The 70,520-nt window shown below is 52.1% G+C and overlaps 1 protein-coding gene across 2 annotated transcripts; it reads right to left on the bottom strand.

Moving 5' to 3' along the window:
* Positions 1–17,220: 17,220 nt before the first annotated feature.
* Positions 17,221–25,082, bottom strand: TINAGL1 (tubulointerstitial nephritis antigen like 1). Of its 2 annotated transcripts, XM_040974382.1 has the most exons (11): positions 24,773–25,082; positions 23,858–23,921; positions 20,784–20,876; positions 20,451–20,565; positions 19,326–19,449; positions 19,087–19,237; positions 18,807–18,996; positions 18,646–18,691; positions 18,317–18,440; positions 17,491–17,536; positions 17,221–17,392 (listed from the first exon to the last, which is right to left on the bottom strand). In XM_040974382.1, exons 1-11 carry the CDS (start codon positions 25,080–25,082, stop codon positions 17,252–17,254), a joined length of 1,404 nt encoding a protein of 467 aa, XP_040830316.1. In that variant the 3' UTR covers positions 17,221–17,251. The 2 variants fall into 2 exon arrangements, with proteins under 2 accessions (XP_040830316.1, XP_040830317.1); XM_040974383.1 differs by lacking the exon at positions 20,784–20,876.
* Positions 25,083–70,520: the final 45,438 nt, after the last annotated feature.

Here is a 70,520-nt window from a genome sequence, read left to right as displayed (position 1 = left end):
TATCAAACCATTTAAGTAACACCTTCGGAACACTTGTCCCCACATCAGGGTCTCTAAGGTGTCATCATATTATCATCTGCCATTCCCAGGTGCTGCCTTTCAAATAAGTAATAAATATGTCATTGAAAATAGGATTACAATGAGCTTTAGCAAATAGGAAAGAGCCAGGCATCAGAGTCATACTTGGTCCTTGCACTGTTTGGAAGAAGGACTGGGTGGGATATGCAGCTTGGGCTGTGTTCAGCATGTAGGATAAAATTTCACAGGGAGTCACTCCGATAACAGGAACAGGGCCAGCGCCTCAGTCCCCAACCAGGAGACAGATGAAGTAGACTAAGGCAACAAAGAGGGGTGGTGTTTCCTTAGGGTACCCGTGCTCCAACTTAGAGCACCTGAGATCAGTTTCCAATTCCAGCTCCTGGCTGCTACTCATGCAATCCCTGGGGGGCCACCCTGAGACTCAAGAAGCTCCTGCCACCCTCTTAGGACACCTCCCAGCTTTAGCCTTGGCCCAGCCCTGGCCACGAAAGCATTAGGGAGTGAACTGGTGGGTAAGAGCTCTTTCTCTCTCTCAATAGGAAAAACAAAGGAACAGACAAAGGAATACAATAAACTTCAGCCTGCTATTTAAAGGCAAGAATGGAGAGAAAGAAGATCACAGCTGGGCAAGTGAAATAACGAAAGTGTTAGAGACAACGTTAGACACATCAGTAGCAGTCATAGACTGACAATATGCAGTTCCAATGGGGAATGCTCAAATACCTCTTCTCATTACTGACTCATCAGCAAGCAATCAGCAAAGATGTACAGGAGTTAACATAATTAACAAGCTTGATTTTCTGAAGCAAAGAGAACTTTGCACTCAACACTTCTTAAGGACGTGTGGAACACAAAAAAACTGCCACACACCAAGCCTGAAAGGTAGACTTCATTTCTTTCCTTTGAAAAAAAAAATATTTCTTTATTTGAAAGATGTAGATACAGAGAGTGAGAGCCGGAAAGAGAGATGCCCTCTGTTCATTGATTCACTCCCTAATGACCCCAACAGCCAGAGCTGGGCCAGGCAGAAACCAGGAGCCTGGAACCTAGAACTTCTGCTGAGATTCTCCCAGGATCAGCAGGGGCCCGAACACTTGGGCCAGCTTCCACTACTGTCCCAGGGAGGTGGAACAGAAGTGGGGCGGCTGGGACTCAACCTGGCACCCGTTTGGGATGCCCTATGTCACATGTGGCTTAACCCATTACGTCACAACTCTGTCTCCTGTCTTAGTTTCAGAACTCATATACACTGCTCTTGGTTCAGATCAGTTAAGGCTAGAATTGATTAAACAGAGATAAGTAATTCTCCTTTGTAGAAACGTAGAAGCACTCATCTGAAAAGAGCTTAGATGTTGAACAACAGCTGAATGGATGCATTGGCTGAGGTGCATCTCTACAGTGAGATGCTACACACTAACACACATCACACACAAGCACATGTACACAGCTGCTGGAACAGAGAGCGGCACAGAAGAGCCTCGGAGAAATACTGTTGAGTGAAAGAAGCCAGAAACAGAAGACACTCTTATCATTTCATTCATATAAAATTCAGAAACAGGCAAAACTCATCTACGGTGATGAAGGTGGAATTGTGGGGGGCACAGTTGATTTTGAGCAGGGTGCTGAAAATAGCCTCTGTCTTGGGCTATAACACCTGTTGGCCTACATGTGAAGTGGGTTGAGGGAAAGCCAGGATGGGCTAACCGATTGTATCCACTGGTGCGGGGATGAGTCCGAGTAAGGGCAGGCAGGTTGAGCTTTGCCACAGCATCAGTTGGCAAGTGCTGGGACGCGGGGCAAGTCTTGTTGAGCTAGACTATAGAACTATCTGCAGAGTGCAAGAGCCAGGGCAGGGAGTGGGTCCAATGTGGAGGTTGTGGGCACCACTCTGATGGGCTGAGACTCCCTCTGGTGAGCATGAGAACCAGGACTGGAGGCAGGACTGTCTAGACAGGTGGTGGCTCCTGTGGGCTTGAGTGTGGTCTGTAGGGTGGAGTCAGTTGGGCTGAGTTAGACTTCAATACCCATTGATGTGTACAAGATCTGAATGAGATGTGGGGCAGACTGGACCAGTCCACTGCACATGCTGGCAGGCATAGGAACCAGAGCTTGGAGGCTGGTCCACGGGGATTTTTTGAGGGGTGGTTCTGACTAGGCTGTAGCTCCCCCTGGTGTACATGAGGGCTAAGCATGTGGTGGGCAAGGCTGGGCTGGGCCATAGCACCCATTGGTTTGCAGAGGAAGGAGGGCAGAACAAATTGATCAACTACCCCAGTGAAACTTGACAGCAAACTTCTAGGTGAATGGAGACTCAGAGGTGGACTATGACAGCCAACGGAGCTTGGAAGTATTCCCTCATCCTTGGAGCAGCGATATCAACAGCATCTCAGAACTATGGAAACCACATGAGCAGAACCCTTAGAACATGCTCCACAATGGGGACCCTGGATGACATCAAGCAATGAGGAGGCTGGGCGTGGTCTCTCCCATCCCCTCCCCCGGATACATGAAGAAGAAAGAGAAATTGTGTAAACAATGGTCTTGCCCACTTTCCCCTGATCCCCGACCCTTCCCACCCCGATCAACTGTGTAATCATCATCAAAAATAAGAATTCTTTAAAATAAGTTAAAAAAAATAGTCTCTGTCTTACTTAGTCTTAAGAACAAAGAATCCTAGAATAAATCTAAAGTAGAACAGGAGAAATGAACAGCAAAAGTTGTCAACCAAGGTGTAATTGGGAGGATAAATAAAATCAAAAGTTGATTGAAAGAACTTAATGAACAGTCAAACCTGTGAGGCTGATTTAAAAAAAAAAAACCCACAAAGGTGGGTAGGGGAGGCTGGTGTTGTGACATAGGTTAAGATGCCACCTGCCAGGCTGGCAGCCTGCTTCAGAGTGCCATCCTCCTCTCTGTTTATGTTCCTGGGAAGGCAGTGCAAGTTGGCTCATGTGCTTGGGCCCCTGAGACCCATGTGAGAGGCCTAAATGGAGGTCTAGGCTCCTGGCTTTGGTGTGGCCCAACCCTGGTCATTGCTCTCATTTGTGGAGGTGAACCAGCAGATACAAGACTTTGAAATACATAGCTATATGTGCCTTTTCAAAAACATAAACAATGAAAGGCACAGATAAACAAATGTAAAGAATGAAGAGGCCACAATACCTACAGATCCAAGAGAGACTTTGAAGACAAAAACAGAAAACTAGAATAATCATTTCTTTCATTTTATTATTTATCTCTCATTTCCATTTCCAGTTTTGAGAAGCTATATTTTTGTAGGCATTTATCCATATATTTACATTTATTTGCATGAGGTTTTTCTATACTTTTAAAAACTGCTGTTTTAATGCATGCATTTGAGAGGCAAATATGAAGACAGACCGAGCAAGCTGCCGCCTGCTGATTCATCCTCTGTGTACCCGCGACAGCCAGAGCTGGGCCAGTCTGAAACCTGCAGCCAGGAACTCAGTCCGCGTCTGTCTCCTCCTGGACCCAGCTACTTGAGCCATCACTGCCTGCCTCCCAGAGTGCACACGAGTGGGAAGCTGAAATCAGGAGAAGAGATGGAATTCAAATCCAGCTTTTCCCCCTAAGAATACAGGCATCTTCACCACTAGACCAAGCACTCACCCCTATTCATAATTTTTCTTTTATTGGAAAAACAAATTTCTAGATTCTCTCTACAATACAGATAGAGAACAATTTTTTATCCACTGGTTCACTCTCCAAGATGCCGCAATGGACAGAGCCAAGCTGAGCTAATCCAATCTGAAGCCAGGAACCAGGAGCCTCTGCCAAGTCTCCTATGTGGTTACAGGGTCCCAGGGCCTTGGGCCATCCTCTACTGCTTTCTCAGGCCACAAGCAGGAAGCTGGATGGGAGGTGAGCATGCTGGGACATGAACAAGTGTCCATGTCAGATCCCGGCACGTACACTACTTTGTGGTGTTTTTATTGTCAGCCAATCCCTGGGGGTTGGTATCTTTCTTTGCTTTAAAAAAAATTGGTTTTTCTTTTTTCCTGGGAGTTCTTTTAAAAGCAGTGGGGAGAGCAATTTACCTTATTTATTTGAAAGGCAGAGTGACAAAGATGAGAGATGGATTTTCCAACTACTGGTCTACTCCCCAAATGGCCACAAAAGCCAGCGCTGAGCCACTCTGAAGCCAGAAGCCTGAGGCTGCCTTCAGCTCTCCCCTGAGCATGTCAGAGGTTTATGCACTTGGGCCATCTTCCTACTGCTTTCCTAGGCACATCAGTAGGGAGCTACACAGGAAGTGAAATAGCCAGGACTCCATCTGGCGCTCCCATATGGAATGCCGGCACTGCAGACGGTGGCCTCACCCTCTTTGCCACAGTGCTGGCCCTGCTCTAGCAAATATTTGAAAAGATTATTTTAACTTTCAAATAATGTTATCTTTTTGTTCTGGTTTTCTTGCTTTATTGTGGTCCCAACAAAGTGACTTAGACAATATCAATTTCTTCCTCTGTAAAAGACTTGCTTCGTGACTCGATACGAGACCAACTTTTGTAAATATTCCTATTGCACGAAAAGAATTCAGATCTCTGATGATCCCAGCAGGCTGCTCTGCAGTGTTTTCTAGTCACAGTGCGAGCTGCTGATTGGCTGTTCCAGTCAGGGACGAGGCAGAGGGGACAGCTCAAAGCCATCCTCTGGGCAATTGTCCCAAGTTTTGTTTGATATCAGCAATCATCACAATGCAATCTCAGGGCCAAATTTGGCCATGTTTTGTCTCTGGAAAGCCGTGCTGGCATGTGCCCATCCTTTTGTGTACGGCTGCCTTTGCACTGTGGTGGCCAAGTGTGCTCGCTGAGACGGACTGCGCCGCCTACAAGGTCAACGACGTTTGCTCTGTCCCTTCACAGGAAAGCGTTGCTGACTCTTTTCTGTACACACAGTCCTGTCATGCAGTGATTGATAATGTTGTTATTTTGCGAGGGTGTGAGAGGATGGTCATTCGGGGGAAGCTGTACTCTGAGTTTTTGGATTTCATTCTTTTCCCGCAATGTGAATCTCTCTGGCAAGGCTGGGCAAGGAGCCACAGCTGACACCCATGGTGACCACGTGACCCTATGGTGCTGAGCTGGGACATTAGGCGAAGGGTTGAGGGCATTAACAGCCTTTTCTACTTTTACCATGGTTTCATCTTGCAATGGACGTGACTCTGTTACGAAGCAAGGCACAGCCAGCCTTGCAAGGTTGTACTGCCAGCTTCAAAGGGGTTCTCAATCGCACTTTTTGCATAGCATTTTCCTTATTTGTCATGGCTTCGAGTCTGTTCTGGCTGATATGTGTGAAGTGACCCCAGGTCTCTTTGCTGAGTGTTTTCCTGATGTGTCCTTTAAGCTAACCAACGCCAGCCACCAGGATGGAACACACACCGGGCGGCGGGGGGGGGGGGGGGGGGAGAGTGTTTTCTTTAAACAATAAGGCTGTTGTTGGCATTAATGAATTGCCTGTGGTGCCATTGGGGGAGCAGGTGTGCCCTGTGTCTCTGTTTCATCAGCATTGGCTGGTGAGCCATTGTGGATTTGCTTAGAAGTCAACATAGAAAAAAGGTTGCTGCATGGTCAGGCAGTGGTTGTGTCCCTGGACCAGACTGAAACAAGAAACAAGAGCAGTCCTTTCCAGAAGATTCCCTCCCGTCTCTCAGTCTATAGACCAGGACCCCACAAACACACCTTTCCCAGTCACTGACCAAGGGTCAGGCGATTTCCTGTCTGGCTTAGGCCTGACCATGCTCATGTCTTGGGTCTAATCCTTGCACTTTCTGAGAAGTAAGGAGCATTTGAACCTTCTTGGACTCAACAGACTTCTGCCTGGTTACTGACCAATATGGGGACCCTGTGGCGGAGTACAAAGGGGTTAGCGCCCTCTGCTGGCCAGCCAATGGACGGGGTCTGTGGTATCTGGGGTATCTTTCACATCTTTCCTTCATTGTGTTTATATTTTGGTTCTAAAGTTTTGTCTCTTATGTATAACGCCTTCCTGGATTGTGTGTTTCCGTTCACCTTGAAGTGGTGAGATTGGCCCACTGACACGCCTCATGATCATCTGTATTTTAAAGTTGATTTCCACCATCTTTCAGTAATGTACTGGTCTATTACTGGGTACCAAATTACCCTCAAACAGAGCAGCTCAAAACAGACAACACTTGTCTTCTTACACAGTCTCTTGGGGCCTGGGAGCTGGGAGACATGTGGCTACGCAGTTCAGGTGCAGACGCTTGGGAAGGTTTCGGCCAAGCTCTTGGCCAAGGCCACAGCTTCCTGAATGATCTGCTAAGATCTGCTTCCAAGTTCACTCACATGGCTGGTTCCTCCCCACATGGGCCTCTCCACAGGGCTGCGCAGTGCACCGTGTCCCCAGAATGAGATCCAAGACAGAGAAAGGAGAGCATAAAACCAGTATGGACACCAAGGATCACCAGAGTTAGCCAATACTGACACAGGATGCCGGCTCGCCGAAATGTCTAGGTAAGTGGTATTCTGGCTTAGATACCGATCTGCTTTAAAAGAAAAAACGAAATATTCATTTACTTATTTGAAAAATCAGAATGACAGAAAGATATCTTCCATCTGCTGGCTCACTCCCCTGACAGCCAGGGGGTGAAAGCCAGGAGCTTCATCTGTGTCTCCAAATTGGTGCAGAGACCCAAACACTTGAACCATCTTCTATTGCTTTCCCAGGTGGATTAGCAGGGAGCTCATCAGAAGTGGAGCAGCTGAGACTTGAACTGGTGCCTACAAGTGGTGTCAGAGTCACAGGCAGAGGCTTCACTACCCCACAATGTTGGCCCTTACATTTCAATATTTGTACCGGAAACACACTAAAATATGATTCACTGTTATTTAGATTCAGATTGGGCTGCGATTTCTGCATTTTGCCTGATAACCCTATTTATGGCTGAATCCTGGGCATGGACTGGCTACATGATTGGGATTTGAGAGAGCTCCCTTATTAAAATGATATATTCAGAACTTCAAGTCAGTAAAAGCAGAGTGGTACACCAAGCACAGATCCTTCCTTTTAAAAAGACTGATTTATTTAGCTGAAAGGCAGACTAGCAGAGAGAAAGAGAGGAATGGGATGAACCACCTGCCAGTTCACTCCCCAAGTGGTCACAACAACCGAGGGGGAACCAGGCTGAACCTAGGAACCTGAAGCTCCACGCACATCTCCCACATGGGTGACAGGGGCCTAAGGGGCCCAAGCACTTGGATCGTCCTCTGCTTTCCTAGGCTCATTAGCGGGAATCTGGCTCGGAAGTAGAGGAACGTCATGGGAGATGCTGGCGTGACGCACTGTACCACAATGCTGGCACCAGCATAGAACTCTTCTGACAACATTGCCCAAGAAGCAGGGACATACCATCATCCCCTCTTGTAGGCACCAGTTCAAGTCTCAGCTGCTCCACTTCTGATGAGCTCCCCGCTAATCCACCTCCTAAAAAGAAGAAGACATGTGCAGTCACGGGTCCCAGCAGGCCGGGATCTCAGGAGCTGTCTTGGGAACTGACACCCCCACCAATTTATGCTTTGCTCTTTGTTTGTCATTCCTGCCTGGTGGACTGTGTTTTTTCATTTCCGTGTGTTTCCTCTCAACAGGTTGGGAATACTTTCTAGGAGGGTATTTGAAAACATGTACGGAAAAGTAGAATTAAAAGGCAAGTTTATGTTGGTGTCAAAAATTTCAAAATCCTTGCATAGCTTTTTCATGATGTGCCTTTTCCATGGACTTTTATAAAACTCCTTCACTTTCCATCCTTGCATTAGTCATTCTTAAATGTTTAATCTACACACTTCAATGGACCTCTGGCGTTTATCAATACACTCTTCTGGAATGCTTAGCATGTCTGTGGACGCTGGTCCAGGCTTCCTGCCTGTCACTACGTGGTTTCACGGCGTTTTAGTCTTATCTGGCTCTGTTTTGAAATCTGACCTTAAATGCTGTCTTTCTAGTACAGTCTGTGCTCGCCTGAATCTCCCATGTTGAATAACGTTATTGTTCTCCTTGCAAGCTGCTTCATCCTTCGGAATTTGTTTCTTGGGCTTTTCAAATCCTGTTGGCCTGATGCCATGCCAGAACCGGAGGTCCCCACGGTGGTTCCTAGGGACTGTTATAGCACGGTGAGTGCATCTCCAGGCATATCCTTTGCTTTGTTCCCCATGTTGTGTGTTCTGTGCCAGTGATGACTTTATCAAGGCTTTGAGAAGGCACGACTCAGCGTCTCATTGTTTTCTGCTCTCTTGGGATCATTTGTGTCCTTCTGGGCCTTCTGGCGGTCTCTTTCCAGCATCTTGCGTTAGATACTGAACTCACTGGTTATCAGTTCCTGTTCTTAATAAATGCATTTAAGGCTATAATTTTTCCTCCAAGTTCCACTTTAGCTTATTATTACTCAGTTTTAAATATCTTGTAATTTCCTCTCTCATTTTCTCCTTTCCCTATGAATTATTCAGAAATGAGCTTTTAAATCACCAAATCTATTGGATTTCTTTGGCTAACTTCTTATTGTTGATTCCTAATTCTATTATATTGAGATTAGAGAATGTGACTGAATACTATTGGTTTTTTTAAAGATATTTATTGATTTATTTGAAAGGCAGAGGTAAGAAAGGGGGAGAGAGGAGAGAGAGAGACACTGACAGGTTCAGAGAGGGCAGAAGGAAGAGTCTTCCATCCCTTTGTTCATTCTCTAAATGGCCACGGCAGCCAGGACTAGGTCAAGCCAGAGCCAGGTAAGAGTCAGGAATTCCATCGTGGATGACAAGGACCCAGTCACTTGGGCCATCTTCTCGCTACTTTTCTAGGCCCAATAGCAGACAGTTATACTGGAGGTGGGGCAGCCTGGGCTTGAACCAAGGTCCATATGGGAAGCTGGCATTGTAGATCATGATCAACCTGCTGTGCCACATGCCAGTCCCAATACTGAGTCTTTTTTTTTATTTTTTAAGATTTTTTTGTTGTTGTTTCTACTGGGAAGACAGATTTACAGAGAGAAGAGACAGAAAGATCTTCCATCTGCTGAGCCATTCCCCAAACAGTCACAACAGCCACAACGAGGCAGATCCGAAGCTGGGAGCCTAGAGGTTTTTTGGGGTCTCTCCTGTGGGTGCAGGGTCCCAAGGCTTTGGGCCATCCTCGACTGCTTTTCTCAGGCTATAAGCAGGGAGCTGGATGGAAAGTGGAGCAGCCAGGACATGAACTGGCACTTGTAAGTAGAGAATTAGCCAGTTGAGCTATTGTGTCAACCCTCCTTCCAGTACCGACTCTTTGAAAAGCTTTTAAGGCCTCCTCCATTTCCAGTCTAACTTCCTACTAATGCACATCTTGTTAGACAGCAGGGTATGCTGCTCAGGTATGTGGGTCCCAGTCACCCCGAGGGAGACCTAGACTGTGATAGCAGCTCTCCTTGCTTCTGTCGAGTGCAGCTCTGGCTGAGGCAGACATTTGAGGGATAAACTAGTAGATGAAAGATCTCTCTTTCTCTCTCTTTCTCCCTGTCTTTTAAATAAATAAACAGAACTTCGGACATTTTAAGATGGGATATTTATGGTGCAAATTCTTATGAGATTTATTTATTTAAAAGAACCATCAGATCTGGGGGCGAGCCAGGCTGAGCTAGTTCATAACACCCACTGCTCCTACTGCTGAGCATGAGAGCTGGGACTAGGGGCAAACCAAGCTGGGCTGGGCTATACACCTGTTGGCCTACATGTGAAGTGGGTTAGGGGGAAAGCCAGACTGGACCAATCGATTGTATCCACCGGTGCGGGGATGAGTCCGAGTAAGGGCAGGCAGGTTGAGCTTTGCCACAGCATCAGTTGGCTAGTGCTGGGACGCGGGGCAAGTCTTGTTGAGCTAGACTATAGAACTATGCGGAGTGCAAGAGCCAGGGCAGGGAGTGGGTCCAATGTGGAGGTTGTGGGCACCACTCTGATGGGCTGCAACTCCCTCTGGTGAGCATGAGAACCAGGACTGGAGGCAGGACTGTCTAGACAGGTGGTGGCTCCTGTGAGCATGAATGTGGTCTGTAGGGTGGAGTCAGTTGGGTTGAGTTAGACTTCAATACCCATTGATGTGTACAAGATCTGAATGAGATGTGGGGCAGACTGGACCAGTCCACTGCACATGCTGGCAGGCATAGGAACCAGAGCTTGGAGGCTGGTCCAGTGGGGATTTGGTGGGGGGTGGGGGGTGGTTCTGACTAGGCTGTAGCTCCCCCTGGTGTACATGAGGGCTAAGTATGTGATGGACAAGGTTGGGCTGGGCCATAGCACCCATTGGTTTGCAGAGGAAGGAGGGCAGAACAAATTGATCAACTACCCCAGTGAAACTTGACAGCAAACTTCTAGGTGAATGGAGACTCGGAGGCGGACTATGACAGCCAATGGAGCTTGGAAGTATTCCCTCATCCTTGGAGCAGCAATAGCAACAGCATCTCAGAACTATGGAAACCACATGAGCAGAACGCTCAGATCCTGCTCCTCGTGGGGGACCCTGGGTTGATATCGGGTGGCCAGTCTCCATCCCTGGGTACTGAGGTGGTTGGGAAGCTGGACTTCATTTCTTCCCTTGCAGCACCACCTCCCCCGCCCCCAGGTACATGAAGAAAAAAATAAATTGTGTAAACAATAATCTTGTCCACTTTCCCCTGATCCCTGACCCTTCCCACCCTGATCAATTATGGAAACATCTTCTAAATAAAATTTAAATAAGTAAATAAATAAAAGGCAGAGCCACAGAGAGAGAGACAGAGGGCCTCCGTCCCCTGACTCACGCCCTAACGGTACAACGCACCTGACCCTCTGTTTCCTGTTACGAGTGTACTGGTTAGGTCATGAGTTAGTCAGCTATCACTACTGAGCCTTAAAAGCAGGCATTTTTAAATGACAGAGGCAGGGCCTGCATTGTGATCACCAGCATCCCATACAAGAGTCCTGGCTGCGCCACCTCCAAGCCTGCATCCTGCTGATACACCCAGGAAGGTAGCGGCTGACAGCTTAAGCACTTCCATCCCTGCCACCCACGTGGGAGACCCGGATGGAGATCCTTTTAGTTTGCAGCCTAGCCCAACCCCGGCTCTCATGGCCATTTGGAGCGTGAACCAGCAAATGGAAGCTCTGTCTCTGTGTCATTCTTGCTGTCCAGTACACATAGGAGCAAATGAGGTATTTACAATTCAGGTGCTTGTCTGCAGCCACCCCCAGCATGCTATGTGTGGGGGCGGGGTGGTAGTCTGGAAGTCCAGTGGGAGTTGAGAGTGGGCAGTGAGAGCCAGTGTGGGCACCATCTTCCCCAAGCCTCCCGAGCTCTGTTGCCTCGTGCATCCCCAGGAACAGCCCTGTTGCTGCTAGCTCCTGTGAGCCACCACACCCCGCTCTGCTGGGAGGCCTTTTGGAAGCCAACGCTGCCCCTGTTCTCCCAGAGTTCACCATCTGTTTCCTGTTGAGACCCTGAGTGGTGCAGGCTGGAACTGCGTGTTTAAAAGTCACTGATTCTGAACACCATTTGGCAAGCGTGAGCTCTCAATACATGTTGACTGGAGACCCCTCACTCCCTCTTCTGATCCTGGCTCACTGCTATGGGTGTTTGAGGGGCAGACCCAGGCTTTAGGGCCCCCAGCTGAAAACCTACCACATCCGGGTCTCCAGAGCACCACCCTGCTGTGGGGCAAAGGTGCTCCCTTAAATCCAGCAGTCACCCCTTCTACCATGGCCATCTCAACACAGCTTGGTTTGGCGGTCCGGGCGGTCTCTCCCTAAACGACACTCAGAGGCTTGGGGGCCATGGCACTCAGCTCTGTCTGTGGATGCTGTCCCTCTGTACCACGCTGCGTGCCAGCGTGAGCCTGGCACTTTAAGGTGACTTCGCACATGGCTGCTCTCATTTATTAGATTTCCTTCCCTGGTTCTCAGTGTCGAGCTTGCTGTTCCAAGTTCCTCATTCTTAGAGAAGTCCTTCATTTGCTGACCTGTAGGGATAGCAGAATCATTATTTAAATTCTACAGATTGGGGAGCCTCCATTCAGAGTGGAAAATGATCTTCAGGGAAGCCAACAAGGCTGGGCTTGAACTTGAGCCTGGGTCTATCTGGCTCCAAATAAGCAGGCTCCTTAGGGACATGTGTGGGTTGGGGGAAGACAACCTGACTGGAGGCACTGATGGTGGACCATGCCAGAAGTGACAGCAACCTTGAAGTCAAAGTTGGACCCTCAACTTTGGGTGAGGGGTGACTTGTTGGGACCACAACAATGAGTGGCCTTTGAAGTCACACCGCTGCCCCTTCCGTCTTGCTCCCTGCCTCAGGCCTCCTGGAGCGGTTCTGACCCCACCCTGAGAGGGATGTAGAGTGTGAACATGACCTCGGGGTCTCTGGTCCACAATCTGCACACACAGCAAGGCGTTGATCGCCCACCAGAGGGCACTGCGGCCGAGCTTGCCACACCACTAAACCCTACACGGCTTCCTGAGTTACTCATTTCCTTCGCTCTCCCATCAGTCTGCTCTCTTCCACGCCCAGGGCTGTTCTGAGTAACACGGAGAGCACAAAGGGTGAGGCGAAGCCCTGTTCCGGAGAAGCTCACGTGAGGAAGGGTGTGGACATGGCCCTGCTGGACCACGATGAAGGAAACGGGCGGACACGGAGTGGTGACCGCTGGGGGCCGCCGCAGCGGGAGAGGGAATCCAAGAAAGAGGCTTTTGACCTTGACTTCCCAGGATGAGCCAGTGAGTCAGCTCCCACTCTGCAGGCCCCAGCACTTCCTAGCAACCCGGGTCAAGCCCACCCGAGGGCTGCACACCCCTTACCTATCCTCCCAGCTGCCGCTTCTTTGACTCCCACTCCAGCTGTCTGGGCAGCTGGGACATCGCAGTCCGAGGAATGCTGCTCCCAGCCCTTGCCAGGAGGGGGTCCGTGGCCAGGTTGCCTCCCATGCCCTGTAAGTAGGTATAATGGCAGGCTTGCCTGCAGCACTGATCATCAGTGGACTCAGTTCTGTGAGTGCTGCAGCCCCTTCTCCTTACCACACTGTCCCTGTCCTCGAGCAGGAAGTGGGGTGCTCTCCTGGGAGGCCTGCCCAGCCTGGTTTGGTTTGGGAAGATGCTGCCTCAGGTGCGAGCCTTAGAGCCCCAGGAATCTCATGGATGAGTGGGGTCCTGGTGATTGCACCTGCCAGGGTCTAGGAGTGAGTCATCAGGGAGAAGAAGGGGTGGGGAGGACCTCTGCCTGGCTTGATCCGTGAGTGTCAGGGGGAGGATGGCACCGTGTGTGTGTCTAGCTCAGCTGTGCGGCTCTCCTGGAGTCTCGTGCTGTCCACCTGTGAAGTGGAGGTTGTGGGTGCCCCAGCTGCTCTGAACAGGTGACTGTCATCTCTTGAGGACTCCCCTGTCCTCGGAGACAACAAGCCTCTCCTTCTGCTGGGACCTCCTCCTTCTGCAATGCTGGCTCAACACGGGCTGCCAAAGCCAGGGGAGATGGGCTAATCCAAAGATGTCAGTGTTTCGAAGCAAAAGCTGAGAAAGTGCTTTGGACTAAGAGACTTGGCCACATGCCTGTCCTTATGGCAGTTAGTCCTGAAAGGAAGGAAGGCAGAGAGAAAGAGAGAATATAAATCTCAGAGCCTGGTTGTCTCTGCTGGGGCCGGACCCACTGACTCCCCACAATGTGGAGGTCCCCTCTCTGAGATTCTGGGAATCACTTTGCTGACTGGCGCTGGCTTTCCAGGGATCTCTTTCCTGCCTGGGGCGTGAGCAGGAGCCAATGAGCCAGCATGTATGAAGCGCTCAGCCCCAGGTCTGACCCATGGCAGGCTCAGTGGGCATGAATTCCTTTCCTTAATGGGCACCAGGCAAGGATGAAGGCTTGGCAAGACACCAGGAAGATGTGAGCCATCAGCACTCGCAGTGATGCAGCTTAGCAGCCCCTGGGAGATTAGCACCAGGTGCCCTGGGACCCGGCCGAGCATCCCCGGGGGACCAGAAGGACCCAATGGCACAGTTGGTGGTTAGGAAAGGAAAAAGCTAAGAAAAAAAAAATTCCTTGCCACCCCTGCTCCATTTGTGGAAAGAGACGTTCTCAACAGGTACTCCCTGGGTGCTGGGGTTCCTGCGGTACCTTGAAGATGGGTGCCCAGAAAGCGGGACATTTGATCTGGGTTTTGAAGGATGAATAAGAGTTTGTCAGACTAGAGCAAGGACCTGGGGAGGGACACTGGACTGTCACCTCCAGTCTTACCCACCATACTTTGTACAGAGTGTGAGGATTCCATGCCCTGGGTTGGACTCGTCTCAGTAACAGAACCTCCAGGCACACCATTCTCTCCGACCTCTCATCCACAGAAGAAGCAAATGGAGCGTTTAGGCTTAAATAAGATCCTGAATATGCAACACACGGAGAAATGCGCTGACAGAAACCCGCGCTACCCACCCCGTAAGGTCCAGCTCCAGTGAGAAGCCTTTATGTGATCAAATCCAGGGCCTTGAAATGACCACATGGTGAGCTCTTATTAAAGCTCAAACACTGAACTACGGCAGTGCTTGGCATCATGCTTGCCATGGCTGATTCTCCCCCAAGTAGGTACCCTCCTCACCCGTGATAAATGGAGGTCACTCACGGCCAGTGTGGGGCAAGCCGGAGGAGGGGTTACAATTTCGGGACTAGCCCAAGATACCCCACAAGGACGGGCACGGGGATTTTTATGGTTCAGATATTTTTATTTGAGAGGCAGAAATGGAGAGATCTCCCACCCTCTGGTTCACTACACAAATGCCTACAACAGCCAGGACTGGTCAGGGCGACATCAGGAACTCAGCGAGGATCTCCTGTGTGGGCAGCAGGGACCCAAGGACTCAGACCAGCACCTCCCAGGGTGGACAGCAGCAGGAAGCTGGAATCCAGGCGGTCTGGAGTCAAGACTTGAACCCCAGGAAATCCCGTATGGGAGGGAAGGCATCTTAACCCCTAAGCCACCTCTCCACTTCTGCCCCTCCAGCGCACAAGTCCAGGCTTGCTTGTTGCAAACACATCCGCTGGAGGAAACCAGGCACCTGCGGGGTGTCCCGGGATTCCGTACCCTCTTCCATTGCAGGGCGGGGGCCAACCCCACACGGCCTTCAGGGCCCAGCCAGAACTTCTACACCAAGCCCAGCCGCGGGCCTGCTCCCGCCCCGCCGCTTCCGCCCAAGGTCCTTGGAGAAAATTCCATCCTCGCCTGACCCAGCGGCCCTCGCACTGGGTTTTTTTCCAAAGGGGCGAGTCCGGGGCTGGAGCTGACCCTTCGCCCCTCCTCAGGGCTGCGGTCCCAGAGGCGGCATCCCAAGGTCGCTGCTCCTTGGGGACCGGTGGGCCCACCGGAGGAGCGGGCTCGGGACGTCCCGGCAAACAGGAAGCCAGACAATGGCTGCTACTTATCGCGCCGCCCGCATTCCTTTCAGGTGATGCCCGCGTGCGCGCGCGCGGGGGGCCGCTGCCCAGCGGGAGAACGGGACGCCCCTCCTCTTGGGCTCTTGCACTGGGGAAAGGCAGGGCCTCGGCCCCACCCCTGCCCCTCCACGGCAGCCAGAGGCTTGAAGGGAAGTGGAGGTGAAAGGACAGGTTGCTGTCACTCCCGCATGCCAGGATACTGGCGTGGGTTCCGGAATCTAGTGAGTCAGTCAGTCCCAGCCCTTTGGGACCCCCAGCCCGGTGAGGGAGGTGATGCAGTGGGTGAAAGGGCAGCAAGCAAATGAGTTGGGACAGGTGTGTGTCCACGCTGCTTATGGGGAGGGGTCGTGGACCGGCACGGGTTCTTTGTGACGCACCCGGCACACTGGCAAGCACAGGTACTGGCTGGATTCCATCCGGAAAGGGCAGACTGCGTGGAAGGGCACTCAGGCTGGGGAATAGTGTGAGCAGGACACATGAGGCGCAGTGAGGACCTGGGGGTTGCCTGGGCACAGATGACAGCCTGTGGAAGAGGCTGGTTGGGTTGGTGTTGGCCTTGATGGCCGACCTGCTGCCTGGGCTGGTTTTGCTGGGAGTCTGGGAGGAGAGAACTGTGGTCGCAGGCCCAGGTTGATCCAGGGACAGGGAAGGACAGGGTGCTTGGAGAGGCTGACGCTCCAGTGCTGTTGGGGCCAGCACCCCCTTGCCTGCTGGGCACAGGCACCGGTTCTGCTGATTGGTGGGCTGGGCTGCCCCCTCCGCCTGGCCAGGCAGTGCTGATTCAGCGTCTGAGGAGCAGATTCCCACGGCTTCATTCTCAGAAGGCCAAAGGCCCGTGCCACCCATGCCCTGCCTCCAAGTGGGTCAGTGCCCTGGGCACTGATGGCAGTTCGGGCTCAATGGAGGCTGAGAGTTCCTGCCCACCCACTCTGCCAGCCAGCGGCACCTCTGAAAATCCTTCCTGCTTTATAAATCTGTTCTGCCCTGCCACTGGCCCAGCTCACCACTCCTCGAGGACCCAGGAAACTACAGTTATCAATACTTGTGGCTTTTTTTTTTTAAGATTTATTTATTTGAAGGGTAGAAATACACAGAGATCTTTGGTCTGTTAGTTCACTCCTCAAATGGCAACAACAGCCAGGCCTGAGGCAGGAAGAAGCCCGGAGCCTAGAACTCCATCCGGACCCCCCATACGGATGCCGGATCCCAAGCACGTGGGCCACTCTCCACTGCCTTCCCAGGCTAGTAGCAGAGAGCTGGACTGGAGGTGGAGCAGCTAGGATTTGAACCCATGCTCATATGGGATGCCAGCGTTGTAGGCAGTGAGTTCATCGGATGTACCACAACGCCAGCCCCAATACTTTGGCTTTATTTGAAAACAGTGAAAAGAAAAATAAATATCTCTGAAGAATAAGAATTACAGGGTGGAGTAGGGGTGGGGTGGGGCTGGAGACTTGGGGGTGTCCTGGCTTTGGTAGTGTTTATAAGGATGCCAGGGCCCTGGGATCTGTAGGCCCAGTTCCTCCCCTGCCAGGTCCTGTCCCGTCCCCACTGGGAGGTCTGGGGGCTCCGCGAACCTCGCCTGCCCGCTCCCAGGCTGGGCGCTGCATCAGCAGAACCCATGGGGATTAAAACCCTGGCGCCCGCCTGCGCCCCGGCTCCGCCGGGCATGGCGGAAGTGGCTGGCCCCTGCCCCGAGGGGAGGCGCTCTCCCACTGGCTGCTTGAGCCTGGGACCCCAATCCAGGCCTGGCCTCGTGCCCAGAACCTCAGTGATGCCCCATATCTTCCATGCCCACGCGGCCCCAAACGCCCAGTACAAAGCTCTCAATGTCACACTCGTTGGTGCCTCTTAGGATGCGGAAGTGGCCCCTCTCGCCCCAGGCAGGTCCCCAGGAGTTGGCTGCAGTCTGGGAAAGAAAAGGCAGATAAGGCAGAGGGAAGGGGAAGAGGGTACAAGGGGCGGCTGCAGGTGGGCTCAGGTCCCACGTGTCCCCGAGGGACTCACCCAATATTTGAGGGTCCTTCCATCAGGTAGCGTCTCCTCTCCCCACCTGTGGGCAGAGCAGGAGTGGGCACTGCTGCACCTGCTGTCGGGGACTGCACCTGCTAGCGTCTTCCCTCTCAGGTCCTTGCTGCCTTTTGGACCTTGGCTGTACCCCTAGCACTTAGTCTCTGTCCCTCTCCGCACCTCCCTCCTGTAACCTACAACCCCCAAGCCCTCCATGGGGGAAGAAGTGAGGAGAGGAGGGACCTTAGGACCCATTGTCCAGGCACTTAACATGCTGGGGAGGGTTCTGCACAACCTCACACATCTGCCCGCCGTGGCTCACTCTGGGGACCCGGAGACGGATGGCTGCTTGGGGACCGGAAGGGAGCGACTTGGCATACGTGTGGGGATTGCAGAGGTCCCGAGGGCCCAGTCTGCTTTCTTGGATGGGTGTTCACTGATTTTATTGAAACCAACAGCTCCAGCATCTCCCATCGTATCAGGTTGTGGAAACTGAGGCCCATGGAAGGGACCTGCCTAGGTCGCTCGGTGAGTTGGCAGGGTTGGGACAAGTGCTGAGGTGGGCAGGATGGGGGTGAACAATTCCTGAACCTGTGTCTTGGTCTCACAGGGGCATATTTGGGTGCAAGAAACTGCTCCTAAGTAACCTACAAGGCCACTTCTGGGTGGCTCCAGGCAGGGTCCTCTGAAGGGGTTGGGGGTTATTTTCAGCTTTGTAGGGTGGCTTGGGATCCACGCAGACTCCAAGCTGGCACTCCTCCCACCCGGGGCAAGCTCTGTGGAAACCCCCCCCCCAGCCTCGTTCTGCTCACAGGGTCCTCACCCTGTGATCTTGACCGAGTGGGTACCGTGCCGGCGATAGCGCTCAGGCCTCCCGAGGCTCACGGGCGTGTGGCTGTAGATACCGCCCTGGTACAGGAAGAAGTCCTCGTGCACTTCCATGAGAGCTGTGGGCAGAGGGCAAAGCAGGACTGTCTCAGTGCCCTGCTGCCTGCAGAGAGGAAATGTGACCCTATTGCACCCAGCCCCCAGTGGAGTTGCTGCGTGATACTGGACAGAGCTCTGGGCTGTGGTCCTGTCTCCAGCATCTAGCTGGCCCAGCTTCCAGAGGCGTGGGGTGGGATGAGGGACACCTGCCAGGGGAGCATGTACCTTGCACGGGGCCGTTCTCCAGTAGCTCCTTCATGATCTCTTTCTCCTGGAAGCCAGTGGTTGGATGAGCAGAGCATCCATCAGGGTGGGCGCCTCCCGCCTTGGGCTAGCCCCCAGCTCCCTCTCCTGCCCTCAGACTGCTCGCCCATGTGCACACTTACATTGGAGCCAAGGCGGTAGGCTGGAGTGACCTGGTAGATGTCGTTGGCGTGGACGTGGCTGTTGGGGCAGCGGGCAGTAGCCTGCCGCTTGCCCCGACCCATGGCTCGGCTGTGCATCATGCAGGGAGGGGCGGGGCCAGCCTCATCCTGCTCACGGCCCGAGAATGGGTAGCAGTGGTCCGACACAACCCTGAGGAGGTGACAGGAGGGAATAAGGGCAATGGGTGGTACAGCATGGCCTACAGCGTGCCCTGTCCATACCTCCGCCCAGAATGCATACCCTCGGCGTCGCAGGAACCACCAGGCACCATCGAGACGCCCGCCGCGACAGCCCTGCTGATGGTGCCTGTCACAGGACAGCAGGTTCTGGGGCGATAGGACAGGTGTCATGTGTCCCAGAGAATGGATGGAGACACGGTCAGATGCCACGGCTGGTGGAAGGAGGCAGAGGGGCCGTCAGGGAGGCTTGAGCCCTGGGCGCCCCCTTCTGGCCAGCCAGCCCCTTGCCCTTGGACGCACCTGCTGTGGAGAAAGCCCAGGACCCCGCACAGTTGCCCTGGTCCAGAGGCTCGTGGATCATGTTGGGCCACTTCTCGGAGGCCTCAAAGGCCGCAGGCAGCACCTCTCCAGGACCCAGTCCGGTCTGCAAGACAGAGGTCACACCCCATGCCTTCTGGCCTGCCTCTCAGGGGTCAGTCGGAAGTTGGACCTGGTGCCCTCCTCCTGCTGAGGGAGCCCGGCAGCCTCCTGTATGGACTTGAGTGCGACAGCCATGCCCCGCACGGGGCATGCCCTGATGCGGGAAGGGGCCAGGCTGAGGTCTCCCTCCTTCCCACTGTCCACCCTGCCTCTTCACCTCTTAATCTGCCACACCCGTCTTTCCAATGGAACTGTGGCCTTCAGTCCCCCAAGGACAGGGAGGAAAGGAACACTAGGGTCCCGTGACCAGGCAGGCGGCCAAGGCAAACAGCAGGAGGCAGAAAATATCTAGAGGCCCCGGGGGAGTGAGGGCAGGGGCAGGGTCTGGTCACTCCAGCCTCGGGCTGCAGTCCCTCTGCGGAATGGTGACTCCCGCCAGTCCCCGGTCTCCATGGCTGCCGCTGCTTGGGCAGGTCCCCTGGCACATGCCCAATCCCTGCCCTTCCATAGCCTGTATTGGACGACAGCTAAGAGTTCTTCCCCCAGAGGGCCCCTGGGAAGCAAGAGGTCCCCTCCTCCCTGGGGATACCCCTCCTCTCCCAAGCCAGCATTTGCTTCTTTGAATTGCTGCTCTCTGACCAGAGCTGGAAGCGTGTCTGTGCCTCCCTTCCCAAAATACCAAGGTGATCTCTTGACCCCTTGGGCCCTAACCCAGCTGTCCTGGGACCAACAACATTTTTCCCACACTGAGGCTAGAAAGGGCCACTGCTGGAACCACACAACTCAGAATCAGAGCATGAATTCTGCCAGCACAGCACCTCCTATTACAGGCAGAAAGCAAAGACCCAGAGATGGGGAGTCACTTTCCCAGGGACACACAGCCTACTGGTTGGTGATAAGTCCAGCCCTGAGAGGTACAGGACACAGGGTGCTGTTGTTCCTAAGGACAGATGTCATGGCGGGGAGGCAGGGGAATGGCAGAATTGCGGGAAAAGATGGACTTACGTAAATCTCATTCATGTTCATGACGGATGAAGACGGGCGGTGGGTGCCCAGGCGGTAGCGAATGCCTTCATCCAGAGTCATGCCCCAGAAGGCACTGTGGTTCCCAGCCTGCCACCTGAAGGAGGGGGGTCGTCGCAGGAGAAAGTCACATACTTGTCAGGGCTGGGGGTCCCTGGGGCACGCGTGTGTGGGTGGGAGCCAGTGTGTGCTTAAGAACCAGTATGATGGGGCATGTGTGTCAAGTACCATGCGTGTCTGTGTGTTTGTGTATGTGTGTACACATGCATGCGTGATTGCTGTGGAGGGGAGGGGCGGGGTTCCAGGGCTTCTCACCCGTAGTTGCCCTGGTTGATGGCATTGATCATGTCTGGGTCCACCAAGCATGGCTCCTGGTCACACTCCCACTGCCCTTTTTCCTGGCAGGTGCTAGCAAAAAAAAAAAAAAGCAGGGTGACTGGGTGGGTCCCTCTGAATGAATGATGCCTCAGAGGCCATGGGATTCCCTAAAGGTTCCCATCGATGCCGCTGGCTTTAAATGTCAAACTCAAGTTCACCTTTCTCAAGTTCAGCTCTGCATCCAGATCTGAACTTGAGAATCGTAGATCTTGCTGCTACTTCACACCATCAAGGGGGTGCCCAACAGCTCCAATTTACACTCCAAACAGAAGGCCTGATCTCCCTCACTCCTCTTCAAATGCCAGCAATGTGATCTTTCCTGGAGGGCAGCTATCCCAAAGCCACCCTGAGCTTTGTCTTCAGAGTCCCGCTGGGTCAGCCTCAAAGACCTCCTCCCGCTGGCACCAGCTGTGGCTTGCTCACCTTTCACCTGAATGCTGGCAGCTAGCTTTCATTGTTCCGCTCGCGTCCCACCTGCGTCACTCCCCACCCATGGTGTATTTTTAAAGCAGCTGGACTGAAGCCAGATCATGCCTCTCCTTTGCCCGAACCCCCCACCTTCCCATGGCAGGGTGAGAACCACGGTTCCTGCCATGGGCATGGGGAATGAGGCCCTGGGTGCTCTCTGTCCACCACCTCTTCCCTGACCCTGCCAGCTCCTGCTCCTGATTTTTGGGGCTCAGACAGGCCATCCCTCTGATCCCTCCTGCTCCAGGGCCTCCCAAGTGCCCGTGACTCGCTCTCCTGTGTTCCAAGTCCTTATGGAGCATCACCTCCTCTGGGATGTCCCTTCGGCCGCTGTATTCCCTTTCTGCCTGCACAGCCTCAAGAAAACCAAGTGTCTCAAGGGCAGGTTTGGTTTGGTGATCTTCAAGGCCTAGGAAAACGACACCAGCAGATGGTAGGGGCTGGACCAACAGCCGTGGGATGAATGAGTGATGGAGATACTGCGGTGAAGTGGCCCAGTGTAAAGGTTTTGGATTCCAACCCTAACCACAGGCGAGTGACCTTGGAAAGGAATTTGAGCTCACCCTCAATATCCTTGTCTGTTCAATGGGGATGAGAGTAACAGTGTCACTTCCCAGGGATGAACTGATGGCTTGGGGAGTGCCCACTCCATTGGAGGCACCCATTGTTCTTGTACCCCTTTTCTCTTGAACTTCAGAGGCTCTCCCCATCTTGGAAGTGCAAGCCATCTCAACCTTAAAATGGGCCAAATTACCTTCTCCCGCAATCCCTGCAGTTGTCATGTATCCCATCACCAGCAGGTGCTGGGTCTGGCGCATCATGAACCCGTGAGCTGCCCACCTTCCGCTGTCCACCATACTTCAGGCCCTCTGCACCTCCCATCTGGTCCAGGACAAGGGTTTCCCCATGAAGCCCGAGTCTCTGTGCCATGCCTCACCCCCACACACCTCCTAAAGCCAGAGAGAACTATGATAACGGAAGTCTGTAGTGCCTCCTCTGAGTCGCATCCCATCTGGGACAAAAGGCAGAATCCTAAGCTGACCTGCCAGGACCTCTCTGTCCCTTCACCCAGCTCCTGCTGAAACAGACTGTGTCCCACCTCCCACTGGGTCTTCCCAGCCACCCCCCGCCCCTCCCCCAGGCCTGGGGCATTTATCCTCCTTTCTAGCCATCTCCATGGAGCCCCAAGAGCATCCTCCTTTGGAGCAGGGTCACTCTTGTCCCTGTTACCCTTCCTACAGTTTGTAATGATCAGTTGATTGCAATAATACACCTGGTGGGACCAAGTGTATTGTGAATTTTGTTGAATTCTCCCCATACCTCCTATTCCCAGCCTGGTCCTTAACAGCTAGGTGTGACCCAGAAGTTGGATTTTACAAATCCTGTGATTCTTTTACAAGCTCCTAAGTGCAATTACAAGCTGCTAGCGGCCTGGCCTTCTCTCCTCTCCAGCCAGCCAGGGGCTCCCGCCTCCAGGGTTGCCTTTTAAGGAGCCTTGAGGGGAGCCAAGCCCCAGTATGGCTGGGCTCCGGCCCTGGAAGCAGCCTGCGCACTTTCTGAGAGGGCCCAGGAGTGCCAGGGGGAGGGGAGGGAGAGGCGTGCTGGACAGGCATCCGGGAGGGCTAGCTCACTCCACATGTGACATGATGTGCAGCCTCCCACACCTGTCCCCAACCTGTCCAGGAAGGGCTGGGGGTTCTTCAGACCTTTCTGGCCCCTATCTGCTTGGCCCTCGGGGCTGTTGCCCGAGCAGGTCTAGACAGGGCTGGTGGCAGCAAGTCCCAGCATTCCAGAGGGGCCTGGGAGGCCAGGGCCCAGGGACAGGAGTGGGAATGTTAACCCCTCACTGCCCAGAGGTGGCTGGTCAGGACACAGACACAGGCTGAGCCGCCCACCCGCCCCCTGCCCTCGCCATGACCTAGGCACTTCTCACCCTAGTGAGGCAATGGAAACCTTCCACCAGCCTTCTCTCTGAGGCCCCGGCAGAGGCTGAGGGTGGACTGGGTGCAAGGTCCTTGTTATTTTCCAGGAAAGCACTCACATTTCCAACCCGATCCTGCTCCTCTTCCCAGCTCAGGCTGAGAGGGGGCATCCTCCTGCCGGGAACTGCTGGGAGGGGCTGCATTCTAGGGAAGGCCCTGTTCCGGTTGCCTTTGGCCACCAGCCCAGCCAACCCTGACCCTATCCGGTCCTGGGGGGCCTGCAGACGCTACAGCCAGAGGTTTCCTTCCTGGCGTACCTTTTCGGGCTGTCCCGCGACAGCAAGAACAGTGGGGAAAGGAGGGACTCCCCATTCAGGGGTGGCACTTGGGCCAGGCAGCAGCCACAGCTGGCCACTCCTGGGGAATGTGGTTAGAGGGGCATCATGGAAATCGAATCAGTGGCTGCTAAAATTCCCCTAGATGACTCTGGATAAGGATGCCGAAGCTTAGACAAGGGAAAGGACTTGTTCCCAGCAAGGGACTGGCAGAGGCAGAGTTTGAACCCAGTGTGTGGGCCTCCCAGCCCCAAGGACAGCCTGCCCACAGGCCCCAGACACTCACCAGCGGTTACAGTTTTCCCAGAACGTTCCCAAGACAGGATAGACACGGCCCCCATGCACGCATCCTGCAGGGAAGGAAGGGGAAATGAGAACTGGAACCAGGACCAACATACTGGGCTGAGGCAGCCAGGTTAGCAGAGGTCACATACCAAGCTCTCCAAGGTCGCCTGAGCCCTCCCAGACCCCAGCCCTCTCTCAAACCAAAGCCACTGTCACTTTAAGCAGCTCCTGTAGGGTCACATGCCTACTGCTACTTGGGAAGTTCTTCATCAACTCCAACTTGAACCCCTTTTGCTTCACTTGGATGCCAGCCACCACATTCCTGGGATCTTTTGCCATTTAAGATGAACTGAGGCTGGGGGGTGGCCCGTGGAAGGGGGCTGGGGAAGCTGAGAGCCAGAGAAGGTATGAGTCCTCTGGGACAACACAGCACATGGGTGTATGCCTTCCTAGCCCCAAGTCCTGAGGAACTGTGGGAAGGACAGAACGAAGCAGGTGCATGGAAAGGGGTGATGATGAGGGCTGGAAGAGGGACTAGATTCCATCCACCTGCTGGGTATGACCAGCCATTGCACAGGCATGGAATTCTGAGCGCAGGCACAGTTATGGCCCCCGTGACCCTGACCAACCCCTGTGCACATTATCAACCCAAGAGTGAGTCAGCAGGTGGGGCTGGCACCTCTCCTGCCCACAGGAACAGAGACAGGAGTGGGAGAAAGGGCGGGTGCCTTTTCCTGATCCCACTTTGAATCCCAAGCAGGGACTTTCTCAGCCTTGCTTGGAAAGAGTCAAGTGGGACCACAGCGAGGACTCCCCATGCTCCTCCTCTAAGAAGCCCTCACCGGGGAACCCCGTCCTGTCAATTCCCTCCAAAGTCCTGCTGAGTCTGGGGGCTCACCACGTGCTCCATGCTCACCTTGGATGGGAGGGAACGGAGGCGGCACGCCCAGGCAGAAGTCCCAGAAGTCAGGGCAGCAGTCGGAGACCGTGCGGTTGCAGAAGAGGTCGCAGTAGCAGGTGGCGCCCAGGTAGGGCAGGGCACAGTCATCGGAGCGGCCGCGGCAGCACAGGTCCTGCTTCTGGCAGTACCTGCCACCCGCGTCCCGGATCCCTCGCAGGTGCAGCCCTGGCGCTAGTTCCCGGCGCCAACGACTCCGCCGGGTGCCCAGAGTGACCTGGCCAGTCAGCAACAGCAGGAAGAGCAGCCCTAAAGGAAGCCGCCACATGACGCCTCCTGGGCCTAGGGAGGGCAGAGGTTAAGGGTGAGAGACCGTGGATTGCAGGGTTCACCTCCTGGCAGAGGAGGGACTCAACCCTTGACTTCCTGAACCACAAGTTCAAGGTGGGACACCTGGGCTCCTGAGTCCCCAGGCGGGCCACCGACAGAGGCCCCCACCTGTCTCTACCCAAAGTTCTTCATGAAAGCAGCACTTGTGGCATTCGTGGTGCCCCCTGCGCAGCACCTATACTTCAGACCCTCCCGTCTCTGCGTTAGCCTGCATTTCTGCCTTTGGCTTTAGACTTCCAGGACCCTCTGTCCTGTCCTCTTCTGTTGCCCGTGTTCCCTGTCTGGGTCCCTCTGACTGTCCCCTCCACCGCTCCACCGCCCCTTCTCTGCCTCCACCCTCTGCTCTGAGAGCAGACAGCGGCCCTACCTGGCCAGGGCTGTGGGCTGGGCCCGGGCTGCCCGCGCGCCTCCGCTCGCCGACCGCCCGCCCGACCCCGAGTCAAGTGAGCAGCGGGGGCGGAGCCGCGCTCTGTCCCGCCCCGGCCGCCGCGCCCGCCCCGGCCACTGCTGCAGGGAGGGAGGCCGGGTTCCGCTCGGTCGCACCTGCAGTGGCCTTGGCTGGGCTGCGACCCAGGTGGGACACGGACCGGGAGGCGATCCGCGGCGGCAGAAGCCGAGGGCGGGCAGGAACTGCCAACTCCAGCAGAGGGGCTTGTGGTCTGACACCAGGAAGGACTTCCCTGGGGTGGGTGCTAAGGGACACTTCTGGGGAAGGAAGGACTGCAGGTTCAGGCGATCTCAACGGAGACCCCGACCGAGTTTGGGACGTAAAGGTGTATCGTCAGGGTGAGGAGGGGGTAAACCCTCAGCCAGCTCGGACCCGTCGCACCCCTAGTCACAGCGCCCTCGGGGCCGGGGCCGCCCGCGCCGCAGCCTCAGCTCCTAGGAATGACTGGAATCCCGAGGAGCTCCGGAACCTGCAGACTCCCGCCCCGGAGGCGGCTCGGCGGGGGAGGCGGGCGTGGTGTGCGGGCAGCCTGCGCACCCTGCGACCCCTGGCTGCTCTGGGCACCCAGCCCGGCCCCGCCTCTGCCGTGGAAGGAGCGGGCATCCTACTTGGCACCTGTTCCCCTCCCAGGGCCCAAAGGCGGGAGCTCCGCCAGCTGGTACCCCCTGCAGAGCTCCCCTTCCTGCCCGGGGGAGGGTGGGGGGGAGGAGGGACGCATCCTTTGCCCAGGCTGGCCTGAACCCCCAACAATGAGTCCTCTGTCCCACCAAGGCCTGCCTGCTGTCACCTTTTACCTCCTCTTGTTGCGCAATCTCGCTTCCAGCAGGCTGAGGGGAGGGGAGCAGCACGGTGACAGTCACCGCACCCAGACAGGCCCCTCCTCCCCAGGGCTTGCCCTGCACGTGGGGGATTCCCTTTGCCCTCTCGCTGACCCTCCCTGCCCCTCTTCCTCCACTGGCCAACCCCAGAGGAGCAGAGAGACAGCAGGACAACAGGGCACTTGTGCCTGAGCTACCCCCTGCCAGGGAGCACGAGAGGGCAGGTCACCAAGGGATCCTGTGGGTGGGATGGGGGTGATGCCCTGAGTCCCGGCCTTGGCACCAGTACATGCAGCTGCCTCGAGGTCACCCGCAGCCCATGGGCTCCACCTCGCTCCTTATTCCCCATGGGCAGATCTCAGCACCCGTCTGGTTGGGAAGTCCCTTTTCCTGTCTAACCCCTGCTCAGCCTAGGGCAAAGCTGTCCTGTGGGTTTGTTTGCTACCTTGTGCCCTGGGTAGCTGTAGAAGCTGCCTGGCACCTATGGGCCAGCTCCCCAGGGTCCGCTTCAGGGTTCTGGGGTTGGGGGCTGGCCCCTGGTGGACCAGGACTGTGTGTGTAGGGGCCATGCACTTGTCGGTTGGTGCCTGCCTCTCTGCTCTGTGTGTCTGCCGGACCTGCTGTGCTGCCAGACCCCTGCCTTCTGGTCACTCCTTTTGTATCCTCGTGTCTGTCCCTTGGATACCGTCTCTGTGGCGGCCTTGGGGCTGTCGGTCTATCTGTACAGCGGCTGGAGCAGTGCGGCTGGCCCTGTGTGTGCCTGCATGTGCCTGCTAGGTGTGTGTCTGGGTAACGTCAGCTCGTGTCTGATGTGGCTTTGGCCGTCTGCCTGTCCCGTTGTGTCTGTCAGTGCGAAGGAGGCAGGACAGAGAGCAGAGTCCAGGGCATCCTAGTGCCGGCAGGGCTGGGCACTGGGCCCACCCCAGGGGAATCTTGTGACTCACTGGCTTCCCTGGCCAAGGAGGAGAGGAAGAGGGCAGGGCCCAGGGGGCCGGACACCCCACTTTCCTTTTCCATGTTCCTTCCCTCCTGGTGACTCATCCTCTATCTTTGTCTTGTCCAGGGCAGGGCCTTGTCTGGAGCCTGGGACAGAGCAGCAGGTGGGCACCACCAGTATGACCTGCCCTCCCCGTTCCTGCCCCTATGGCCTTGGAGTCCTTCAGTCCTTCCCAGATTGGGGGAAGGAGGGGACCTTTGTGGTGACTCTGTCCTTCCTCTCCTGGGATGCTGTGTGATGCTACCCTGCTCTGGCCTCAGTTTCCCTTCTGAACTTTGATGCTTCCTAGAGGCCCTCCCACATCTCTTCTCTCTACGAGGGGTAGGGGAGGTGAGGCCAGAAAGGGGTCGTGATAGGCCCAGAGCCCTCCTCTTCTCCCTGGAGACTTAGGGTGCTCAGGACAGACCTTTTATCTACCACCTGGGTCACTTGGAGCCCAGGGGCTCGGCCTCTCCCTGGGTGAGCTGGCTGTGGCCACAGCTCAGAGCAGTGGTCCCTGGGCCTAAGTGTGAGACCCAGGCCAGGCCAGCGTTGCTGCATACAGGGCTCCTCCAAGGGACCCACTGAGCAGTGTTACCCAGAGCCTCCATAGAGGGCTGTGTGACAGACAGGATATGGCACTGCTGGAACATGCCAGAACCTGTTGCGGATAAGATTCAGGGCCATGTGGAAATGCATGGTGTCATGATGTGTTGCTTGAGTGTGTTCACTGAACACACATTTTCTGGGGTGCTTAAAGCATGCCGAGCTTGGGGCAAGGACACGGGTCCTGCTGTTGTGAAGCTGGTGATTGAATAAATAAGTGAATAAAAAAATGGATCAATAAGTCCACAAGAGACAGGCGCTGTGGGATAGCAATGCACCTGTGCCTGTGGTGTCAGCGTTCCATATGGGCCCTGGTCCAAGTGCTAGCTGCTCCACTTCCAATTTAGCAGTGGAAGAAGGCTCAAGCGCTTGGGCCCCTGTACCCACATGGGAGACCAAGGAGAAGCTCCAGGCTCCTGGTTTTGCATCAGTCCAGCTCTGGCCATTGCTGCTGTTTGGGAAGTGAACCAGCAGATGGATGATCTGTCTCTGTTCTCTGTAAATCTGCCTTTAAAAAAAGAAATGTGTGAGTCCACAATGGTGGCACATATGCACACAGAAGAATTTCCAGGAAGTTGGTGGTCAAGACAGCCTCAAGGAAATAGCGTTTGAGGGGGCGTCATTGTGGTGTAGCAAGCTGTCTCTGCCTGTAATGCCAGCATCTCGTATGGGCACTGGTTCGAGTCCCAGATGTTCTACTTTTGATCCAGCTCCCTGCTAATGTGTGTCTGGGCGACGTCTGCTCATGTCCTAAAGCAGCAGAAAATGACCCAAGCTATTGGGCCTCTGTACCCATGTGGGAGACCTGGGTGGAGCTCCTGGCTTCTATCTGATCCATCCCAGGCTGTTGTGGCCATTTGGAAGGTGAACCAATGGGTGAGGATTTCTCTCTCTGTGTCTTTCTGTAGTTCTGCTATTTGCATAAATATATTTCTTTTTTATTGAAAAGGCAGATTTATAAAGAGAAGGAGGGACAGAAAGATTTTCCATCTGCTGGTTCACTCCTCAAATGGTTTAATGGCTGGAGCTGAGCCAATCTGAAGCCAAGAGCCAGGAGATTCTTCTCAGTCTCCCACATGGGTGCAGGATCCCAAGGCTTTGGGTTAGCCTCTGCTGCTTCTCCAAGCATAGAGCTGGATGGGAAGTAGAGCAGCTGGGACTGGAACCAGAGTCCATATAGAGTGTTAGCAGTTGCAGGTGAAAGATTAGCCAGTCAATCCATTGCACCAGCCCCACATAATTACATCCTTAAAAAAAAAAAAAGGAGGAAAAGTGATTCTTTCAAGCTGAGGGTCCTACATGACCTGCCACAGCCCTGACTGCTCCCCTGCCTGCCTCCGTCACCGAGGCTTGGCAGCCCAAGTACCACTGTTACCCTATTGGACCAACTTGGGCCAGCCTCAGGGCTTTTGCTCATGTTGACCATCCTCCTAGAAACCCTCCCAGCCTCCTAGGAGTGGCCACTTCCACATTCTTCAAGCTTCAGCTCAACCCTGTGTTAGCGGGAGCAGAACCAGGCTGAAGCCAGGAGCTAGGAACTCTGCCCTGATCTTCCATATGCGTGCAGGGATTCGAGGGCTCTGGTCCTTTTCTGCTTCTTTCCCAGGCACATTAGCAGGGAACTGGATCAAAAGTGGGACAACCGGGACTTGAACCAGCACCCATATGGGATGCTGACATTGCAGGCAGAGGTATAGGGTGCTGTGCCACCCTCCTGGTCTCTTAAATTGTCTTCTGAACATTGAAGAAGTTAAAACCTGAGTGTGAACTTGCTCAGCTTTCATGTATGGTAGCCCATCCTGGCTGCTGTCTAATGAACAAGTGGATTCAGGGAGGCAGGGGAGGGGGAACCAGACTAGAGATGCTCAGGTTGGGGCTAGGCTGCTGTTCAGTGGCAGCTAGTAGAGAAGGGTCCATCTGAGACACGTCCTGGAGGTGGAGCAGACAGATCACAGAGGGAGCAGCCAAGACAGGAAAAATCAAGGAAGGTTTCGTGATGTCTAGTTGGGGTATTAAAGATGGCTGCACCCCTGGCAGGTCCAGAGCAGTCCTGACCCTCCAAGCTACATGGGGCCTGACCACTGGAGTACAATGAGACCTGTGTTCAATTTCAGCAGGCTGAAGAAGGAAGGAACTGGGCCTCGGGAGGCTCCCACATCAAGGATGTGGCAGGAGGGCAGTGTTGTTGAACCGAGCAGGTGTGGCCTGGGTGTAGGGAGAGCCAGGTGGGGGATGTGTCAAGTCAGGTATTTGACCTGGCAGTGAAACCGGCAGCTGGGATTCCTGCATCCCACATCAGAAGCCTGGGTTCCATGCCCACCTCCATGCCCTGACTCAGCTTCCTGTGAAGGCAGACTGAGGAGGCAGCAGCGATGGCTCAGATAACCACGTCCTGGAGGGGGACCCTGATGGAGTCTCAGGCTCCTGGCTCCCAGCTTTGGTCCAGCCCAGTCCCAGCTGCTGCAGGTCTTTGGGCAAGAGAGCCAGTCAGTTGACTCTGTCTTAAATGAACTTCACAAAGCAGCAGCAGCAGCAGCAGCAGCAGCAGCAGCAGCAGGGAGTGGGTCGAGCAGAGGGGACCCGAACCAACACTCCATTGGGATAGCAGCATCACAGGTGGCAGTCAACCCACTGCAGTACAACACCAGCCCCAGGATTTCTGGTTTGTAATGGGGTACCCACTGGTTACAGCCAAAGGGAGCCGGGGAGGGAAGGCAGGAACAAAGGCAGGAGGACAGGGCGTGAGACCTCCATGATCCCTTGAGAAAGTGGGATTCTGGCAGTGCGTGGGATCCTGGGTTATAATAATGAATTTCTGTTGAGCCTGCATGCCAATCTGTGTGATAGCCTCTTATTCATCAGACATGGAGTGTGACACATGTGGAATGTGTCCTAGGCAACTGTTCTCTTCATGTCACACACGAGAAAGGCAGGACTCAGAAAGATTCTCTGGCTTACCCAGGGACAAGAGGGTCCCAGCCACAGCACCTCTGCATCAGCCTTTCTCGGCCCTGAACCTCGGCCATCCTCACACCTGCCAGGATCTCCGTCACCAGTTGTGGCCAGACGATCTCTTTTTAAAAGATGTTTGATTTTGTTCATTTGAAAAGCAAGATTAGAGAAAGATTTTCCATCCAATGATTCACTCTCCAAATTGGCCACAACAGCCAGGGATGGGCCAAACCTACACCAGGAGCTTCATGTAGGTCTCCCCGCTGGGTGCAGGGGCCCAAGCACTTGGGCCATCCTCTGTTGCTTTCCTAGGTGCTTTATCAGGGAGCTGGATCAGAAGTGGGGCAGCCGGGACTTCAGCTGGCATCTATATGAGATGCTGGTGTCACAGGTGGCAGCTTTAACCTGTAACACCACAGCACCAGCCGGAAGTCTGTTTTTTTTTTTTTGAAGCAGCTCTTCATCACCATAGCAACAGTCATGCACAAGCGCTGGGTGAAGCAGGGTCTGACTCGGCCTCATTGTTCTGGATGGTCACAGTCCAGGCTCAGGCAGCCCCACGGGTTGGGCAGCGGGTGGTGGTGCCCTTGCTGGCCATGCAGAACCCGGCAGGGTCAAAGCGCACACATGTGTGTGTGTCCTTTCAAAGCCACCATGATTCGCTCATGGGGCAATTGCACAAAGTGTCTGCCCTGTTAGCATCATTAGCATAAGACTCAGGACACCCAGCCTCTAACACATGGGTCTTTGGGTCACCCCCAACCAATACAAGACTGTAGCAGGGGTGATGCAGGAAAGAGACAGCCCCCAGCCCTTCTGTGAGCTTCTGCTTTGCTGGGGTTTGAGGCTGGCTAGCAGCAAAGGCCCGTTTCCTTGTGAAATCTGTTGGCAGCGTAGTGACATCACTTTTCTTTCCCATCTGTGTCTGGATTGCTGGCCCTTCCCAAACCCTGAGCTGGGAGGGTTCAGGCTGAGGGCTGCCTCTCATCTCTTCATAATCTGCCCCACTTCAGTTCGGCATCGCTCTCACCAAAGAAGGCTCCCACAGGGAGGGTGAGCTCGGTGGCGCCGCCAGCCCGGGGCGGGGAAGCTGGTTACAGAAACGTTTCCACTTGTCTGGCTGTGTTTCCCAGAAGCCTGGGTCTCTCCAGTCAGGTCAGATAACAGGTGCATTCTGGAAGGTGCAAGAACACACTGACTCTTGTCCTTTTTCACCCATTAGCTGAAAGCGACGATCCCCTCGCCCCCACCCCACCTCAGGGCACAGGTGCTTCGCCTTGGCCTTCAGGCTTGTGATGGGGTTGAAGGGAGACCCTGCACCCAGAGAACCCAGAGAATTGGACCCAGCTCTAGCTCCTAGAACGTGCAGAGTGCCCTTCTTAGCAAAACAGAGGCAGTGTCGATGTAACAAAGTCACAGATCGTGAGTTGGTGAGGTGATCCTGGCCCATCGGCAAGTGACCTTGGAGGCTCTCAGAGGACAGAGCAGGGAGGGAGCCATGCAGCCACAGAGGTATAGCCTGGAGTCCAAGGTGACCCACTGGAAAAGGATGACTCCCCCTGCCCCACCCCCGACCTCCAGAGAGCCGCACCTGGAAGTCGCCTTTCTGGCTCCAGGAACTGTGGGAGGAGAGCGCCCGTTGTGTTATGTAGTCACACACTGTGCACGGGGACCGTCTGACCCCAAGGTCAGGAGCCCAGCCTCAGGGCCAGCGGAGAGAAGCCGGCTCTACCCCTCGGCGTGGTGCCCACTGGACAGGTTCCTTCAGCTCCCCCTTTCTTGGCTTCCCTGCCTGTATTTGAATACCCCAACATCAGTGCCAGCCGGCAGCATGGCATCAGGAATCCCATGGATTCACATATGTTGTGCAGTTCAGGCATTCCAAGCACACACCAAGCACCTGCAGCCAATGATGCCTCCAAGTGCAAACACTCACAGAGGAGTTCTGAATGGGGACTCAAACCCACTGGAGTCAAGCCGTCCTCAAGCCAGATAAAGGCAGTCATAACAGGATCGCAATCGTCAATCTGGAATCTCCGCATGGCTGCCAGCACAGGCCAGGGCGCCTGCTTGAATAACAGTGACTAGAGCCACTGGCGCCCACTGCCGCAGCCGCCTGAGCCTCAGTGTCAGGTGTGGCATTGTGATGCAGAGGGAGCTGGGCTCTGCTCTGGACTCCCTATGGTGTCACGAGGTTGCAGGAGCCCTCCACCAGGCTCTGCAAGAGAATGCCCTCCAGGCTGGGAGCTTGGGGAGCAGCAGAAGATTGGGAAAACTGAGTCCCAGAGAGATGATTCTCTCAGACACAGCTAATTGGATTCTTATCTCTGGCTCCCTAGTTCAAGGGAGAGTGTAGTGGGGATGCCGGGGGAGGGGGGGGAGGTGTTAGAGGAGGGTTCCCAGGGGTCAAGGGTGCTAGGGTTACTTACTCTCAAGTGCACCTGCAGAGGCAGGGGAGCTCTGCCCAGGACAGTAGTCTGTTAGTTCATCTTTAAACAGTTCTTTTTATTTGATTTTCATTCACTGGTGTCCTTGTGTGCATAGAAATGTGTGCATAAAGACAGCAGGCAGTGCAGGCTCCTTCAGCCCTCTGGCCTTTGTCTGCCTCATCTTCTGTACTCTGAGTCCTCATCCCTTCCTGCAGGTCCCTGCTTTTCATTCCTGCCTCGTGTGTTCTTTCGGGATTCCTTTACGCAGTACGAAAGTGTCTATATTCTTTATTTACATTTTAAAAATTTATTTGAAGACAGAGACTCTCTCTCTCTCTCTCACACACACACACACAGGGATCTTCCATCTGATGGTTCACTCCCCAAAGCCAGCACGCACATGAATGGCAGGGACCCAACTACTTGAGCCATTACCTGCTGCCTCCCGGGACACGCGGGAAGCTGGATGGGAGTGTCGGGACTTGAACCAGCCACTCTGGTGTGGGGTGCCAGTGTCCCGAGTAGAGTCCTAACTTCTGTGCCAAGCATCTGTCTCCAACGTGGCTGTATTTGTAATGCTCGTTTCCACAGAAAACGTAACACCACGCTATGCTTTTAAAAAATCAAATCAGCCCGGCGGCATGGCCTAGCTTGAGTCCTCGCCTTGAACGCGCAGGAATCCCATATGGGCGCCAGTTCTAATCCCGGCAGCCCCACTTCCCATCCAGCTCCCTGCTTGTGGCCTGGGAAGGCAGTCGAGGATGGTCCAATGCTTTGGGACCCTGTACCCATGTGGGAGACCGGGAAGAGGTTCCTGGCTCCTGGCTTTGGATCGGCGCAGCACCGGCCGTTGCGCTCACTTGGGGGGTCAATCATCGGACGGAAGATCTTCCTCTCTATCTCTCCTTCTCTCTGTATATCTGACTTTGTAATGGAAATAAATAAATCTTCAAAGAAATCAATCAGAAATCTTGGGGATGTGTATCTGCAATTAGAGATCTTCCAGGTTCTTTTCTAATGCTGGAGAATAGTCTGTCGTATAGATTGAAGTATTTGTTTAGCCAATTCCCTATGGTGGATGGTTGCATTGTTTCTAGTTTTGCTTTTTGGTGTCACAATGTAATATAAGGAATTCTCACTCTTGCATGCATGTATGGGAATATTGGCAGGAGAAACCCCCAAAAGCTGGATGATAGCATTGCATGGTTCCTTACATGGCACTTAAGAGAGGACCACGAACTCAGTGGCCCCCAATACCTTCCCACCATAGCTCACAGCCTGCGTGGGAAACCAGGCGTGTTGTGGCTGGCCTCTGCTCAGGGCAAAGCCAGAGTGGGGATGAAGTTTCATTTTCCCCATGATCCTCTGGAGGTAAATTGACTTGCAAGCTCTTCTTTGGCAGAATTTGGGCCCCCGTAGTCATAGGATGGAGTCTGTGTGTCCTTGCTGGCTGCCAACCTGGTTCCCCCCGGCAATGCAGGTCCCAGGTCCTCCACAGTCCATGAGGGCACACGATTCCCCCTGGCTTTGAGCCTCCAGCTTTTTCCGTCTAGGAAATCTGGCCCAGATGTTCAGATCCATCTCACTCGAAGCACAACACCTCATTCCTTTTCCAGTGTGTGGTTCTCGTCTTATGAGCAAAGCTGAGCATTACTTCAGAGGCGGCAGAGCCATGCCTTGTTTTTATCCCTTATGGCTTCTGCCTTGGAGGCATGGAAAAAGCTGCCTGGTCCCAAAATTCATCAGAAACTCACCTATGTTCTCTCCCGCTGCTATGATACTTCCACTTTCTTGTTTTTTAATCCACTGGTTCCTGGGGCTGGAAGCATCTCTCATTTTCTCAGCCAGGGATGCAAAGCTGGACTCCCAAGTGCTTAAGACACAGGGGCAGAGCCTCTGTTGGTGTTGTCTCTCTTCTGTAGCCGCACCAGGACCCCAACTAGCGGATCTCCCTGGGTCTCTGCCTTCCTCACCCCTCACTCTTATCCTGGCCCAGAACAGGAGGCTCAGGAGTTGGGGAGGTGGGGCCATCCTGCACGAGAAGCTTGCAGCCGGCAGGGTGAGGCAAGCTCATGACCAGACCTTGGTGGAGACCCAGTCCTGGGAGGGGAGGGAGGGAGGAGTCTGACGGGGGTGACAGGGGAGGGGGCTCCAGGAGAAGCTGGTGTCTAAGCTGGGCATCAGAGAGCGGGCTAAGCAGTGATGGGGGAGGGGGAGTGCTTCAGTGTAGGGAGCAAAGCACGGCAGGTGACAAACCCAACTGGAAAGCCAGACTGGGGAAGATTGAATGCCCCAAAGGTCCTCCAGGATATGACAGATCTCTGTGGTTTCTCCTCTGTGTCAGAGCAGGCATCAGTCAGAGTTTGATGAATGAAATGAAGCAGAAGCGACACACCGCTTGGAATCCTAAGCGAAATCATTTTCTGCTTTTTCTGACAGTGAGAAGCAAAGGCCTCCCAGAAGCAGCCTCGGGGCTGTTTCCACCGCTGGGCACCACTGCCCCCTGGTGGCTGATGGGAGAATTCAGCGATTCCAAAGTGAGCAAGTCCAAGCAAGCACTTGGCAGTAAGGAAGGCCTGAGATCCTAGTCTGAGAATGTCTGAGCCCTGGGGGCCTCCGGGACCATCCAAGCTGACGTCTCCATCACCCCTGGGGAGGTCAAGGCTCAGAGGGGTAAGAATACTAGATGGAGTGTCAGACAGCTCTGGAGCTGCATGCCGGCTGGCATGCCTTACTGGCTGGGAGACCCCCAGGCAAGTGCCGCCCCCGCTCTCCCATCTCGAAGCCACTGCTGCCTCCGTAAAACAGAGTCTGGAGTCTGGCAGACGTCTCCTGCCTGTTGCTGCCAGCCTGGGGGACCCAGATGAATTGTTCAGTTGAAAACAGCTAAGAAAACAGCTTCCATGGCATTACCATCCATCCCCAGAGGGCAAGAAGGCCCCAGGACAAAAGCAACAGGAATACAGGAAGTCTGAGAAGCCAGGCAGACATCCCCTTTCACCCTAATTCTGGACAGTTTGTGCTGCTGTGCTGATGGCAGTTGATAATGCCGGCTCATCAGCAGTACCCACTGTGCCACGCCCACGAGGCGCCAGGCGTAGATGGTGGGTGCTAACTCCACATCTCCACCTGATTTTGCAATGTGGAATGCTAATATACAATAAATAAATGAGCTAAGAGGTGGGCAAATGGAATTATTTGTTCTTAAGTCCCTCTGTTGCCCTGGAGTAGAGGAAGTATGTTAACTCTAGCCTTGGTTATGTTCAGCGTGCACAGTGTAACTTCTAAGATAACCAGTAAGACAATAAAGGCAGGGAGGCAATTCGCAGGTAAGGGAAGCAGCTATCAACCTGAATGAGATCCACTAACAATAGCAGTGGACGTTAAGATAAAATGTATTCTTGTTGAATGGAGAGGGTTACCCTAGACGGACAAGAGGATCACGTGACCAGCAAGTACTATCCAGATGAGATTGGGCGTGTTCAGGGTGGTACAGCTGTAGACAGGAAATGCTACCCATTTGTACAGCCCCACAGATCAGTGAAAAAAACAACTTAATCAAGTCTTAGCAAAACACCTCTCTGAACAAGTGCCTCTCTGAAAAGCAAAGTACATTCTCAACATATGCATGAAGAGGTGCAGACTGTCACTGGGAATCAGGAATGTGCAAACTGAGGCCACGTTAAGATGCTGCTGTATACACATCGTGTTAAGATGCTCTATAATTGAGCAATATCATGTGCTAGAGATGGTAGGCCTACGATGGGACAGGAAATTGGGAGAAAAATAGGGCAAAACATCAAAATCACCTGGAGTGATGAGAAATTTAAAATAGCGAATGAAGGTGTCAAGGAATGAATGACAGGATTGATAAAGTGAGTGAAAAATAGAGATTGCCGATAGGAAAGTGTGATTTATGAAAATCCCCAAGTGTTCTACTAGGCATGAGAAATACAACTCTGAAATAAGAACTGGTGGAGGATGTTTAATAGAACACAGAGTATAGCAAGAGTATAAAAGACAGCCTTAGCAAATTCAGAAATAGCTCGTTTGGAAATACCCCAGAGGAGATGTGGAAAGACATGGGAGAAGTGGCCTACTAGAGGTGTCAGGCACGTCAGCAGGTCTAACATTCATGTAAGCAGAATTCCAAAGGCAAGAAAAGAGAGAACTGGGGCAGAAGCAATGTTTGAAATAACGAGGTTGTCCATTTCCTGAAACTACGGAAAGACACCAAACCACAAATTCAAGCAGGTCAGTAAATTCAAGCATGACTTCAAAAAAAAAAAAAAACCATGCATAAACATATCATTGTCAACAGCTGAAAACAAAGAGAAAACCGGAAAGACATATTCTCTCTAAAGCAACATGACTGATGCCAATATTTTAACAGAAACTATGATAGAAGAATGACAATGGAACGACATCGTTAGTGTTCAGGGGAGGGATTGGGCCAGAAAGAACTCTAATGTTGCAAATGAAGTTGCCACCTATAAAGCCAGCATCCCGTTTGGGTGCCAGTTCTTATCCCTGCTGCTCCTCTTCCCACCCAGCTCTCCGCTAATGGCCTGGGAAAATCAGTGGAAGATGGCCCAAGTGTTTAGGCTGTTGCACCCATATGGGTGACCAGGATGTGGTTCCAGGCTCCTGGCTTCGGCATGCTCAGGCCGGCCACTCTGACCATTTAGGGAGTAAAACAGCAGATCAAAATCTCTTCTTGTTAATTTCTCTGTAACTCTGCCATTTCAATGAAGAAATTATTTTTATTGTAAAGGCAGTGTTGCAGAGAGGAGAGACAGAGAGAAAGATTTTCCATCTACTAATTCACTCTCTAAATGGCTGCAATGGCCAGAGCTGAGCTGATCCAAAGCCAGAGCCAAGAGCGTCTTCTGAGTCTCCCATGCAGGTGCAGAGTCCCAAGGCTTTGGGTCTTCTACTACTTTGCTAGGCCACAAGCAGGGAGCTGTATGGGAAGTGGAGCAGGTAGGACATGAAACAGTTCCCACACAGAATGTCAGCATGTGCAAGGCAAGGATTTAGCCACTGAACCATCATGCCAGATCCACAAATAAATCTAAAAAAAAAAAAAACGGGGGTTGGGGACATAATAATCAAAAAGCCTTAGCAACTAGGGATAAATGATAACTTCTAAAAAAGGCATTTACAAGAACTCTACAGCTAGCATCACACTTTATGGAGAAGTGCTGATAGGTTTTCGCTAAGATTTCCTCCTAAGACAAATATTTTGTTCTTGCCGACTGCATTTAACTTTGTGCTCCCATGTGGGAAGGCAGGCACCTCGGTCATCCCCCACTTCCTCCCCAGGCACATTAGCAGGGAGCTGAATGGGAAGCAGAGCAGCCAGGATCAGCACTCCAACAAGGAATGCTAAGGTTGCAAACGGCAGCTTTACTCACTGTGCAACATTGCTGATCCTGCAGAAGTTTCTCAGAACCCTGAAAAAGCACTCTCTATAAAAGACAAAAAGTATCCTATCAATGTATATATGAAATTGGACTTGATCAGAATTTAAAAATTTTTCCCTCAAAAGACACTCTGAAGACATCTAACTAAAGACTTAAAGAGGGCTGAGAGGACCATGCAGTTAGAAATGGACAGAAGATCTCTGTAGACTTCCATTGGTGGCTTCCCAACATGTAAGCCCTGTTGGATTGCTCCCCACTTTGCACTCAGACATGTGGCTTAACTTGGCCTGACACAGGCTTTGCCCTCACTATATCCTCAAGCTACACACCAAGTGATCTGGCCACTTGGATGAGGGGCTGCAGTGAGGGCCTGGCCAGCCTCTCCTTCCAGCCATCCCAGCTGCAGCACCAGACACGAGTACTCCGGCCCTTTTTGATTTTCCCTCCTTCTTGAGCTCCCGGCTACTGCCAATGCCAAGCAGTACAAAGGGATAGGCCAGATGTGCCCATTGCTGGTCAGAAGAGAGTGAGTAAATGCGTGGCTTTGTCTTATATATATATTTAAAGATTTATTTATTTTTATTACAAAGTCAGATATACAGAGAGGAGGAGAGACAGAGAGGAAAATCTTCTGTCCAATGATTGACTCCCCAAGTGAGCACAACGCTGGTGCTGTTCCAATCCAAAACCAGGAGCCAGGAACCTCCTCCAGGTCTCCCACATGGGTGCAGGGTCCCAAGGCTTTGGGCCGTGGGGCTGCCGGGATTAGAACCGGCGCCCGTATGGGATCCTGGCATGTTCAAGGTGAGGACTTTAGCCGCTAGGCCACGCCACTGGGCTCAAGTGGCTTTGTCTTAATCTACCAGTTTTCACAGTGGTGTGTTACACCAGAGCAGAGCAGATCATGGAAAGAAGATATTTCACAGTAGTAGGTGTCCTGTGGCCAATGAGCCCAGAATACTAGGGAGTTGAATGTCACTGGTTGTTGGGAAACTCCAAAGGAAAATAACATTTTGTACCACTAGAACGGTTAGGATTAAAAAAGAAAAACATGAGAAAAGTCTTGGTTAAGATTTGGGCCATATCTTCCTGAAGGAGTGTATACAAGTAGACCACCCAGCTCCCGACATAGTTTGGCAGACTCTTAGAAACTTAACTATGTGTTTGCCTTGGAAACGAGCAAGTCTGCCTCTAGGCATGATTAATTAAGGTTTCCGAGATGATTTCCAATCTGGAGTAGGACATGGTGCAGACAGAGAGACCATCTTCTCGTTTACAGAGTCACCGGTAAAAGGACACTTGTCAGGGCCAGCAAGGTGGTGCATCAGGCTAACCCTCCACCCTGTGGTGCTCGCTTCCCATATAGGCACCTGTTCCTGTCCTGGCTGCTCCATTTCCCATCCAGCTCCCTGCTTATGGCCTGGGAAAGCAACAAAAGACGATCCAAGTCCTTGGGTCCCTACACCAGTGTAGGATACTTGGAAGAAACTCCTGGCTCCTGGCTTCAGACTGGCCCAGTTCTGGCCATCATGGCCATTGGGGGAATGAATTCACAGACGGAAGATCTCTGTCTTTCTGTTGTGTAATTCTGACTTACAAGCAAGATAAGTAAATCTTAAAAAAAGAGAGAGAGAGAGAAAGAGAGGTTTGTCAATAAAAAAAAGTGAAGTATGCATCTAATTGCACCTCAGATCCAGTGTTGCAGGAGAGGAGCACGCTGCCTTATCCGAGGGGTGCCGTGAGCAGGGGTGCCGTGAGCAGGGACTGGGAGACAAAAGCAAGTGGAAGGGGGAGCCGGAGATTAAACAAGCTTTAAAGAGAAAGCAGAAGAGAGCAGGCTGGACTCAGGTCAGTCACCTGCACCCTGGAGCACGGGAGTGTGGGTCCAGGCTCCAGCTGTGGCTCCAAGTTCCCGTCAGGCACACCCTTGGAGGCAGCAGGTGATGGCTCAGAGGGCGGGATGCTTGTCACGCGCAGGGGACACCTGGGTTGAATTCCAGGCTCCTGACTCGCCCAGCCGAGGTATCTGGGGAGTGAACCAGCAGTTGGGAGCTCTCCTGCTTTCTCTGCTTCAAATTGATAAATTAATAACGACCCTCAAAAAAGAAAAGAAAAATCGAAACAAAGAAGAAGCACATAAAGCCAACAATCCCAACAGAGCCCAAGAACAGTTCCCTGTGCCTGTGTTGTATTTAACCATAACAAGTGTTTATTACAGCTCCCATTAAATATGCAGATTCCCAGGCTTCCATCCCCAAGGATTTGACTCGGGGCATCCAGGGGAGTCTCTCAACAGCCACCTTGCAGAAACTTCCAGATGTTTTGGTGCAGAAACCCAAGGATGCATTTTGAGAAATATGGGTGAAGGCGATGAGAATGAGGGAAGCATCCTACCCAGAGACACGACACCCCTGGGTAGGTGGGGGCAGCTGCGGGAGGGATCAGAAACGAGAAGGCAAAGTGCGCAGTGAGCGCAGTGGCCTTGGCGGTGCCGGGAGCTTTGGCTTCAAGACTTGCTGTTGAGGAACAGCAGTGGGCAATGTTTCCAGGCTCCCAGCCTATCTGTGAGAAAGGGATAATGAAAAATTCGAGCCCCAGGAAATTCTCAGAAATTCCTAAAGTCCTGCAAGAGGAATTCAAAAAACTTGGAATTAAAAGATACCCTTATTTTGATGCAATTTTAAAAATCCCTGCACTTCATATAGACATCTGAGAATAGAAAACATTGAGAGGAAAATAGGAACTCCTTGTAAATGTCAAGTAAAAATCACTTTAAAACTGAAAAACAGTATCACAAATGTTTAAATTTTTTAAATGAATATTTAATACACATGAAATAATGTTTGCCTTTTCTAATGGGCCTAAGCATTCTCTTCTCGGCCTTTTGGCTAAGATCAAGTGTCTAATGGCCTGATCTTTTAAAATACTTTTTAAATGTATTTATTTGAGAGAGACAGACTGGCTCTCATCCACTGGTTCAGTCCTCAGGTGTCTACAGCGAGTGCCAGGGCATAGCCAGAAGCTGGGAACTTCATTCAGGGACCTGAGCACTTGACCACCAGCTTGTTTCCCAGAGTCTGTATTGGCAGGAGCTGGTGTTCAGAGCTGCAGCTGATCGTTGAAACAGGGTCCTCTGGTAAAGGAAGTGGGTGTCTTACCCGCTGGGCTCAATGTCCATTCCTCAATTTTTATGTTTAAGATCAATATGTCATACACGGAAAGCAGTACTTTCATGTGTTTGGAGTTTCAAGTGTGTCCACACACATCCAGCCATCAGAGAACATATTGTTTCATATGCTTTTTTTTAAAGGAAGAAAACATTTTGCTTGACAAAGAACTGGCGTTTAGAGCAAGAGATTCATACCAGCTAACATAATTGGGTGATATTTGAGATACTTGAGAAACATGTTGAAGTTGCCAAATTAGGGATTTATTTTTGCTTTCATAATTTATTTCTTGGAACCCAGTTCATAGGGTTTGTATAAAGTCTGCTCAGACTATGTATATATATATAGATCTCAACTTGATAAATATTCATCTGATTGGCAAGAATAGCTCACCATTAGCAGCTAACACACACTTAGAACATAGCTTCAGCAACAAGCACTGCTGATTCTATCGCAACCAACGCTCTTCTGAGCACCTGCTCCGTCACTGTCCTAATAGGTCATCTTTGACCCCTTCACTCGCACCCTCGAATGCCCACAAGGCCAGGGGCTGGAGCCAGGAGCCAGGGAGGCCGCCAGGAGCCAGGTGTCCTGCTTGGCAACAGGACGCTGGTGACTTGAGCCATTGCTGCTGCCAGCATCTACAGGGGCAGGAAGCTGGCGAGTGAGCTGGAGCCGGTTCCCACGTCGAACAGGGGCGTCTCAACCACTAGACTCAGCTCTGTCCCCCATCTCCTGGCTTTCCACAGGAGGCCCCTGCATTTCTTCACATCAGGAGCATCTCTGCTGATTTCTAATTTTTTAAATTTTCATTTTTAATATTGTTTACATAGTTGAAACAGAAGCAAACGGTTTGGTCTCTGATTTGGATGGGGAAAGTCAAGGTATGGAGGAAGGTGGGTGGGACAAATGTTTCAATTTTTTTTTCTTCCTGTGCCCCCAGGGAGGGAAAAGAGAAGGCCACTCTTTGTTGTTAAACTATGTTAGCACCTGGGGATGGGTGAACAGACAGCTGTTGATACCTCAGAGACCCCAAAGTGGGGAAGAGTGTTCTCAAAGTGTTACTGGAGTGGTTTTGACAGTTCTGAGATGTTGTCAGCTTTGTTAAACCAGGGTTGAGAAAATCTTTCCAAGGTTCATTAGTTGACAAAGTTTACCTCAGTGCATCCACAGGTCCAGGAACATGTTGCAAAGCTTGGCCAGGAGAATTGTCCAACCTGTTCTACTGCCCATCCTGTGATGAGGCCCTGACGTCCCTGCTGGCCTAGATGGTCTGGCTCTCATGTGCATCTGGGCATGTTGTCCACTGCACAGGCATCATCAGCTGAGGAGGCCCAGTCCTGACACAAGCGCTCCACGGTTGGACCACATGTCTTGTGATTTTCCTGGGGTTGGGGTTTGAGTTTCTGGGGAGTCCCCAAGAATCCTTGCTTGCAGTGACCTCAGACTTGATTTGTATGGGCCAGCTAGTGCAAGGTCAAGTACAGTCTGTCACTGCACCAGCCAACACACATACTGGTAGATGCACCTGCCTGGTCAGTTCTGCCCCTAGCCCCATCTCTCATGTGAACTGATGGGTACTATGGCCTACACCAGCCTAGCCTGCCATAGGCCTGGTCTTCATGCACACCAACAAATTCCTTGGCCTAATCGGGTCAACCTCCAATCACCCCCATCAGGCCAGCCTACAGCCCCAGTTTTTGGGTGTACTGGCATGTGCTGCGAGTCAGGCCTAAGTTTCACGGAAGAATCAGTAGTTTTCCCTCCAGTTGCATGCTGGTGTCACACAAGCGAGGAAGGCAAGAGCTTCAAGGAGGGCGTGGCTAGCTGTGATTGGCAGGTCACTGGGATGGCCCTTCCAAGAAGACATCTCTACACTGAGAGCTGTGGGTTAAGGTATGGCTTCCCTTCACTGGCTGCCTTCTTGTTCTTGAGGTCCAGGGCTCCCTTCTCCTGGGGTCTTCCCAGCTCTCCCACCTGGCTGGTTTCTTCGCCCATTGTCATGCTCTGGTACCCTCTCTGGTCAGCTTTTCTCAGCTCCTCCACGGCCCCCATCCCCATCTTTGTCTCTCGCTTACTCTCTGTCCCTTTTCCCTTCCCTACATGGACTCACTTCTGTCTTCTTGCTTGCAGAATCCCAGCTCAGAAAACAGGCTCTGGCACTAGACAGGGGCTCAGGGTTTATTACTGAATGAATCAGCATCAGAGTGGCCAGGGTAAGCAAGCACAGATGGCTGCTTTCAGTCACCCCCTCCGGGCACTTATTTCTTCATTTATCCCAGGCAGCCATAAAGCTTCCAGCCAGGCATCACTGGACCCAGACGGTGGAGAAAATCTACTGAGGCTCTCTCGGATGCAGCGCTCCTAGTGGCCAACGGGCGGCAGCATGTCACTATGGCTGAACCGTGGCAACTCCTAGATGGACCAGTGTGGAAGGAATCTAATGGTGGTGGAGTCTGCATGGTGTCCATCCACAGGGCACAGAGGCTCTGGGCTCTTCCCAGGCCAGTTTCCCGGGGGAGGGACTGTGCTGCATGCTGTGTCCTTCCCTCAGCGGTCCCAGAGGTTTGGAGCTCATTCCAAGTGAGTCATTCCCCTGTGAGTCCCTCTCATTGTAACCTCTCCCTGGAAACCGGTTTCCTGTCCCAGACCCCACAGTGAGGTCTCAATCTTCGCAAAGGACACTTGGTCAAGCCCCACATCTTCACCTTAACCCTTCCTAGCCTCTGCATCCTGAAGCCTAGACTCCACCAAGCTCTTCTATGGCTCCACCCTTCTCTACCTGGGTCCTCTCAGGAAATTCTCTTCCTTCTGTCTCCACAATCAGTGCCTACCCCAACCCCTTCACACACACACACACGCACAAACATACACACACGTGCGCACACATACTCCCACCACTAATACTGACCCTAGCTCCTGGCCGGGATGGCAAGAGTCTACTTACTTGGTCTCCTTGTCTTCTCCTTACCCCACTGCAGGCTGGACCACATCAGCTCAGGGCCCTCCCCCATCTCATCTCCCAGAACCTCCTCCTCGCCGATTCTTCACACCCACATAGGTCTCCTTGCTGGGCTCCACTCTTCATCTTGGTCCATTTCTGATGTTTATTTATTTGAAAAGCAAAAAGACATACAGAGTGGGCAGTCTTCCCTCCACAGGCTCACTTCCCAGATGACCACAGCGCTAGCACTGAGCCAGGATCTGTCACGTGGCTGGCAGAGGCCTCTGGACCGAGCCACACCTACTGTGCGCATCAGCAGGAAGCTGGAAGTGGAAGTGGGACACGGGATGCAAGCATCCGAGGGGTGCCTTAGTCTCTATGTCAAATGCCGGTCCCTCCTCCTGGTCTTTGAACTTGCTGTTCCAGAAGTCCATGGCCCAAGCAACTGAGCTCCTCTCCTCTGCGCTTCTGTTCACTGGTCACCTCCTCAAAGAGGCCGCCCCTCACCTTTCCACCCACAACAGCCCACTCCTCTGTCATTCACGGTCCTCTGTCCCTTTTCAGTGGTCTTCACAGCTCCTGTGCTTCCAGATCACAGTCTGTCATTTATCTCTGTGTGTTTATGCTGTGTTGTTTTTTCACCTGGAAGGTAGACTCCAGCAGCACAGGCTCTTGTTTGTCTTCTTTGTCATGTGCCAGGAAGGCGAGGCCCTCACGTCACTGAGTGAATGGTTAAGTGGGTGAGAGAATGAAGGATGGCTGAGGGGATGGATGGATGGATGGATGGATGGATGAATGGGGTGACAAATGATGATGGACGGGTGAGTGGGTGGATGGATGGGTGGATGTCCATCATTCCACGGATGAATAAAGCACGGTAACATCTCTTGCTTGAACATCTTGTAGTAACAGCTGAATTGAAGTTGACATTCTCCCTAACGCTCACTCCTCTCTGGACTTGCCAACCCCTCAGAAAGGACAAGGTAGATGTTGCTGTTCTCAAGAAGCAAGTGTGAGAGGAGACAAATGAGAAACCCATTGTCCTGAAGACCATCTGGGCTTCTGTGAGTGGGGTCTGTAGCCCACCCTTTACCTCACGTGTCTGAGGGAGATTGTGCAGCTGGGGCAGGGCAGGGGGAGTTGGATAGTTCCTTTGGGCCTTGCCTGAGCTGGGGGGCCAGGAGCAGGTTTAGCGCGCTGCCCGGGGCAGGCGGGGAGGAACTGGTACAGGAGTTGTGGGGCAGCCCCCCAGTCGGGCAGTGGGCTCTGCGCCTTCACCCTCACCATGGAACATACCTGGTCACCTGTGTGCTCCCTCCCCCACCTCTGCCAAGTCCTTCCCACAGGACACATTCCATTTCTGAGCTCGGAAGTCCCCAACTCTTGTTTCCAAATTCCCTGGGGGACATGCAGCAGCACCTGTCCTGTTTTAGAGTTGTCCATATCCACACCTTGTCCTTCTGATCTTGCAAAGTTCTCGCAAAGTCAGCACTCTGCTGTGCCTGACCGCTCAGCAATGCAGCCAGAGACCTTTAACTCGCAGATTGTTAAGTGTTCACTGTCCCCTGCTGGTCACCCCTGCATATCTCCCCCACTGGGGACAGCCTGTTCTCCTTCAAGGTGTCTCTGGATTATTATTTTTGAGGAAGCCACATCGCAGGGAGTGAGCGGGGCTTGTGGCTGCCCGGGCAGCTGCCCAGTGGGCAGGGTGTGTGGGAGGCTATGAGGATGGCAGAGAAGCAGCAATGGGCTCTCAATCCTTCTCACTCCCTCTGAGCAGCCTGTGAAAGGTGCTGCTGGGCCCCTGTGTCTCCCAAGAGACTTAGGAATGCAGATAGCTCAAGAGGGGACTCAGGAAGGCAGGCCAGAAACCACTTGGACTTCTTACTCTGATGAATTCACATAGAGTGGCATGCACTGCTAAGGATCCACAGGCAACAAGGTACCTGCTGGGCCTGCAGCAGCTAATGAAAAGAGGCTGGAGGCTTCTCTACAAAAAAGCCACTATCCTGGGGTGGAGTTTGTGGGCAGACATACCCTGGCTCCTCCCTTAAACTCCCAGATCCCCTCAGAACTGACCTGCACTGGCCAACTGTCCTCCCAGGACACAAACTATGCAAGGGAGGAGTGGGGGAGAAGGGATCTGGCAGCAACAAGCCAGGTTGAGAGGGAGGGCAGGGAAGGCCTCTGAGAAAAGGACAAGCCCTCGAAGATGATGAAGTGTGGGCAAGCAAGTGATGCCACAGGTTCAGTATGCAGCATCCTATACTGGAGCGCCAAGTCTCAGCTGCTCTGCTTTCCATCCAGCTCCCTGCTGATGCACCTGGGAAAGCAGTGGAAGATGGTCCAAGTGCCTGGGCCCCTGCCACCCACACTGGGGACCCGGATGAAGCTCCTGGCTCCTGGCTTTGTGCTGTTGAGGCCATTGGGGATAGAAGATTCTATCTCTGTGTGTATCTCAAATCAATAAATAAAGCTTAAAAGAACAAAAAAAACACCTGCAGAGGTGTGCTCTTTCTAGAACAGTCTCAGCCTGCACAACTGGCAGTCGGTGCCCTTTGGCCCACTTCCCCCTCCCCTGCTGCTCAGCGCCTGGCAATTGGGGCTTTGACTTTTTTAGATTATCCGTGAAGCATGAGAATTGCAGTGTAATTCCCACGTAGGAGTCAGATTAGGCAGTATTTGTCTTTCCATGCCTGTTTTATTTCACTTGGCACAATGTTCTCTAGGTCCAGCCAAGCTGTTGTGAATGGCAAACTTTCCTTCTTTTTAAAGGCTGAACAACGTACCAGTGTGTGTGTATATATTTATATTTATGTATATGTATCTTTAAAAAAATTTTTTTTAATTGGGAAGGCAGATATACAGAGAGGAAGAGAGCCAGAATGAAAGATCTTCTATCTGCTAATTCACACCCCAAGTAGCCGCAACAGTCAGAGCTGAGTTGATCTGAAGCCAGGAACCAGGAGCTTCCTCCAGCTTCTCCCACACAGGTGTAGGGGCCCAAGGCTTTGGGCTGTCCTCAACTGCTTCCCCAGGCCACAAGCAGGGAGCTGGATGGGAAGTGGAGCTGCCAGGATTAGAACCGGCCCATATGGGATCCTGGCACGTTGGAGGCGAGGACTTTAGCCGCTAGGCCACTCCGCCGGGCCCCCAGCTGCTCTACTTTCAACCTACCTTCCTGCTAATGTTCCTGAGAAAGAATTGGAAGATGGCCCAAGTCCTTGGGCCCTAGCACTCATGTGGGAGATCTGGAAGAAGCTCCAGGCTCCTGGCTTCAAACCAGCCTAGCTCTAGCTGTCGTGGTCATTTGGGGAGTGAACCAGCAAATGAAAGATTTGTCTCTCCTTCCTTCTCTGTAAATCTGCTTTTCAAATAAGAAATTAATACATATTTTTAACAACAATAACAACAAAAATCCTGGTTTGATTCCTGACTCCTCTGCTTTCTATCCAACTTCCTGCTAATGATCCTGGGAAAGCAGCAGAGGTTGGTCCAGGTGCTTGGGCCTCTGGCCCTCAGGTGGGAGACCCAGTGGCGTTCCTGGTGCTGGTCTTCTGGCTACTGTGAACATTGGGAGATGAACCAATGAGCGGGAGCTTTCTCTTTGCCTCCTGCCTTCTCTGTCACTCTGCATTCCAAATACATAAATAACTTTTTTTAAATGTGCACATCCACCAGCAGTTTCTAAGCATTGCCTTTTAGCCCTGCCTGGCACTCACCATCACTTCTTTTTGTTGACAATTGGCATTGGCACCCTTGAACGGTGAGGAGGTGACTCCTTGAGGCCTTCATACTTTACACACGTTTTCCTTGGTGAGTGACGCGACCACTTGTTCATGTGCCTGGTGGTGTTTTATACTTTCAAGTCCTCTGGCCATTTCCTGATTTGGTTTCCTCCTGTTCATGGATTTGATTAGGACTGCGATAAAATACACTGAGAGAATGGACAAGAGGGAGTAGAGAGGTAGAAAAGAACTAACAATCATTTATCACATAGAAAGCCAGTTAAGGCAGTAAGTCGCAAGTTGGCACCACAAGCTTCTTACTGGAAATGCTGAGATAGACTCCAGCAATAAGACCTAAAAGGGACCACACCCCAGGGTCAAAAGCAGGCGCTTCAGGGGCCTGCCTAGGAGTGTGTTGAAGTCTTGGCTGTGTCACGCATCTGAAATTCATGAAAAGCTGAAGGCTAAAGAAATCATACAGGCCTGACAGAGCCAGGCCCACCTGACCAATCGCTGTCCCATGCCGAGGGCTGGCACTGCCACTTCTGCAGGCCAGATGCTCTGGTCCTCACAAGAGAGGGCACGCCACTCACCAGGGGTCACAGAGGGCTGGAGAGGCAGCTCAAGGCTGCTTCCAGCACAACACGACCCCGTGTGCTCCCCTGCGGTGGGACACGGGTCCCTGGGTGACCTTGTGGGGGGACAGAGTCATCGCAGACGATGGCCCCAAACCCACTTCCTCCCGAATGAGCGCTCCCTCCCCACCGGCAGCACGGGCTTTTGTCTTTCTGGGACATGTTTGTATGCATTTATTTGACTTCTAGAGTATATATATTTATGTATTTGAAAGGCAGAGTTAGGGAGAGTGAAAAGGAGACACAGGAAGAAATTATACCTGTGCCAGTTCATTCTCCAAATGGCTGCATTGGCTGGGACTGTGCTGATTAAAACCAGGAGGCTGGAGATTATTCCAGATCTCCCACATAGGTGCACAGCCCATGGACTGGGGTCATTTTCCGCTGCTTTCCCATGTGGCTCATCCATGGTAGATGTGGTTCCAGAGGCCATATCATTGGATCAAACGGTTAAGTACCTTGGGTCTAACTCATGAGATGTGAGACTCAAATGGCACCTACAAGGCTGGTGAGGAACACACAGACCCTATGGGGCAGCAGCTGGCCCATCCTTACTGCCTCGTGGTGGGAAGGGAGGGGTCAGAATGGGCCAGGTAAATGCTCCAGGCCCAGGCTTCCACTCTCGCCTGAGACTCTCAGAAAAGCCAACCTGATCTCCACAGGTGCCTTAAAACACAGTGCTCTGCACAATTGGAACCTCCAGGGACCTGGCACCTTCCATTTTCTCAGTTGAGCCATCCAGGCCTCTGGCTGCTATTTCCCCAGCTGCGAATGTCTCAGATAGATTGTGAAGCAGGTGTGCAGAGCGGTGCCCCTAGGAAAGGCAAAAGCTGCCCACCCTACAGTGGCTTTCTAAAGTTAAGAGTCCTGTGTCCTCCATGGCTTGTCACACAACAAACTATACTGATTTCTGGAAACCCATGAGGAATACAGGGACACACTGGATCTCAATCTGCCCTCAGGCAGGTGCCTCAGCAGGTGCATGTTAGCGTGGGGCCACCTGCCATCCCGGGGCTCACTACCATGAGGAGGTATACAATGCAGGAGGGAAGAAGGCTGGCTGCTTTCAGCACTTTCATTGTGAAACAAGGAAGATTAGACCATGGAGAGAACTCCTTATCCTGTGAATCCCTTTAGTGAACATTGTGAGTGCACCTACTGTGTGCTAGTTAGTACACAATAGGTCAGTTAAGTAAGCAGAAAGGGTGAGTGAAATTCTTACCACTCTCAATAAATGCTTCAGGAGAAACGCTTCATGCTCCGGGGGAAAGTTGACAAGTTCCATCAGAGTTGGACATGGAAAGTAAACTGAGGCCTCTATAGCAATGGAACTGTCTACTGTGCACAGGGAACTGGGTCAGGCACTCCCACATTATTTCAATAGATCATGACCTTGACCCCAACTTGACCTTTGGCAGGTTTCCCATCCTAGAGGAAGGAACCACCATCCAATCCGGTTGCAGCGGCGCTGGTGGGAAGTTTGGATTCATGCCTCACCCCTCCTGTGCTCCACGTGCACGCCCCCGTTCTGTCGGCTCCCCGTCCTCTGCACCCCAGCCGTCCACTCTTCTCTCCCCCTGCCTTCTTCAGGACTTTGCCTGCTCTGCTCTCCAACCCACACTGTGGCATAGCAGACCGCCTCTAAGACTAGAATTTACTTATTTTCTTATAAAAAAAATTTACAAGTTTATTTTACTTGAAAGTCAAAGTTACAGAGAGGTGTGCTCCACCTCAGGGCCAGCCTTCTCTAGGCAGCCTGCTGCTCGGCTCACCCCCGCGCACGCACGCCTCTCTGGCCAAGTCGCTTCCTTCCCCTCTGTCTCCATGCTGCTCCTCACGATTTCTCTTCTGGCTGTTCAGACTCCTTCCTAAGATATGCCAAACCTGAGGAAATGTGGGCAAGATGAGGGGACAAATTGCTCAGGCTGCACGTTCTCCTGGAGGTTTGTGCAGGACAGCCTTCCTGCAATGTTGGGTCTGGGGAATTGCTGGCCGTTTGCTTTGCTAATGAGGGTGAACAAGGGCAGGTCGGAGCTGAGCTGTGCAGGACAGAAAAGAGAAGCTACAACATGTTTGGCACAGCAATGAGGACGAGGCTCCGGATGCCTACATCCTATGTTGGAGTGCCTGCGTTAAGTCCTGGCTCCTCTGCTTCCGATCCAGCTTCCAGCACACCCTGGGAGGCAACAGGCGATGCTTGAGCACCTGAGTTCCTGCCGGCCCCCTGGGAGACCTAGGCTGAGTTCCCTGCCCCTACTTTAGCCTGATCCAGCTAAAGTTGTATAAGCATTGGGGGACGGGCCTGCCTGAGCTCCAGGAACTGCCTTTTTTGGGGGTAAGCCTGGGCCTTTGTTAGGCAGGCCTGGTCCAGGGCCACCGCCACTTGCCATGAGCTTGAAAGGGGATCGGGGAGGGGTGTGGTCTTGGCTTTGGGGATTTGAACTTCCAGCAGCTGCCTGGCAGCTGGGAGCCCTCAGGACGGGATGTCTTGCCTGGATTCTGGCTCCAGCCACCACGTGCACGTGGTGAGATGTCCCCTAGCGGCCGGTGCACCATTTGGCGCCAGGCTCTGCCTGCTGGCCAGGTAGCTCCATGCTTTGGGGATATGAATCAATCCTGAAAATTCCCAATGACAGTAACTCTTCCTCTGAGGACAGAACGGGCGCACAGGGCAGTACTGAGCAAACCTTAGCCCTTAAGTTAAATTAGAAACCAGAACGGGGCACAAGACATGCCCAGCTAGGTTCTTGCACCAATTGGTCTGCGTGAGTCACAGACGCTGAGCCACAGTGTCTAAGACAGGGGTCGCAATAGGTGATGGGCTGTGCCAAGCTGAGTCAGAGCAACCACTGGCATACTGCACACTGGCTGGGAACAGGCCCGGCTTGGGAACTAAGGGGAAACCCTAGCTGGGTGGAGGTACCCACTAAGGGGTGCACGGGCTGAAATGGGGCTGCGTTCTGATCGGGTTACAGTTGTAGTCTCCCTTGGCACAAGTGTGGATTGGGACTAGATGCACCAGGCTGGGTCAGACTGCAACACCTTCTGGTGTTCTGGAGGACCAGGGTAGATGTGGGACGGACTAGGCTAGGTCTCAACCCCAACTGAACCATGGACGAGCTATATGTGGGTATGGACAAGCTGCGGCTGCACTGAAACATCCAACAGCAAGAACCAGAATGGGTTGAAGGCCAGTCAGGAAAAGCCACTGTTCCTGCTAGGACAGGAGGTGAACTGAGTAGTGCTGGCTCATGAACCCACTGGTATGTGCGAAACCTGGCACTAGGAGGGTTCTGATGGAGGAGCCTGGGCAACTCCTCTGGCAGGACACAGACCCTGCAAGTAAGTGCAAGAAACATGGAAGGAAACAGCCCAGAAGAGGTCATGGAAAGTGTCCCACTGGCATGCATTTGGCATGGGTCAGGGGAGACCAGGCTGAATCAGTTCACGTCATCCACTGGCAAATCTGAACACCAGAGCAGAGTGTGGGTCGAGCCAGATTCGGTCGCGATGAAAGCAGTACACAACACAGAATGCCAAGGTGAGGCTGCTTGTGCCAGATGTGACTGCAGCGCCCAACCAGCACACATGAGACTCAGGAAGGGAGGGGCAGAGTCGGCAGGGGAATAAGGGGGGGGGTGGTTCCCTTGCTGGACAGCTACTCCCACTGGAGAGCATGAGCTGGGATGGGGGCAGACCAGAGTAGGCAGGGTTACAGCGCCTGTGCACCTCATGTGGACTAGATCAGGGAAAAGCCAGGATGGGCTGATTGTTCCCACAGGTGCAAACATAATTAGAGTGGGTGAGGGTTGTTGGGGCTTAGCTGCAGCAGAAACAGGCACTGGGGGCTGATATTGTCAAGTCTAACCACAGAACCACATGAAGAGTACACAATCTGGGAGTGAGAGAGACCTGGGAGGGAAATAGTGGGCTCCTCCCTATTGGGTTACCACTCCCATGGGAAGGAAAAAACTAGGACAGGGACTGGGGTGGCTGGACAGAGAGGCACTCAGCAGCATCTGTGAGGGCTGGATAGTTGAGCTGGTTAGATGGAACTAAACTTCAATACCCTTTGACATGTACAAGAGCCAAATGGGATATGGGGTAGACTGGACTAGTCTGCTACACATACTGGCAAACCAGGGTAGGGACTGGCCTGGTGAGATTATTGTGGATTGCTCTGATGGGGTTGTAGCTCCCACTGGTTTGTATGAGGACCGAGTGTGTGCAGGGCGAAACCAGGCTGGACTGCAACACCCATTGGTTCCAGCGGAAGTTGGGGCTGAAAACAAAATCAGCAATTGCAACCACCAGCTGATATGGGTGATGGACTGTGCCGGGCCCTGTACTTGCTAATACACACAAGAATCTGGTCTGGGAACACCTCAAAGTTTCTTTGGGGATCCCTCAATCAAAATGGCGGACTCAGAACCCTAGCCAAGAAAAGATGGAGGACAGAACAGGTCAATCCACCACCTCAGCTATATGTTGGCAGCAAAATGCTGGACAAATGGAGACTCTATGATGGACTATGTCAATCAGTGGATTCTTCAACAACCTCATTGTGCCTGGAGTGGTGAGACTGGCAGCGATCCGTAACTGGTGAACTATCAAAGCCACTTGAGCAAGGATCTCAGAGCATGCCCCACATCGGGGACCTGGGATGGGTGGGAGACTGGGTGGGGCTTCTCCCTCAATATTCCCTTTACCTTAGATATATGAATAAAATTTTTAAAAAAATAAGCATTGGGGAAGTAAACCAGCGGGTGGGAGTGTTTCTCTCCCTCTCTGTGCCTTTCAAATAAATTAAACAATAAATTTATGGTCAAAGCTGATGCATCTCCAACAGTTTCAGAACACAACAAAAATGGTCAAAATGACAAGAAGTAGATAATGCTATCATTTTCCTGGCAGATTTTAACACAGGCAGAACTGGAAAGCGGAGTCAAACAGTAAGACTTCCTCAAGCTCCACTGTTGGCGCCACTGCTCTCGGAACTAGCGATCATTAAAGGACAAGCAGGAGTCCTCCAAGCGGTTGCGAAGGCAGAGCCCCTTCCTAGGCGGTGATGTGCATGGCTCCTCGGTCCTCGCGCACTGCACACGCAGAAGGATCACCCAGAGGTAAGGAGCCTAGCCCTTCCAGTCTGAGCAGCAACATTTAACAAGATGTCGACAAGCAGATAGGCATTTAGCATTTTCTATGCATAGGACACTGAGCAGGGCACAGCTCCCACTCTGTCTTCCCAGCACCCAGGGCCTCCGGGCCAGCAGTTGGGAGAAGGAAGGGTCAGGGCATAATTTGGCATTTCTGACAGTGCACCCTGTGGAAGAGAGGGTGGGAGGGGGCGGGAGTGGCTGTGGAAGAAAAGCTTGACATCTGACCTTGAGGGACAGCTTGGCGGGGTCATCCAGATGCCTGCAGCAATGAAACTGGAGAAGGGAAGAGGACAGACCAGGGGCAGGGAGAGAGACTCCGACTCCCCAGTGACATAAGTCAAGGTCTTTTTGCTTAAGTCGCTGTGGGTGGGGGCCTTGCCACCTGCTGCTGAAAGTCCAGTAACAAAACCTCTCCCCACAACCTGGCAGTGAGTCTACAAGTCATAGACAAGGCCAGGGGGCAAAGAGGACAGCAGGCAAAGAAGACAAAACTGGAGAAGTCAGAAGGATAACAGAGAAGCGAGGCTCGGGGAGAAAGGCTGGGCAGGGTTTCTTGGGCTGGGCTGCATTTTTAGACTTACTGGGGAGCTTAACAGTAATACTGACATCCAGGGCCCCCTTCAAGTAGATTCCATCAGCATCTGTAGGCGCAGCTTTTAGAGCTTTGGGAATCATTAACCCAGAAGGGCAGGAACGTGCTGCACCACTTGCGTCAGGACTCATTTTATGTGGAGGATTCCCAGGAGTGCTGTGAAATGACAAAAATGTTCAATTAAAAGAGGATGCACTGGGGCCGGTGCACTGTGGGCCTGCTGCCCACATGGTTGGAATAGCTGGCTCTGCCCTTGCCCAGCTCATGGGAGATCTCTTTCTTCCTGTGTCTCTCCCTCTCTCTCTGTGACTCTTCCTGTCAAGTAAATGAAACTACTTAGCCACTAAAAAGAATGAAATCCCACCATTTGCAACAAAATAGTCCCAACCAGTAAAATAAACCAATCCCCACAGGACAAATGTGTGTTCTCTCTTATACAAGGCAACCTCCATCAAAATATCAGATCAATAAATATATAGATAAACATGTATTGCATATATTCACCTAGAGGAATTTTATAACAGTGAAGAGACACTGCAGAATGCATGTCAGCTCCTGAATAAAAGGTGGGCACCCAATGACACCGTTAATTGTATTTTGACAATAAGATGCTGGATTTTCTACCATTGTCTATACCTACAATGTCATGCTACACTGATATAGCAGAATGATGGACCAGTGACAGTTGCTGAAGGACTATAGTAATAATATAAGGGAAAACAGAGCAGGGGTGAGGGGATGAGGAGAGTAGACGGGGAAATCCCTGAACCTATGGAACTGTAACATGAAAAAAAAAAAATCTGGGCCCTGAATGATAGCCTAGTGACTAGAATCCTGGCCCTACATGCACCAGGATCCCATATAGGCGCTGGTTCGTGTCCCAGCTGCCCTGTTTCCCATCCAACTTCCTGTTTGTAGCTTGGAAAAGCAGTCAAGGATGGCCCAAAGCCTTGGGACCCTGCACCTAAGTGGGAGATCTGGAGGAAGCTCCTGGCTCCTGGCTTTAGATCAGCTCACCTTTGGCTGTTGCGGCTATTTGGGAATGAACCAGTGGATGGAAGATTTTCCTCTGTGTCTCTCCTCCTCTCTATATATCTGACTTTCCAACAAAAAAAAAATAAACAAATAAATAAAAAGAATGATCAGGCTCACAGAATCTTGCATACATAGAAATTTGGGCAGCTTGTATAATAACAATAAGACTATATTAAAAATACATGTGCTCTTGGAGAATCAAGATGACAGAATAGGGTGAGGACATGTTTAAACAGATGGAGAAACATTATCCAGTGTGAAGCAGGAGGGCATATTTCAGTAAATAGGAGAGGACAGACCAACGGCAGAGGGGAACCTGGAGACTGATGGACACAGGAAAGCAGCAGAGACAAGAATGTGGTGACAACCAGACATCCCAGCAGCATTCAGCCAGTAAGGATCTGGACTTCACCGGCAGCTGGAACTCCACCAGCAAACAGGTGGGAAGGGGCGTTCACCAGGATCTTAGGAGATGAACCCAAAGAACTGCCTGTCCTGCTGGTCTGCTTGATCTGACCAGGAACAGAGTCAGAGCAGCAGATCCCAAACAGGTGGTGTGGGAACAGGGTGGATTTCACAACCCAAAAACCCCTAGTAGAGCCAAATCTGGCACCATCAGGTGTAGGGAGGCAAATACTATAGCCAGGACTGTGCATGCACTAAGCTGGGAGTGAACTCATTTTTTGTTTAGAGAATTGCAACAAGGTGACATTCTACAGGTTCCACCCAAAATAGGTCCCAGTAGTCCCCACACCCCTGACCTAACTGCCAGCAAATCAAGAACTCTATGAGTGACACATCAGGTGCCATTTTGTACAGTGTGGCAAAGGCTTTGAGACTGCAGTGAACTGTGCATGCACTGAACTGGGAGCAAACTCACTGAGCTCAGTGCATTGCACTGGTCCTACATCAAAAATAATACCGACTTTGGCATCTTACAATTCAAAATAGATTTGTGTGACCCTCAGACCAAAAGGCCAGCAGGTTCCGGCAAGATGAGTACCACCAACAACCTAGCTATATAGAACACCTGGTTTCTCCCTAATCTGGGGAACTACGTGAACCGGAAGTGGGAGAAAGTTTGTACAGACAACAGTGCAAGGGCAGCACAGGATCACAGGAGGTAGAGTGCTGAGTGAGGAGCTGGGGCTGCAGAGACCATGGTGGAAGTCTAACTAACAGCCCAGACCTGGAACTTGCTGGAGGGAGTGACACAAGTGACTGCAAACAAAGAATCGTGCACTGACAACAATAAGTAAAATCGAATTGCAGACCTGTGGGTGACACAGCTTAGAAACACGCCCTAAGGAAAAGAATCTGCTGACCAGACATACAATGACCAAAAGCAAGAGACAAAGGCACCATGAATATTACTGAAGACTCCCCTGCAAAGGATCAAAAGCCTTTGCAAACCTCAGAGTTGGCTGAGGAACACATTGAGAAAATCGGGGATACAGAATTTACTTGTTACAAAGCTTCTAATCAACAAAGAGAAGCACATGCAGGAATTTAAGGAATATGTCACACCGGAAATAGCAACACTGAAACAAAATCAAGCTGAATTATTGGAAATAAAGGACGCAATAGGGCAAATTTTTTTTTAAAGATTTATTTTTATTTTTTTTATTGGAAAGGCGGATATACAGAGAGGAGAGACAGAGAGGAAGATCTTCCGTCCAATGATTCACTCCCCAAGTGAGCCGCAAGGTCGATGCTATGCCGATCCAAAGCCAGGAGCCTCTTCCAGGTCTCCCACGCGGGTACAGGGTCCCAAAGCTTTGGGCCATCCTCGACTGCTTTCCCAGGCCACCGGCAGGGAGCTGGATGGGAAGCGGGGCTGCCGGGATAGAACCGGCGCCCATATGGGATCCCGTGCGTGCAAGGCGAGGACCTTAACCACTGCGCCACCGTGCCGGGCCTAATAGGGCAAATTTTAAAAATTAGTGAAAAAACAAACCACAAAAAACACTAAAAAAATTAAAACCTCAGTGGACAGTCTCAATAACAGAATGAAGGAGGCAGAAGAAAGAATTTCAGAATTGGAAGATATTTCTTGCCACAAAGGGGAAACAATCAAAAAGCTGGAAGCAGAGCTGGGTCCAGCTAAGAAAAAAAGTATTCAAGAATTAAGAGACAATATTCAAAGGCCAAATATAAGAGTTAGGGGAATTCCAGAAAGTTCAGAAAGAGAAACTGTGTTTAAAAATGTATTTAATGAAATAATAGAAGGAAATTTCCCTAATATGGAGAAAGAATTAGGAAACAACATCAATTGAGTCCCAACAGGGTTGACCAAAAGTGATCTTCACCACGACACATGATAATTAAGCTCTTATCAATTGAACGTAATGAAAAGATCCTTAAATGTGCTCGTGAAAAGCATCAGTTGACATATAGATGAATGGCAATTAAATTCACAGCCGATCTCTCACAGGAAACTCTACAGGCCAGAAGAGAATAAAACAACATATTCCAGATTCTAAAAGCAAAAAAATTGTTGGCCCAGGATAACATATCCAGCAAGGCTTTCCTTTGTCTTTGAAAATGAAATAAAACTCTTCCACAGTAAAGAAAAGTTACAAGAATATGCCTCTTTCAAACCTGCCCTACACATGATATTTAAAGATGTTCTCTTGTCAGAGAAAAGGTATACCACTCACCAAAACCAAAGGCAAATGTGAAGAACATCCCAGTAAAATAACAACAGAAGATTAAATCAGCAAACAACCCATTGCTAAGTGACAGGACCAAATTACCACCCATTCATATTAACCCTGAATGTAAATAGCTTAAACTCATCAATCAGATGTCATAGATTAGTAGACTGGATTAAAAAACACATCAAATTGTTGCCTATAGGAGACACATCTCTGCATAGACCAGCAGAAACTATATCTTCTAGGTTTTGATTTTTTTGTTAGTTTCGTCTCTTCAAAACACTTTCTTCATTAAATTCTTCACCGACAGATCATATAGTCACATCATTTTCTTCAAGAAGTTTCTTGATTTTCTTTTTTCATTTCTTCAGCAACACACTAGTCATTCAGTAACACATTACTTAACTTCATGGTGGTGTTAAGTTTCTATTTTTTCTTCCTGATGTTGATTTTGTTTTGTGGCTTTTCATTTAAGGGGATGTACAGCAACTGTAACGGAGACATCAGATCCAGTGGCATGCTGTTTAACTTTATGGCATTGTAAATTTCTGATTTTCTTCCTGTTGTTGGTTTTGTTTGGTGGCTTTTTAATTGGGGGGATTTATAGTGACTTTGTAGTGGCGACTGACTTGTCCAGATGTGAAGATACGGTGCAGTGTGCATCTTTACTCGCGGATCAAGGATGGAGTCTCAGTGAAAGTGTTGGATGTGTCTTGACAATAGGATGCTGGACTCTCGGCCATTGTCCATGCCCACAATTTTGGACATATGACTGTGTATGAGGAACTATGCTGTTGTAATGGTATGGGGGAACTCAGTGTGTGGAGGGGAGTGGGATATGGGGATGGGATAGGAAAAATCCCAGGGCCTATGAAATTGTATCATAAAGTAATAATAATGATAATGATGATAATAGTAATAAATTGTAAAAATATATTTGTGCTTTTGGTGTGGTTGTTTTTGGGCCCAGCGAGGTGGCCTAGCAGTTGAAGTCCTCTCAAATATGCTGAGATCCCACATGGGCGCCGGTTCTAATCTCGGCAGCCCCACTTCCCATCCAGCTCTCTGTTTGTGGCCTGGGAAAGCAGTTGAGGACGGCCCAAGGCCTTGGGATCCTGCACCTGTGTGGGAGACCTGGAGGAAGTTCCTGGCTCCTGGCTTTGGATCAGCGCAGCTCTGGCCATTGTAGTCACTTGGGGAGTAAATCATCGGAAGGAAGATCTTCCTCTCTGTCTCTCCTCCTCTGTATTTGATTTTGCAATAAAAATAAATAAATCTTAAAAAAAAAGAACACCAGTGTCTACATCGTAGTACCTGGGATTCTGTCCCCATGTCAGTCCTAAGACCAGCTTCCTGCTAATGTGGAACTGGGAGGCAGCAGGGATGGTCAAGCAGGTCTGTCCCGTCACCCACCACAGGAGGCCTGGGCTGAGTTCCCTGCTTCTGGCTGTGGCCTGCCCTGGCCACTGCACGCATCTGGGAGTGAGCCAGCAGGAGGGAGTGTTCTCTGTCTCTCCTCTTTCTCTCTTGTTTTACTAGTCTTACAATACATAACGAAAGCCTCCCTAAAGTAGCAGACCTAGCTCTGCCATATGGTTTTCCATGGAAAGGACTGACAACACCGATTTCACTCTGAGTTATTCCTTTCCAGACAGAAATTCACTTCGCTTCCAGTTTTGCTGGCATGGATGATTTGTCAAAGCTAGCTTTTTGTACTTCATCCTCTCACGTTTATGCATTTGTCTCTGGTATATAGATTCCAGCAGTAGGGGGGTGTTTGTGGTTTTCACTCTTTAAAAAAAATATTTATTTCGTAGTAGCCTAATGACTTAATCCTCACTTTGCATGCACTAAGAACCAGCAACCATATGGGATCCTGAGGCATGCAAGATGAGGAGTTAGCCACTAGGCTACCGTGCTGGATGCCCCGAGACACTTTTCCCCACCATAGTGGATGAGCAGCCCACTCAAGCCAGCTTCAAATCTGTCACTTCCAGTTGGAAGTGGCTCAAAGTAGATCAAACCAGCTTAAGCTAGTATAAACCAGATCAAAACCCAATTAGTCCGTTCAAGCTTGCATTTTCTGCCAGACCTTCCCAGCTTTTCTCAGTCCCTCCTGGGGTTTTCTATCAGCACAGGCTCCTAAGCGCACGGAGCTTTACCTGGGCACCGGCAGTGTGACTCATCCAGCACCTTTGTACACACGGTGGCCGTGTCACGTGTCTGCTCAATGCCGGGTCACACCCTGAGCCGAAGCTCTCCCAGTTCCAAGAAACCACCTCACCCTGACACAACGGAGAGAGAATTTCCTGGCAGGAAAGGAAAGTATCTTGGTGATAGCAGCAAGGAGTTCAGCCTCGGAAGAATTGAGTCAGCAGTGGAAAGCCTCGGGGGTTGAGGTGGCCGCCACTCCTGTTCTTTCCTCCATCGTAGCTTCACCCCTGGTGGGCAGCAGGGTCCAGAAGGGGAAGTGCCAGCCGCCCCGTGGCAACACAATCCCATCAGGGATGCCAGGGCGTCTCACCATGGGCTCTGAGGTCACAGGTGGCCCTTGGCCAGCAGCTCCAGCTGTGCCCCATGCCCTGAGCACCAGGAAGCCCTCAGACCTACTCCATCGCACGCCATCTGCGACCAGCTCCCCTCTCAGAAGACCCTGGGAACCCTTGAATATTGCAGTATATGTCTGAGCTGTATACACGGGGGGCTGTCTTTCAGGGACAAATAACTAAACGTTTACTGCTAAACTTTGGGCCTGGCAAAGGACTTAAGGTAGAGCGAGGACCCAGTGGCTGAAGCTTCATATGTTTTATGATGGATCTGCCTCCAGCACCAAGCAGCCAGAAGCCAGCCCTCAGCCAGGTTCGAGCTCAATCAGGCACCTTCTCTGCACACTATTGCCCCCTGGTGGGAAGGAGAGACTTGGCATCAGATAGCCCTGCTTGAGCACACTGTCACCAATTAGCAAGTCAGGACACCACTCTATGTATCTTTTCCAGGAAGTGAAGAGAATGCTCTACTCTTACCCTGCCTCCAGCCCAGGTGTTGAGCAAACTCAGAGTCACCTCCTCCCCAGGTTGGTGGGACAAGACCAATGCCAGAATCAACCATGGGAAGCCATGGCCAGGAGGAAACCCAGGGAGGAGAGAGGAGGAAGATGCCAGCTTCTCTCTTATTCCTGCCCTACACGCCCACCTGTGCTGCCCCGACAGATGCCAGAGGGAGAACTGAGCCAGGACAGGAGAGAAGGCCGTCTGGGGTGATCAAATGAGCAAAGGGAAACACAAGTAACACATCTGGGACCAGACATGCCCAGTGCAGGTGCGTGCTGAGCTGTGCTGTTAGCATGGACCATACACAGTAGACCCTCGGAGCTGGAATCAGCTGTCTGAGCAGGTGGGTGGGATTTGGACAGGTGGGAGGACAACCCAGGCAGAGGAAGGTGAGCCAGAGTGGTGAACCACAAGATGTTCTCCGGGGGCTGTTGTGGAGGGAAGAGCTACACAGAGGGTTTGGACCTGCCAGGAAGGGAGGGAATTTCAGCAGTTTCCAAGGCCAGGCACTTGGTATTCACCGTCGTGAAATGGGCTGCCTGCTGTGTTCTCATTCTGGGCTGTGAGGCTGGAAGTCTGCACATTGTATTTCCCAGATTCTCTCTTTTAAAAACGATTTATTTTTATTTGAAAAGCAGATTTCTAGAGAGAAGAAGAGACAGGGAAAGAGATCTTCCATCTCTTGGTTCACCTCCCAAATGGTCGCAACAGCTGGAGCTAAGCTAACACAAAGCCAGGAGCCTCTTCTGAACTTCCCATATGGGTGCAGGGGCCCAAGGACTTAAGTTACCCTCCAAGACTTTCCCAATCCATAAGCAGGGAACTGCATTGAGAGTGGAGCAGCCCAGGGATTGAACCAGCATCCATATGGGATGTCAGCACCGCAAATAGAGGATTAGCCTGTTGAGTTGCTGTGCCCCCCTGCCCTCCACTATATTCCCTTTCCAGTTGGATTTCGGGGACCTTCTGCCTGTGGGAGACACTCCTGCATGAGAAGCAGATGGGGAGGGCAGGAGCAGCGAAGGGGCTCCTGGATTGGGATGGGCAGTTCATGCAGAGGCGCTGGGTATTCTGACAGTCACCTTGACAGTGGCAGGGGTTTCCTCTCCCCGCCACAGGACAGTGGCCTTAGGGACAGCTGCACCAAGGACGGTGGGCTCAGAAAAATGCTGTCTCCCACGGGTGGTGGGCTCGGACAAACACTCTCCCCACAGACAGCAGAGGTCTCCCAAGACTCCCATGCCTGCAGACAAGGATGCTCTCAGATTCCTACTCTCGGAGTGCACCTGCCCACTTTGAGCTGCCAGGATCTTCTCCTGGGAAAGACACTATATGCTCATGGGATGCCAGAAACATTTGGAGACTCAAGCCCCACTCTCGGGACCTTAACCAGTGGCTCCTGAGGGCTGGAGTGCAATGCAGCCGCTCCCTTGTCCCTCTGGCAGGCTGACTCCAAGCAGGAATTTAGTGTCTCAAGCTTCCAGAGGGATTCAGCTTTAGTCACCTCCTCCCCCTCCCTGTCTCACCTCCCTACCCCCTCCACACATACGCACATACACTCCCCAGCCAGTGTTTCCTGCAGTTCCAAAAAGGGTCAAAATGTGCCAGAGTCTTTGTCTTGGAGTTAGTCCTTAGTGGATTGAAAATTTCATGTCGCACTCCTTTGTCCTCAGTCTGCACCTGCAGCCTTGTGTGAACTGATTTCCTCTGCTGAACCAGACTGACCCCAGCACAGGGCCCAGCACACAATGTCTAAAAAATCTTTGGGGACAGAGATGCATGCACGATGGAGGACTCCAATCACAACTTTTAGTAAAACAAGAATTTACTTCCATGTTGGCTCTTAGTGACTCCTCAAACCACCCGAGGAGGAAAGTGTGAAGGTATCTCATTTTACAGACAGGTGGCACGGGTCAGGGGCCGCAGGATGGCTGTGTGAGATGTGAGATGGTTAGAGAGTCTCTTTGAGGATGGGTGCCTAGTTTTGAAAAGATAACACTAAGCGAAGAGCTCTCATCAGGGGCAGCAAAGAGCACATGTCACCTTAATTATAACATGGCTGTTGGGAAAGAGGCGCAGAAGAGAGAGAAAACAGAGTGTGAACTCAAGCCGGAATGAATTTATTCAAGAGGAAAATTTGCGAGCTGGCCAACTGCCAGAATGCATATGGAACAAGCACCTGAGTAAAAGCAAGAATGTAGCTACGGGCTCTGAGTGGATGTAGCAGGAGCCAGGAAAGGGCTGTGAAGGGCGAGGGGGTGGGGGGTGAGCAGGGCTTTTCCTCTCTGAGGTCCAGGTAGTTGGAAAGGAATGCAGAGGGTGGGGTGGGGGAAAGCACAGGGCATGAGTTGCAGCTGGTTTTTGAAATGTAGGTGAAAGCATGCCTGGGGAATTGGGCTTGCTTTCAGGTTGGGAACTATAATGGCTGAGGAGCTCCAATGGCTGAGGCTTACATGTCCTTGTTCCGTCATTGCCATGGGGTGGCTGGCCATCCTCTTCTCCTCCACTCCTTAGACAAGGAAGCTCCCTGGAATGTGTCTGTCAAGATGTGGCTCCCATTTCCCAAAGCCCAAGTGCTCCTCTTGCACCAGACTCCTCACGTCCTGAGCATACATCAGGGTGGAGCCAAGACCATCAATCACCAGGGATGCTGGATAACCCCAGACGCCCTCACGCGTGGGCACCTGAGTGCAAGCACAGGCACTTGTGCACCTCCAGCTCTCTGGCTGGCAGCTGTTCCCCAGCATGCCCTTTGTTTCTAAGCATCCACAGGAGTTTCTCCAGGAAAGTGGAGAACCACAGCACGGAGGCTGTGGACATCGCTAGGTTGCAGCTCGAGCTGTCACTGCAGTTGCGTGGCTTTGGGGCCCTGATAAACTCCTTCCGCTCTCTCTAACCCTCTGGTCTGTCCCGGAATAAGTCGTTTCCCAAGACACGACTTTGAGTAGAAATCTCCCAGCATTGGTCACCCCATGTCCCCAACATCTGCAACTCCTGCTTCTTACCTCCAATCCTGACTGCTCTCTCTGTTCTCCTGCTTCCCCTCCCTCCTCCAGCTGTCTCACCCTGAGCCTCTGTCCCTCTGTGCACTTTGACCTCAGGGTTTCTGCTATGGCATCACACTCCAACATTCTCCACCAGTTGGCTTCCACAGGTACCATTTTGACTGTCTATCTCCTAGTCCTCCTTGCACTGTAGCCACTGCCTGGCTTCATCATTGTCATGGCCTTGAGGATGCCTTGTGGACTCTGTCCCCATGCCTGGCACACATCTTGGCCTGGTGTGCATCCTGCACTTACCATATGCCCATGATGTGGGGTGGGGTGCCTGAGGCAGATGGACCCAAGGAAAGCTTGACCCAATATGCTACAGTTACTGTTCCCTTAATCCTCCTGGTGACCCGTGGAAGAAGTTATCGTTCCCATTTCACAAAAGACACCAGAGTTCCAATATGAGGGCACTTCTAAAAATTCATGGAAAATGTTCAAGTTCACAACGAGAAGCCTGTTCTAACTCATTCCAACCATGTGCTTTCAGCCATGATGATATATTTCACAGAAACTTTTTCCAGAACAAGGCAGAGCATGAGTAAATAAAAAGGAAAGAGAGAGACAGAAGTATGAATCCAAGGATGTAGCTCAATGATAAATGCCTCCCTTTTCTAGGTTGAAATTGCACAATCTTGCAGGTTGTATTATTAAATGGAAACAACTGGCAGTCCATTTTTTGTTGTCACTGTGTGGAAGTTGTTTCTGATGTGTGTCCCTTTCAGCCACTGCTCCTTGGGTGGGAAAGAAGGGCTGAGAGTAAGGTAATGGGAGAGTGGCCAGCCAGGCCCCTGCTGGGAAAATGCAGCATGAGAACTGATTCAAATATGAGCATAGATGTTTTCAGAAGGTCTGCAAATGATCTGAGGAGTACTGTTTCTCTTCTTCTCTACCCACCAAGCTCAAAACAGTCCCCAGGGGGCTACCTACCACCGAGTCTGACCGCCTCCAGTCAGGTAGGCTCTAAGGTGCTGCTGCTGTCTCCAGGAGGCTCCTGGGAGAAGCCAGTGATGTCAGGTGGGGCAGGTGAAAGTCCCGGGGCCCCAGACTCGAAGCTGCACACAGCAGAGATGGGAAAGTGGGATGTCTGAGGCAAGTGTGCAGCCAACCGAGTGGCTAGAGGCCCAGGGAGCCTCGTGCTGCCCCCTTCTATTCCAACAGAGGCTGAGCTTTGCTCTCCGTCTCCCCGGGACAAGGCCCTGGAGCAGACCAGGGTGGAAGGTGAGATGCCACTTTTGAGAATCAGCAAAGGGGAGGGTTCCCTGCGACCATGTTCTCCATAGACACTCAAATGATCACGTGACTGCCTGCTTCCTTTTTCATCCCTTACCCTGGACACCTGAGCCAGGGATTCACAGCATAGTAGATGGTAGCAGGTGGTAAGCCATTAAAGGTGGAGCTCATGGAAGTCGTGTAGGCACCCATGGAGGGGAAGACGAGCCAGTCACCCACATCCAGTTCGGGCAGCTGCAGCTCTGCTACAAAGAGTGTGTCAAAGGCATCACAGGTGGGGCCGTAGAGCGTGTAGAGGAAGAGAGATGACTCTGAGTGGAACTTCTGCAGGGGTGAGAAATGCCAAGTCAGAAGGACAGAGGGCTGGTCTGTTTCCACTCCCTGTTCCGAAGCTGTCAGCACACTCCCAGGCTCACACTCCTGGCCCCGGCGCAGCCTGGCTGGGTCTGGACTGCTTGTCCAAGGGCCTCAGGTGCCTCAGCTGTAAAATGGGGCAGTGGGCTTTGATTACAGCCATAAAGCAGGGTCAAGAAGGTGACAAAGATGGATCAAATGGGCCAGATAACCAACTGGAAAGTCAGTATCTGTCTAAAGGGGTGGGGCACTCTTCCATTTCAGCACATTGTAGTAGAGCCTTCACCTGCTGCCACGTGTGATTCAAAAGTATTGAATTACTGGTGACCATCCTGGCCTACAGGCCCTAGATCATCAGCGCTCAGACTTCTGAGAGGAGCTGAGAAAATTCAGGCAACTGTGAGGTTTGTCCAGATTTTTAAATATTGACCACTGAAATTTAAAACTATTGTGAGAGCTGAAAAAAAAAAAAAAAAAAAACAGAACAAAACTGGAGATCTCTCTTCCCAGCTTGTTGGAATAAAAAATAAATAAATACATGCAAACATGCAAACATGCACTAAAGGTATCCAGAAACACTTCACACAGACACACGTGTACATACATAAATACACGCAGACACACACACCTACGTAAGCAAACTTGGCACACACCCTGCCCTTCAGTGGCCAGGGGAGAGACTGTGGTCCTTAAGTGTGCTCTGAGTGTTTCCCTAAAGAACCTGGTCCTCAGTGGGCAGTAGCAGAAGAGGGTGTGGAGACTTGGGGAGCAGTGAGTAGAGGTGACTTTGGTGCAAAGTGGTTGGGTCACTGTGGAAACCACCTTTGGAGCAACTGGTTCAGTTCTTGGGGGACCCTGATCGTTTCTTGAAAGGGGGAGAGATGCTACAAGCAAGCAAATCCCTCTCCCAGTCCCTCTTCTCTTGAACCCTCAACATAATCTCATCCACCAGGAAGTGACGTAGTCAGGAGAACCCTCACCACATGATGAACCAAGGGGAGCTCACATCTGGGACTTGGGTCTCCCAAATTATGAGCTCAATAAACCTCTTCGTAAAGCACCCACTTTGGGTGTTCCATTACAGCAAAAGGAATAGCAGGTCAGAGTGGCATGTGCCCAAGGCTCTGTTGTCTGACCCCAGCAGTCACATCTGCCTTTAAGCTATACCTTCCAGGACCAGAGAGGATAGTGGACTGGCGGGGGGACCCTGTGGCTGGAGAGGCAGAAAGACCAGGAGTGGCTTTCTAGCCATCAAGGGGAAGGACTTGTGTGCCTGGCATTCCCTGGCCCAAGGAGGTCCACATGCAGGCTGCTGCAGAAGCTCTGAGCTGTGTGTGGAGGTATACAAGTGCACCCTGATTCACAGGGTGACCCTGTGTGGGCTTCCACATGTCCTTCCCAACTTTAGAGGCCCAGGGCCTGCGGATTAGAGGGATGCACTGCTGGGACTGGAGGGACATCAGGGCCACACAAGGCCCTCCTACTTTCACCACAATGGGCATTCTGGGCACAGGCTCTTGGAGGAAGATGCGGAAGGAGCCATAGCGGCCATCGTTGAGATAATACACAAACTTCCTGTGGCCTCCTGGGCCAGAATGAGAACAGCAGGGTGAAATGCTCAATCACTGCTCCAACCCAGCTCCTGGACGACAGCCCAACCCTCTGCCCATCTCACCTCCAGGGACCAGGCTCGCTGGGGCAGTGGCGTCCCTGCCCAGTACAGTCCTAGCCTGCCCAATGGGCTCTGGCACAGTCTCCCTGGCAATGATGTTGACTGAGGCTGTGAAGACAGACTGCATAGAAGCGGCTCTGTGATGATCTTGACGCCACTCTCCTTCGGGAAATCCTGGGCCAGGGCAGCACTGATCCCTTCTGCCAACTGGAGTAAAGGAGGTAGAGCAACAGGAAGATATTAAGACTCATTCTACACATGGGGTCCCAGGGATGCTTCGTGCAGTTCCCCCCATGGGGCTGCTCTGGTCCCCATAGTGGAAAACAACTCCTTCATGAGCTCTCAGCTTTCCTCCCTCCCTCTCACTTTCCTTACTTCTTAGGGGAGCTCCAAAGGGACACCTGCACTTGAGGTTTTGTACACACGGACATGCTTTGCACATAGGGCCCCTGTCCATATAGGCCTAGCTCGCACAAGTTTGAATACAGAGGACATCACAGGGCCTTGGCTGGTCTACCTTCCCAAACAAGGGCAGGGAGCCCTCTGCTCCACGGAAGCCCCCTCCAAGATCCAGGAGGCTCATGTCATGGCCAGCCCTGCGAACCATCTAAAATACTTACCGGCAATGAGTGATAGCCTATGTGTAGCTGGTGGTGGGCATCTGGCCACTGGAGCCCACATGGAAGCTGAAGGCATATGCCAAAGAAGAGATAAGGGAAGACACATGTTAGAAACACAGAGCCAATCAGGCTGAGTATAGCCACACATAGAGGCAGAAAGGGGCCCCATTACACCTAAGACAAGGATTCACCAGCACCAGGAGCAGAAACAAACACCTGGGGTGGGCATTACGTGCAGCAGCTAAGCCACAGCCTGGGACACCCACATTTCCTATTCAGAGTGCCTGGTTCCAGTTCCAGGTGTGTGCCCAAGTCCTCCCATGAACACACACACCAGGAGGCAGCAGGAAATGGCTTGGTACTTGTGTTCTTGCCAGCCATGTGGGAGACCCAGATTGAGATCCAGATTCCTGGGTTCAGCCTGGCCAAGCCCTGGATGTTGCAAGCATTTGGGCACGTGAAAGCAATGGATGGAAGATCTCTGTCTTTCTCCCTCTCAAATTAAGCAAAAAGCACACCTACCTGTACTGGCACCCCTGTGTTGGGGCAGCATGAATGAGTGGCTTCAGATTGGCTGGAATGGGGATGGCAAACTGAGCTGAACATGGCTGCAACAACCTATGGCATGGGTGTAGACTGAGTCTGGGGTGTGCCAAACTGGACTAGACTCCAGCATCTGCTGGTGCTCATAAGAGTAAGGGTGAGTATAGGACAGGCTGGGCCAGGTCTCTGTACCCACTGAACCACACAAGAACTGGGTCTGGGGGTGGACCAGGATGGCTGGACTGTAACACTCAGTGGTAAAAACCAGAATGGGTGTGGGCTGGTTGGGCAGGACCACAGTTCTGCTAGGACAGAAGGTGGGCCAAGTGAGTCTGGGCCAAGAACCCACTGGTGTATGTGAGATCTGCAACTGGGAGGTGACATGATAGAGGAGCTTGGGGAACTCATCTATCAGGATGCAGTCCTTGCAGGTGAGCACAAGAACCCAGGCTGGAAGCAGTGCAGACACCCAAGCCAAGTTACAGTACCCACTAGCATAGGTGTGACTCAGGTCTTGGGGTGGGCCAGGCTGGGTCAGTACATAGCACCCGCTGGCATATGTGAGAACCAGGACAGGGTGCAGGACAGGAGCAACATCAGCTAGTTCACATTAGGGCCAAGACTGAGGGCTGGCTGGACTGGTCTGGAACTGGGAGCAGGCCTGGCCAAGCCAGGTTGCAGCACCCACTGGTGGATGTTGAGGTGAGGCAAGCCAAGGCAGTCTTGGCTGCAGTTCCCACCAGCACACTAATGTCCAGTGGGGAGCAAAGCTCACTAAGATGACTATGGAGGGTTCCCCTGCCTTGGGCCAGTGCTCCCAATAGTGAGCATGAAAACTGGGACTGGGAGCAGTCCAAGCTGGCCAGGGATACAACACCCATTGGCCTACATGTGAGCTGGGTTAGGGGGAGAGCCAGGCTTGACTAAGCAACCATATCCACTGGTACATGCATGAGCCAGAGAAGATTCTGACTGGTCAGGCTTTGCCATAGCATCAACTAGCAGGTGCTAGGAATGGGGACAAGTCCTGTTAGGCTAGATCATAGGACCAGCTGGAAAGTGCAAGATCCAGGGCTGAGTGGGCCTACTGGGAAAATTGTGGGCACCCCCCCCCCACCCGATTGGCTGCAACTTCTACTGATGAACATGAGAATGAAAGCTGGGGGATGGGTGCTGGCCTGGCTGGACAGGTGGGGGCACCTGCCGACATGAGTGTGAACTGGATAGTAGGGTTAGTCAGGTTGATCTAGGCTCCAATGCTCATTGGTATTTACAAGAGCTGAAT

The sequence above is a fragment of the Ochotona curzoniae genome, unplaced genomic scaffold, assembly GCF_017591425.1.
Source record: "Ochotona curzoniae isolate NIBS_2020 unplaced genomic scaffold, NIBS_Ocur_1.0 contig_2404, whole genome shotgun sequence".
Taxonomy (NCBI): domain Eukaryota; kingdom Metazoa; phylum Chordata; class Mammalia; order Lagomorpha; family Ochotonidae; genus Ochotona; species Ochotona curzoniae.
The sequence above is the reverse complement of the archived record's forward strand: the minus strand, read 5'-3'. Positions and strand labels throughout refer to the sequence as shown.

Bases quoted from the DNA above. Each gene is read 5' to 3' on its own strand.
- TINAGL1 (XM_040974382.1), bottom strand. From the start codon at position 25,082: ATGTGGCGGCTTCCTTTAGGGCTGCTCTTCCTGCTGTTGCTGACTGGC. The intron at 23,922-24,772 runs GTGAGCATGGAG...CCTTCCCTGCAG, and splicing joins TCCGTTCCCTCCCATCCAAG to GATGCGTGCATGGGGGCCGT. The intron at 18,441-18,645 runs GTACATGCTCCC...CTCTGCCCACAG, and splicing joins GGAGAACGGCCCCGTGCAAG to CTCTCATGGAAGTGCACGAG.